Source organism: Mytilus edulis, chromosome 1 (assembly GCF_963676685.1).
Source record: "Mytilus edulis chromosome 1, xbMytEdul2.2, whole genome shotgun sequence".
NCBI lineage: Eukaryota > Metazoa > Mollusca > Bivalvia > Mytilida > Mytilidae > Mytilus > Mytilus edulis.
In genome coordinates, this window is record NC_092344.1 from 79458871 (window position 1) to 79530959 (window position 72089).

At 32.4% G+C, this 72089-nt stretch overlaps 2 protein-coding genes across 3 annotated transcripts; one reads left to right on the plus strand and one right to left on the minus strand.

Annotated features, from left to right (window-relative positions):
• Nucleotides 1-1771: 1771 nt before the first annotated feature.
• Nucleotides 1772-28593, plus strand: LOC139491240 (N-fatty-acyl-amino acid synthase/hydrolase PM20D1.2-like). Of its 2 annotated transcripts, none has more exons than XM_071278753.1 (11): nt 1772-2133; nt 5366-5598; nt 6120-6206; nt 6752-6888; nt 7739-7858; nt 8340-8415; nt 11281-11342; nt 11765-11843; nt 15722-15793; nt 16356-16521; nt 23421-28593. In XM_071278753.1, exons 1-11 carry the CDS (start codon nt 1875-1877, stop codon nt 23648-23650), a joined length of 1521 nt encoding a protein of 506 aa, XP_071134854.1. In that variant the 5' UTR covers nt 1772-1874; the 3' UTR covers nt 23651-28593. The 2 variants fall into 2 exon arrangements, with proteins under 2 accessions (XP_071134854.1, XP_071134843.1); XM_071278742.1 differs by lacking the exon at nt 23421-28593 and adding an exon at nt 18394-18684 and having other exon boundaries at nt 1774-2133.
• On the minus strand, nt 24299-25739 carry LOC139484980 (adhesive plaque matrix protein-like). Its single transcript, XM_071269085.1, has 2 exons — nt 25735-25739; nt 24299-25244 (listed from the first exon to the last, which is right to left on the minus strand). Exons 1-2 carry the CDS (start codon nt 25737-25739, stop codon nt 24299-24301), a joined length of 951 nt encoding a protein of 316 aa, XP_071125186.1.
• Nucleotides 28594-72089: the final 43496 nt, after the last annotated feature.

The following is a 72089-nucleotide window of genomic DNA, read 5'->3' on the forward strand; positions in this document are numbered from 1 at the left end:
ATATAATGTAACAAAGATCTTGGAACAACGAAATAGGAATTTATTCCATAAATCTCGTATTTTCCACCATGAGCAGACGAAAAAATAAATCTTTTTCAGAAACAACTAATAGAGATCTTTTTGTTAATATATCTTCAGAGGATAGACAAATTATAGATATATTTGGATTTTTATTCATAGATACTTACCAAATTCATAATTATAACATCATTTGTTTGTTTTTAGATTTGAATGCATATCGGGAATAAACTTAATTACTTATATTGTCTCCCTTTGATGAATCGTCTGTGTACTGCATCCCATCTGAAACGTAAAATCCGCGAAAAAATGCGCGATCTTATATCATAAAAATGACAATTTTCCCATGGGTTGATTTTGGTAGACTTTTGGTATGTTTATTTTATGGCATGTCCCTAAAAGATGGCGAAAAAAAATATTCTGTTGCAATCATTTTTTGAGGTCAAATGCTATTTTGACTAGACTATTAGTCCAAGGTTCATGTAGAAACTCCAATAGTGCAAATAGCCTCCATCGATATTTTTGTTAAGCGAACTACTTTAAATATCTATTTATATAGGAGAAACCAATCTCACAAACTGATTATGAAGTTATATAGGAGAAATCTATCTCACAAACTAATTATGAAGTTATATAGAAGAAATCAATCTCACAAACTAATTATGAAGTTATATAGGAGAAATCAATCTCACAAACTAATTATGAAGTTATGTAGGAGAAATCAATCTCACAAACTAATTATGAAGTTATATAGAAGAAATCAATCTCACAAACTAATTATGAAGTTATATAGAAGAAATCAATCTCACAAACTAATTATGAAGTTATGTAGGAGAAATCAATCTCACAAACTGATTATGAAGTTATCATAGGAGAATCATAGGAGAAATCAATCTCACAAACTATATTTGTTGTATGGAAGAATTTTAAGCTGTACATGTCTGCCTGGCATGGTTCATCTGACCTTCACCTTATTTTCATGGTTCATCGGTCAATGTTTAGTTTTCTTGGTTAAGTCTGTTTCTTAGAAACTATAAGCAATAGGTCAACTATATTTGAATGATTGTAAGGCGTACATGCATTTCTTATTTGGTTTCTATGACCTTAATTGAACTCATTTTCTTGGATCATGTTAAGTTTATGTGATAGTTGTAGTAAAGCTTTATATTTAGGACTATATTCAGAATGAAAAATTTTTTAAAACTATATCAAGGCATAAAATCTCATTTTTAAAATTTTTGAATCGTCACGAATGCGAAGTAATATCCTTCAACAATAAAATTGACATTTTGTTTGCAATAAAAGAAAAAAAGGAAATAAGTATTTGAAATTTGTTGTCTGTTGTTATTTAAATTTTGCTTCTCCTTATAGTTATACCATAAAAAGGTTTGGCAAATAAACAATCTTACCGGAGCTGTTTTTGATATTCTAAACTCATCCACGATTTCGACCGTTATGAATCATTTAAAATTTAGCTAAAAACAACTCATAAAAAAACATAGAAAGCAACGACCTTAAATGATAATTAGAATGACTCAACGGAGGAAATATATCCTTTTAAAAGTAAAGGAATTTAATTATGATGGTGTTAACTCATTAAAATAAACTATATGTAAACTTACAAAAGGAATAAAATATATATTTATTGTACATAAAGTACGTTGTGAGACGTTGTTATTCTGATTTATTTTTGGTGTAATTTAATGGTATCTGAAATGGATGTTCGTGGAGAACAATCCGTATTTCAACGCGATATTATAAACCTTTCATTTCGGCCCTTTTGGTTCATGTGACAGCCTTGAACCAGATTCCTATATTTGTTTGAACTTTGCCGACAAGACGAGACGTAAACAAGTATGTCTTGCAAACAGATATGCATTACACTGGCAGCAGTTTGTTCGGTTCTTTTAGTCATAGTTTTAGTTAGAACTTTTACTTTGGTCCCCAGAAAAGATGCTGTCATTGCATGTAAAACAGCTGATTCCGATTTTATCAAGCTAACTGACCAGATAGTGAAGAGGTTTCAACGAGCATTACAGATTAAAACGATATCCTTCAAACGGGGAGAATATAACAGAGACCAACTGCTTCTCCTTAGCTCACACTTAGAAAAAAGTAAGAAAATATTGGGTGTTTGTGTGTTACAAATTTATAAAGAAAATATTGGGTGTTTGTGTGTTACAAATTTATAAAGATGTAATTAATGCATCATCCCTTGTGTAATTTGCATTTGGGTAGTCAACTTCAACTTAATTGGTCCCTTCAGCTGATCAGGGGTCTGGAGCTCAAAGGCAGTGGCAGATTCAGAACTTTACACTAGAGAAAATTCAATGATAAAAGTCCAAACTCCAATTGTCATTGAAATTCTAGACTTGGAACATTAGAGCACATGCATTGACAAAAAAAAAATCTTTTAACATTATGTTACTCAGACTGAATAATTGTGGCCAATTAAGGCAAATAACAAACTCTCACCTTTACAGACTTCCACCCCAAACCACCACCACCACACACAATCACATTTCCAACATTTCCATTAAGGCAACACAATACCGAATGGCATATCTCCCGATTTCCAAACTTTTTGGCACACATGTTCTTTGAATCGAGTTACATCGGAATATGTAATAATGAAACATGATTCTGTGACAAAAAATTAAACTAAAAAAAAACCAAACTAACATACACTCATACATATGTGTTTATATATCAATTGTTGCCAGTATATAATCTCATCTGATTTTCACATCAGAAGAGCATATACATTGTACTTGTAAAGTCTTGCATTAAGGTGGCTCGTGGGTACAAAAATTTCAGCAAAAAATTGAACCTTTATTTTTTCATTACAAATTTTATTTATTACTTTATTAGTTATTACTTTATGATATGGTAAAAAAATCAACCCAAAAAATCGATTCAGTTAGGCCCCAGATAACTTTTAAAATGTTTATATCATTGAAAAAGTTCCAAATTATCTCCCTTTGGTGCAAAAATGCCATTTTTTGGCATTAAATTTGAAATATCTTTTTTAACTCATCGGTGACCTATATTTTTTATTATTGTTTTTATATAAGCTGTACATAAACAAAATAATTGTAAAATTTAAGCGATTTCTGTAATTAGGTTATTTTTTTATTTCGATATTACCTCTATTTCTCCTATTAGTTCAACAGAAAAAAAGGACATTAACAAAAATGTATGCTTGTTCCGGCGGCAGATTGTGAGCTTAAATGAACAGTGACCCCATTTTTTTATTTCAATTTTCTTTTAAGTATATGATAAAGTTCATTTATAAAAAAAATATAGCGAAATCCTATATTAGAAAAAAAATTTGATTTATACCCAGGAGCCCCCTTAACTGGTTCCACGTAAATCTTTTGATAATAGTTCAAGCATAAATCACCAGAATTTTGTACCTGTTAAATTCATGTAAATTTAAAAAATACAATATTCAAATAATATCTTTATTCTAAAATACTTTCAGATTTTGTTAAGTTAACGTAAAAATTTCATGTGAGATTCATCCAAATTATTGATTTTTAACTCCATCATATTAGACAATGGTGGTATCATCGCTGCATCAAGTGATGCAGAATTAGAGCACTTAAAAAATGATTCAGTTACCAGTTTTTAAATTACTCAGTTTGATGGTTGTTTATAGTTCAGTGGCAAATACATGTAGTTCATGCATTTTTCGGGACAATACAATTTCGAAAACAGTTGTTTATAAAAGGCACATTTGATGCACCAGTCAAAAAAGGTTAAACATTCTGTTATTTGTGAAGATTATGAGGTAAAATAATGATCCTGATTAAATACACATTTTTAATAATAAAATAATAAAACTCCAAGAAAAATTCAAAACGAAAAAATCCCTTATCAAATGACGTAATTGTAAGCTCAAAAACATCAAAAGAATGATAAACAGCTAAACATGTACATACTTGTATACTTGTTCTAAAAACTAATTTTAAGACTGAGAAACTTTCCAGGCAGGCCTTTTTCGATGCCTAGTACATGTATGCGAGCAATATGCTCCTCAGTCCTCAAAGCCCAAAAAGGCAACTTTGTTAATTTTCTTTCAGTCGTTTTGTCTCTCGACTTGTACATGTACATTATTTCCAACTCAAATACCACTGAATACCCATGCAAGCCTAAATTAACACAAATATAAAATCTACATGATTTCAAGTTCATCTTTCTGGTCTCTTTCTGCCGTTTGAATAATAAAAAGTCAGTCATTTGCATGTAAATTTTGAGAAATAAAATTATAACGAAATCTGGGACCACTGAACCAGTCTGACTACAGCCAGCCCCAACTATCAACTTGCGTTCATAGACACAAGTGGATACTTTGGGCTGGCTTTACTCAGACTGTAACGAGACCTAAATTTTTTTATTCTATTTCTGCTGAATCAAGAGCCTATGGTTATATATATATATATTATGTATTTTTCAGCCTTCGTTAACTTTCTCAGGCCTCATTCCGATGTTGCTGTCTGTCCTGTGTAGACCTGGTTTATACAAGCACAAAGCAAGCACTTTATTTTTCAAATATTTCTGCTATATCGGATTATCTCTGTACCGACAAATGAATTTCAGAAACTGTTTACACTTAGAACACAGGAAAAGTTATTCGGCAAAATAACCACTTTTTTTACATTCAATACAAACAAACTATTTTCTGTATGATTTTCAACCTCTGCTTTTTCGCCTAATTATATCTGTATTCTCATCCAGATAAATTTCAATGCTGTCCACGCAGTGTTTTTGATGACCATTTTAAAACGAATAATAGTTGTACAATTCCCTGTTTTTTTCACACATCATCCTTAGCTTCTAATTAGATATCTACTTTCAAAACAAAATTTCATGGGGATACTGCGAGAATTATGAATATGTACATATACTTTTTATTCCGTTAGGAACATATACAGTGTAATGTTTATTCCAGTGGAAATAATATTCCAAATATTTTTTTCTTTTTGGAACTTATGTTATGAAGGAACTTGTATTTTGTGACATGTGAACGTTATTTGGTAATGTCAGGAACGATAACTCGTGGCATAATGTCATTCGGTATCGTGATACCTTAAATGTATTGAAACAAATGCAAAAAGTTAAAGAAAATATGAAAAGCTACTGACCACAAACTTGTTATCACTTCCATGACTTAAAGTGTGTGTGTTCTCTTGTCAGATCTAGTGTTTATAATTTCTTGTAGACAACTAACATGACTAATTTTGTCAGATTGAAAATAACAATTCTTCTTAAAATTCACAAAAAAGATATTGATACAACTTCATTCTTCATTAAATATTGAAATCTATTACTGATTTCTTTTCAGGTTTTCCACTTGTTCACTCGTCTCCATTAGTGAAGTTAGACATAATAGCAAACTATAGTAGACTTTATACAATAACTGGATCAAACACAAGTTTAACTCCATACCTATTAGCAGCTCATTTAGATGTGGTTCCAGCTATTCCAGAAGAGTGGGAGTTCCCTCCCTTTGAAGCACAAATTAAGGATGAATATATATATGCAAGAGGAGCTATTGATTTTAAGCAAGGAATTATGGTAAGAATGATTAAAAATAGATTTCAGAGATTGTTGCAGTAATGTCTAATATTACAAACACCATAGTTCTTTTATCACTATTTTACAAGTGATCAGAATGTTCTACTTACCACTGCTACAAATCTGTGGGCTCACGCCATGTTGGATGTGTGCAATTATATCCGGATGTCTTTTAGGGATTTGTCATTCATGGTAAATTTTTAATAGTCTCATGTTGTTTATTTACAACTTATTCAGACTTGGAGTGATATATTTTATAAACACTTGTTTTTTTTTAGAAGAAAATACCTGAATGTTGACCTCTACAATAAATAAATTTTGTTTGATGTTTTTGAATTACTGGCTTATTGAATCAATTATCATCACATCTTTATGTCACACTTTGTTTCGGTCTGTGTATACCTTCTTTCATTTGTCCATCTGTCCATCCATTCATCTATATATTCTTCCGTCTGTCCATTTGTATAATGATTTACATTATAGGAATACATGTTTAATATTGAATTTGTCTTATATTTTAGGGTATATTAGAAGCTTTGGAATACCTACTTTCAAAAGGATTCAAACCAAATAGATCATTTTACATAGCATTTGGACATGATGAAGAAGTAAGTCAATAGTAGTCAGTCAAGTGGAACCAAGTGAACTCTGGACACCAAATAATCAAAACATATCATAATGACTTATGAGCTAGGGTTCTGCAGCTTGATGGGTTCCATGATGCTGAGGTAATCACCCATGTTAAAACTGTCATCACTCACCACCAGGGTGGGGATCAAGGATGCAAAGATAAGACGGAAGGGATAATACCTTTACCAGGTTATATACATTTGTATTTGGTTACTTATTGTATTGACTGTGGAAATCACACAAACACTATCTGATTAATTGATTCTTTCTGAAAAAAATAATTAATGATAACAAATATTTGAGCACTTTACATTGGTGATAGGAGGCTGATCTTATGCAATATAACTATGCCAAAAGATGGACAATCTTTACTAATAGAATTTCTGTACACAAATTACAACATTGACCAACTTCAAAATAGTTTATTCCTCTTAATTTTTGTCTAGCATTACCAATACTAACATACATATATGTGTAATATTGTGTGGAGACACTGAAATTAATTAATGATAATATTTGATAGGTTACTGGGGTTGATGGAGCTAGAGCAGTCGGTCAAGAACTACAAGCTAGAGGACTAAAGAAATTAGAATTCTTACTAGACGAAGGGCTGGCAGTTTTAAATGGTTTTATTCCAGGAATACAAAAGACTGTAGCATTGTAAGTTTTGGTTATGTTTATTTTAATGTCTCATTTATAGTTCAGACAGACATATAATTTAAATTGAAGGATTTTTTATCATAGAGCAAAAAAGTCACATCATGCACATAACAAGAAAGTTTTTGGGTACTAAACATCTTGTACTAAAACGTAGAGGCATTAAAAAGGATGTAAACACTAGACTCAGACCTTGAAATCATATTTTGACAACTGATTATCTGTCAATTACTTGTTCACCAATTTGAATTCATTTCTCATATTTGATTTATAACATACTAAAACGTATATATTCAATTTACAAAAGTAGAAAAATTATAATTAACAATGCAAATTAACATTTCTTGTGTATTTTGAAATAACCAGCATGGCAACCATACAAATACGTTTCAAAAGAGTCTTTCTTGGAATTATTGCTCTTTATTACAGAATATTGTTACCAATTTTTAGTGTTCTTCCTTGAAAGTATACCAGAGAATTAGAAACTTATCAGTAAGACATAATCTATAACTTTTTGTACAACATGGCCAAAATCATCGACCAAGATAGTGAATTTTATCAGAGCATTACTTTGATTTACTGTGGATTCAATTTTTTTTGTGGGTTCCAATTTTAAACTTGCACTTTTGTGGATATTTAATTTTTATTTTTTTTTGCAAAATCTGCATAAATGCCTTTAGGAAATTTGTAGGTCTCCTGAACCAAGAAAATCCATGAAAATTGGTATCCAACAAATATTGATGATACCACAGTACCATAAGATAGAAAATGTTATCTGAGCATCTCAACTATTTTGATTAGAAGAAAAAATGCCTATAGTAATTAATTAAAGGTACATTATATCTATTTATAGAATTGGTATTGGAGAGAAAGGTTTTTTGACCTTGAAGTTACATGTGAAGGGTGAAGCAGGTCATTCATCTATGCCACTAAAGGAAACAGCCATTGGAATTTTGGCTAAAGCTGTTGTTAAGTAAGATTGTTTGATATAGCATAAACTATATATATAGATAAAATCAACAGGGTGTAATTCAAAGTCTTGAATTTTTGGAGTTCTTTAGTATGCTGTTTCGTATCATGTATTTAGATTTCGGATTTTGGACCTCGGTTTTTAAATTTGTCCACATTGAGGTTCAACGAGTCCAAAATTTGATTCCTTCAAAAATTAAAATCTTGCATTTTTTTAATGCTGAATCTAACCATGTATTTAGATTTTTGATATTTGATCATAATAAGTAAATGCCCAATTTCAAATTTTTTAAAGTTTTTAGAACACGCTCGTTTTGTGTCAGAAACCTTTGCTGTGTCAAATATTTGATAACATTCCAGATTCAAAGCTGTATCAATCTTGAATGATGTGTCCATACATTCCACAACTGTTTGAGATCTGCTATCGTATCAAGTTTCTTCCTACAGAGCATATCATATTATACTTTTCTCTATGATAATTGTAGGATTGAAGATAATCCACTGCCAAGTATGTTAGGGTACGGACCAGAGAAAGAAATGTTAGAACATTTAGCACATGAGGTAAGATAATCCACTGCCAAGTATGTTAGGGTACGGACCAGAGAAAGAAATGTTAGAACATTTAGCACATGAAGTAAGATAATCCACTGCCAAGTATGTTAGGGTACGGACCAGAGAAAGAAATGTTAGAACATTTAGCACATGAGGTAAGATAATCCACTGCCAAGTATGTTAGGGTACCGACCAGAGAAAGAAATGTTAGAACATTTGGCACATGAGGTAAGATAATCCACTGCCAAGTATGTTAGGGTATGGACCAGAGAAAGAAATGTTAAAACATTTGGCACATGAGGTAAGATAATCCACTGCCAAGTATGTTAGGGTACGGACCAGAGAAAGAAATGTTAAAACATTTGGCACATGAGGTAAGATAATCCACTGCCAAGTATGTTAGGGTACGGACCAGAGAAAAAAATGTTAGAACATTTGGCACATGAGGTAAGATAATCCACTGCCAAGTATGTTAGGGTATGGACCAGAGAAAGAAATGTTAAAACATTTAGCACATGAGGTAAGATAATCCACTGCCAAGTATGTTATGGTACGGACCAGAGAAAGAAATGTTAGAACATTTGGCACATGAGGTAAGATAATCCACTGCCAAGTATGTTAGGGTACGGAACAGAGAAAGAAATGTTAGAACATTTGGCACATGAGGTAAGATAATCCACTGCCAAGTATGTTAGGGTATGGACCAGAGAAAGAAATGTTAGAACATTTAGCACAGGAAGTAAGATAATCCACTGCCAAGTATGTTAGGGTATGGACCAGAGAAAGAAATGTTAAAACATTTGGCACATGAGGTAAGATAATCCACTGCCAAGTATGTTAGGGTATGGACCAGAGAAAGAAATGTTAGAACATTTAGCACATGAAGTAAGATAATCCACTGCCAAGTATGTTAGGGTATGGACCAGAGAAAGAAATGTTAGAACATTTGGCACATGAGGTAAGATAATCCACTGCCAAGTGTGTTAGGGTATGGACCAGAGAAAGAAATGTTAAAACATTTGGCACATGAGGTAAGATAATCCACTGCCAAGTATGTTAGGGTACGGACCAGAGAAAGAAATGTTAGAACATTTGGCACATGAGGTAAGATAATCCACTGCCAAGTATGTTAGGGTATGGACCAGAGAAAGAAATGTTAAAACATTTGGCACATGAGGTAAGATCATCCACTGCCAAGTATGTTAGGGTACGGACCAGAGAAAGAAATGTTAGAACATTTGGCACATGAGGTAAGATAATCCACTTCCAAGTATGTTGGGGTATGGACCAGAGAAAGAAATGTTAAAACATTTAGCACATGAGGTAAGATAATCCACTGCCAAGTATGTTATGGTACGGACCAGAGAAAGAAATGTTAGAACATTTGGCACATGAGGTAAGATAATCCACTGCCAAGTATGTTAGGGTACGGACCAGATAAAGAAATGTTGAAACATTTGGCACATGAGGTATGTTATTGTGTAATGAGATAATAATGGTTGGGATGAATTCAAAAGCTTTGAATTTGTTTACATCACTTAAAATTCGATATCAGAGACACAAAAACTTTAAAAGTACAATTTTTTTATAATTTTGATTCTCAGAAAGTATTTTATAGCTCACCTGGCCGAAAAAGCCAAGTGAGCTTTTCTCATCACTTGGCGTCCAGCGTCCGTCGTCGTCCTGTGTTAACTTTTACAAAAATCTTCTCCTCTGAAACTACTGGGCCAAATTTAACCAAACTTAGCAATTAGAGCAAATCTGACATGGGGGTAAAATTGTTCATCAGGTCAAGATCTATCTGCCCTGAAATTTTCAGATGAATCGGACATTCCGTTGTTGGGTTGCTGCCCCTGAAATGGTAATTTTAAGGAAATTTTGCTGTTTTTGGTTATTATCTTGAATATTATTATAGATAGAGATAAACTGTAAACAGCAATAATGTTCAGCAAAGTAAGATCTACAAATAAGTCAACATGACCAAAATGGTCAGTTGACCACTTTAGGAGTTATTGCCCTTTAAAGTCAATTTTTAACCATTTTTCGTAAATCTTAGTAATCTTTTAGAAAATCTTCTCCTCTGAAACTACTGGGCCAAATTTAACTAAACTTAGCCATAATCATCATTGGGGTATCTAGTTAAAAAAATGTGTCCAGTAACTCGGCCAACAAACCAAGATGGCCGTCATGGCTAAAAATAGAACATGGGGGTAAAATGCAGTTTTTGGCTTATAACTCAAAAACCAAAGCATTAAGAGCAAATCTGACAGGAAGTAAAATTGTTGATCAGGTCACGATCTATCTGCCCTGGAATTTTCAGATGAATCTGATAATCGGTTGTTAGGTTGCTGCCCCTGAATATTATCTTGAATATTATTATAGATAGAGATAAACTGTAAACAGCAATAATGTACAGCAAAGTAAGAACTAAAAATAAGTCAGTATGACCAAAATAGTCAATTGACCCCCTAAGGAGTTATTGTCCTTTATAGTCAATTTTTAACAATTTTCATTAATTTGGTAATTATTTTGGTAAGTTTTTACAAAATGTTTTCCCCTGTAACTAAAGGGCCAAGTTCATTACAGATAGAGAAAATTGTAAGTAGCAAGAATGATCAGTAAAGTATGATCTACAAACACATCATCATTACCAAAACACAATTTTGTCATGAATCCATCTGTTTCCTTTGTTTGATATGCACATAGACCAAGGTGAGCGACAGGCTCTTAAGAGCCTCTAGTTCTTTTATCCACAAAAATTGGAATCTACTGTAATAAATGAATCCACAGTAGGTTTATTTCTTTATAAAATAAATTGCAGGGCCAGCTATGAATGTTTCAAAATATTTTTGCATGATTTTTAGTATTTTGTAGATGCCACTAGCAGCCAGGATCATTATGACTAACTTGTGGTTGTTTGGACCTCTTGTTTCTTGGTAAGTATTGTTAAGGTTCAAGATTAAAAAGCTTGTAGATTTATATTCATAAGTGTTAACTGTATTTTTTCATAACTCATATTTTCCTCTCCCAAGTAATTGGGCATTATAACACCATAAACAAGAATTATACCTATAAAAAGTAGAAAAAGCTTTATTAGCTCATCATCAGTATACTAAAGAAAAAGGCAGATACAATAACTTCTCTTCTTGCATTTTCATTAAAGATCAGTTTAGATTTTCTCTTTAATTGGCATAACAGAGGATTGCAGTTTTTTTATATAAAATTTGAATCAGTTAGAGGTATATAAAGACTGAAAGGAGGCATCAAGATGAATTTGTTTGTACTTAAAATAATTTGAAACTAATGCACATGTACTTGATTTCATTACACTGTATTACTTGTGTCTTTTTATTTTCAGGTTTTTTTCACAGAAACCTGCCACAAATGCTATTATTAGAACTGTCACATCAGTTACTATGTTTAATGGAGGAGTCAAGGTAAAAACATTTATTTATGAATCATATATGATATGAGCATTGCTTGGCCTAGTTTTTGTGTCACCTCTACAAAGTATTGTGCGAGACCTAGGGAAGGTATTTTGCAGTAAGCAGCGGTGAAATCAACATTTTTTTTTTAAAGTTTGTGACTAATTTATATCAGCATTAGCACATATTAAATCAAAGGATTCATGGTCTATTGACTTTAAAACTTTTGTATAGTTTGCATGTAAAAGTTTTTGATTAAGTCGTTTTTAGATGAACCACTTGTGAAATATTAATCATGTTAATGATATTTGATATGCATTTGTATTAGAATTTGCACATCTCATTACCATGGAAGTTGTATATCCCCATCACCTTTGAATTTGGACCTTTAGCCTAGTTCACAAGGTTCTGGATTAGTCAGTTTAAGTTTAACTTATGAAAAATTGATGCTATTTGATATGCAGTTGTATCAGCATTAGCATATATATCATATCCATTGATTACCCATTATAAAATTTATCCACATTGAATATGTCAAATTGGTGGAATATTAAGTACAAACAATGTATGTATTTGTAAAAAACATTTTTATGCCCCATTTATGGGCATTACGTTTTCTGGTCTGTGCGTCCGTTCATCCATTTTTCATTTTTATGCCCAATTTATGGGCATTAAGTTTTCTGGTCTGTGTATCCTTTCATCCATTCGTCCGTCCTTTCGTTTTTCTGTTCGTTCTTTTGTTTGTTCTTCCTTCTGTCTGTCCGTCTGTCCCGCTTCAGGTTAAAGTTTTTGGTCAAGGTAGTTTTTGATGAAGTTGAAGTCCTATGAACTTTTAACTTAGTACACATGTTCCTTATGATATGATCTTTCTAATTTTAATGCCAAATTATAGTTTTGGCCCCAACTTCACGGTCCACTGAACATAGAGAAAATGATAGTATGATTGGGGCATCCGTGTACTATGGACACATTCTTGTTTTTACAAATTATGATTCAAATGTAACAACTGTGAGTTTCAAGCATTAATTAATAATGATTTGTGTTTTCATGAAAGATGATGCAAGTAAAACAAGAAACATTGCCATCTATAAAAAATGTGCAAAGAAGCTATTTGATCACTTTTGTTAGGTATTATGAATACCAAAGAAATATTTTACTAGTTCTATGGAATAACACAAGACTAGGACAACAATATTTTCACGCCCCCACCTAATCAGAGGGGGCTTTACGATTTTCCTTTGTCCGTCTGAAAGTCCCAAAGTTGGTTTCTGTTCTCTAACTTAAGTTGGCCTCAACCAAATTTTTTGAAATTTATACACCAACATATTACTGCAAAACTCAGATAAAGTACAAATTTGGGTACCATTAATTTTTTGTTGTACTCTATATATTAGGGGGGGCTAGATGGGGTCTCATCCCGATTTCCCGGTTTTAATATCAGAAAATCCCAAAATCCCGGACATATTTTGTTAAAAATCCCGATCCCGATAAACAAGAAATCACCATTTACTTATTAGAGAGGTCCTCCACTATTTTAGGTAACGAATAGACACATCTGACACATCTTTTAAAGGAGGCCGTCCTGGTAAACTTTGAAAATTAAACCCTCTGAGTAATGTTGTTCTTAATTATTTGCTTTCCTGAATTTGTGCATTTTGAACAATATATTCAGTACGTACATTTTAAACACGTCAAGTTGGGGTATTTGTTTTCTTCAAAATTGTAGAATGTCATAAATATTTTTATATGATATTTGATTATAGAGAAGACTGTGTCTGTGAAATTATCTGTGTAGTAAGGGCAAGAAAAAATACAGGTGTTTCAGGTAACATCCCCTAAAAAATTAGGATAGGTAGGAAAGCAAAATTTTTTTTTTTTCAAACGTTTTTAACTGGTTCATATGGAAGAAAAATTTTGACTTTATAAGTGCTTGTCCACATAACATCCAAAAAACTTTAGTTGTAGAGTTAGATTATAGGTACTTAAAATTGGGGTAGATATATTTAAGGGTACCGGAAACACATGTGTTTTCTTTTAGGTCTTACATAATCTTACTCTTATTGAAAATGTCCAAATCAAGTCTAACTTTTGCGAAGGGTTGTAAAGAGGCGTTATGTTAACGGACAAACGCGAAATAAAATTCAAATTTCACGATGAACAAAAAATAAAAAAAATTGCTTGCACGTTGCCGTTTTTACCAATTTCACAGTGAAGCACGAACTGTTTTCACGGAAGGTTGAAATTAAAAATGGCAAAACACGTTGCACGAAAAAAAACTTTTACCACCCTCTTTGGGTATACTGATCCTCTAAATCAGAGCGACACTAATACCAAGGAGATTAGACATTTATCATGAATTTTGGTTAGCATTTCATTCACGCACAGTGGATATTAAAATGGCACTGGCTACGGTTACTTTAAAAAAAAACGAGCAGAAAATAACAATAAGATCTGGATCTACTCTGTTTCTAGATTCGATTCTGATTGAAGTATTATGAAAATGGCACTTTTCTCTATCCAAGGTACAGTTTTTAGCTCACCTGGCCCAAAGGGCCAAGTGAGCTTTTCTCATCACTTGGCGTCCGGCGTCCGTCGTCGTCGTCCGTCGTCGTCGTCCTGCGTCCGGCGTTAACTTTTACAAAAATCTTCTCCTCTGAAACTACTAGGCCAAATTTAACCAAACTTGGCCACAATCATCATTGGGGTATCTAGTTTAAAAATTGTGTCCGATGACCCCGCCAACTAACCAAGATGGCCGCCATGGCTATAAATAGAACATAGGGGTAAAATGCAGTTTTTGGCTTATAACTCAAAAACCAAAGCATTTAGGGCAAATCTGACATGGGGTAATATTGTTAATCAGGTTAAGATCTATCTGCCCTGAAATTTTCAGATGAATCTGACATTCCGTTGTTAGGTTGCTGCCCCTGAATTGGTAATTTTAAGGAAATTTTGTTGTTTTTGGTTATTATCTTGAATATTATTTCAGATAGAGATAAACTGTAAAAGCAATAATGTTCAGCAAAGTAAGATCTACAAATAAGTCAACATGACCAAAATGATCAGTTGACCACTTTAGGAGTTATTGCCCTTTATAGTCAATTTTTAACCATTTTTCGTAAATCTTAGTAATCTTTTAGAAAAATCTTCTCCTCTGAAACTGCTGGGCCAAATTATTTGAAACTTGGCCACAATCATCATTGGGGTATCTAGTTTAAAAATTGTGTCCGGTGACCCCGCCAACTAACCAAGATGACCGCCATGGCTATAAATAGAACATAGGGGTAAAATGCAGTTTTTGGCTTATAACTCAAAAACCAAAGCATTTAGAGCAAATCTGACATGGGTAAAATTGTTAATCAGGTGAAGATCTATCTGCCCTGAAATTTTCAGATGAATTGGACAACCTGTTTTTGGGTTGCGGCCCCTGAATTGGTAATTTTAAGGAAATTTTGCTGTTTTTGGTTATTATAATGAATATTATTATAGATATAGGTAAACTGTAAACAGCAATAATGTTCAGCAAAGTAAGATCTACAAATAAGTCAACATGAACGAAATGGTCAATTGACCCCTGTAGGAGTTATTGACCTTTGTAGTCAATTTTCAATCTGCTTCCTTTGTTTAATATTCACATAGACCAAGGTGAGCGACACAGGCTCTTTAGAGCCTCTAGTTTGTATATCCCGTTATATTTCAACATAAAAATCCTGATTTCCCATGGCTAAAAACGTGGGTTTCCCGTATCCCGATGTTTTTCTATCCCGAATTCCCGATCTTTAAAAAAGGCAATCCCAATTTCCCGTTGCTAAAATCGGTCAATCCCGGCGTCCCGAAAATGGTCTCGCCCCCCCCTCATATATTATGATTGTGTTTTTTCTTTCTTTCAGACTAATGTATTACCATCTGATGCTACAGCTTACATAAACCACAGAATTCACCCAGCACAAAGCATTCAAGAGGTATGTAAGATAAGACAAAGAGCTTCAAATTCAACTAGCATAAATGCTTAGAAAAGATAAAGCTAACAAGCAAGTTGACATGTAATTCTATATCGAAGTTATTTTTTTCCCTTGGACCTTCAAGGGGTCATTTGAAGGAGATTTCTTATTGGAAAAGGGTGAGGTTGAAGCTTGCAAATAAACCTTTTTATTGTAAATTTTTCGGCAAATTTAAAAGAATGTAAATTGTGCTCTGAAATAATGTAAATATTTTCACTCACCTTTATTTCATTTACAAACACTCAAAGGTTATATTCAATGTATGCTAAATTAAATCAATTAGAACATGACAAAAATGAATAAAGACATATTTTTTTTTATATCTGAGTGTGTCAAATGAGTATCTAGTTTCTCTTGATTAATGTTAAATTGCATGAATTATGTAGAAAATGTTAATGATGACACGGAAGAAACATGTTCGCAGCCTCTGCCATCCAAAGATCAGTGAACATAAAAGAAAATAATATTATCCCTAAAGCCTGACAATTCTCATGTCTGAAATATAAAACTGTTTTGTTTTTAGATAATAGATTATGATAGGGCTATAATAAATGATGACAGAGTCAAATTATCAGTTGAAGATTCTATGGTAGCTGCATCTGGATCCCCTTCTGGAGAAAATGATTTTGGATACCAGATAATAAGTAATAGTATCAGACAAATCTGGACCAATGCCACCACAGCACCAGGTTAGTACCTATAAATATGTACTATAAATCCAGAAATTGTTGTGTGCATTTATTATTACGATTTTGTCATTTTAGACCAAAATGCGATTTTCATTTTTGCCATTTTGAGTAAATCCTGTTTAATTCATATTAAAAAAAATCAAAATGTGAGTTAATTATTGCAATTATTACCCTGTCGCATTTTTTGCAATAATAAAAACATCACAATCTTTTCTGAATTTACACTAATCATACCTTAACAACATAAAGTCTGTATATATATATACATATTTATATTGGACAAATATATTCTAAAACCAGTTAAGTCAAAAGTTGGCCAAAATTGGATTATTCTATTGAAGCATAAATTAAATTTTCAACATTTCTGGACCAAATCCTTCTTTTCATTAAGTCAACATCAGACCTGGGTTGTGTCAGCTCACCACAAGGTCAATATCAGAAAAATCTTGACTAATCCCCCCCACAGCACAAATTCACAATAAAAAAAGTTTGACTATTCTGCATCATAAAAGTATCCCATCAGGACACATTTTACAAAAAAAAAACCAGATAACATTAGTTCATGGTAAAGTCACCACAGTAACAGGTCAGGATTAGAGCAGGGGCACTGTCATCACATTGAGTTGTCTTTCTTTCATTGCATCAATAAAATTGTTGTGAATTACCTGCAAAAATCTCCGTTTCTATGTGGATTCTTTCAAGGACATTAGTTACTCTCTAGCATGATTCACAAATTTATCTGATACAGTTTTCTGCGCTTTAAAATATGTAACAATAGCAGGAGTTATGTACTAAGTGTAAATAAATATTCATATATTATGTGCGTTCAAAGAACTTTTTTTTTATTTACTTTCATCAGGATCCGGACTCTTTCAATGTTAAAATGTTGAAAGTCAAGGACGTATAAATATCTGAATACTTTAGAAGCTTTATGACCAAAGGGTACTCCTAAAGAAAATGAAAAAAGACCTAAGAATAACTTATGTAATTGTAGTTGTAAGTGTCATGCAGGTCTCTGCATCATGCAGGACATTGATTTATAAACACCACATGATAATCTAATAAGTAGCCATTTCTACTCAAAAATGTATAATTAAAGATTGTTTGTAATTTGCAGTCTTTTAATATAACGACTCAATAAAAGATGTTTGACTGTGGAAGATGTGAAAATGAATAAAGAAATGTTGTGGATTGTAGAAAAGCCATCTAATTAAAAACCGATCTCTCATCGCTCCCGTTTTCTGATATGTCGTGTGGTAGATCAAACGAAACCCGCTTTGAGGTCACATGTGAGTGACCTCGTAGGTGTGTCTTTTTCGACCAATGAAAATGAGTCTTCGACAATCTTGAAAGTTTATCGTAAGGTAAAGGGATGCAACTCATTTTATTTACGAAGAAATCGTCAGTCCAAATAATTCATAAACTTTTTTGATTGGCTTATTAATAGGTTGTCAACTCATTTGCATATCATTATAAATTCATAACTTCCAGTTCACTCACATGTGACCTGAAAGCGGGTTTCGTTAGATCTCCCACACAACATATCAGAAAACAGGAGCGATGAGAGATCGGTTTTTAATTAGATTGGTAGAAATGCAGATTTAGGGGGGGGGCCTATTTAGAGCTTAAGTATATATGTATACTTTGACTTTTTACAAGTCCCACAACTAATATTGCCTTGTTGGTGCTTCCTATTTCCTTGATCTTCATTTGCTGCATGCATGATTCCCATTTTCTGACTACGTAACTTTTTTAGTTTGTCCATGATTTGTCTGATTTAGCCGAGTTAAAGTGAAATTTTGGTTTTCCGTTATTATAAATTTCCTTTGATATAGAAAAATTTCTGCAATTTGACATATTTATATTTTGTAGGAATGATGATTGGCAATACTGACACAAAACATTATAAAGATTTTACAAATAATATCTATAGATTTAGTCCAACAGTTATGTTTCCCGGTGATGAGAAACGTTTCCATGGTGTAAACGAACGTATATCAAAACAGAATTTTGAGCAAGCTATAAACTTTTACTATCATATAATTGTAAATTCAGATAGGAGTACTTTGTCAATTTCACATAAGCATAGTGATGAATTGTGAATCCATAAACTTTATACAAACAGTGATTGAATTGTGAATCATTAAACTGTGATAATAGTGATTAGTTGTTCATCCTAAGACAGCACATAAACAGTGATTGAATTGTTAGACTGCATTTAAACATAGTGATGAATTGTGAATCATTAGACTGATGATTTAGAGTAATTATATGTGAATCATTAGACTGCACATAAACAGTGATAAGTTGTAAATCTATAGACTGCACATAAACAGTGAAAAGTTGTAAATCTATAGACTGCACATAAACAGTGAAAAGTTGTAAATCTATAGACTGCACATAAACAGTGAAAAGTTGTAAATCTATAGACTGCACATAAACAGTGAAAAGTTGTAAATCTATAGACTGCACATAAACAGTGAAAAGTTGTAAATCTATAGACTGCACATAAACAGTGAAAAGTTGTAAATCCTTAGACTGCATATAAACAGTGAAAAGTTGTAAATCTATAGACTGCACATAAACAGTGAAAAGTTGTAAATCTATAGACTGCACATAAACAGTGAAAAGTTGTAAATCCTTATACTGCCGATTAAGAGTAATTATATGTAAATCCTTAGACTGCACATAAACAGTGATAAGTTGTAAGTCTATAGACTGCACATAAACAGCATACATTATATCATTAGCTTGTTTCAAATTGGCATTTAATAAAGTCAGATATGTTTAATTTTACCATTATAGGCATATTATACTGTTTACATGCACTCATACCATATCTTCTTATATCAAAGTACTGACAATTAATTGTGATATATTATTGTTGTTATCAATGAAATAAACCACTTTAAACATATCATTGTCTAAAATATTTATTTCATAAGTCAAAATTTCAGGACACTCAATCCATTTTATATTGTCTCATTATACACATGTATTATTGAATAACCTCCCTTTAACTAGACAAAACTTCATTACTATCAATAAATGATATATTGTCTAATAATACAAACAAACAAAAAATCCCAGAAGTTTTGTTCCATTAGAAGAGGACAAAATATTATGAAATATTGTCTCACATATTTCATAGACCAATATTTTGCTTTATAGTTGCATGTAAACAGTAATGAATAGTTAAAAGGTATTAAGGACATATCAATGATGTACTCAGGTGAAATTTAAAAAATCAATAATTTATAATTGATACTATAAGTCAGAGGAGCTAGTTAAGGAACAACATAAGCTAAAATTGTTGTCATGGAAATCCTTTCGAGATATTTGATTTTTTGACAAATTAGATTTTTAGCCCCAATTTCACGGTCCACTGAACATAGAAAATGATGGTGCAGCAGCAAGTTTCAGGTTAAAGTTTTTGGTTAAATTTTTTAGTCAAGTTAGTTTTTGATGAAGTCCAATCAACTTGAAACTTAGTACACATTTTCCCTATGATATGCTCTTTCTAGTTTTAATGCCAAATTAGATTTTTGACCCCAATTTTACAGTCCACTGAACATAGAAATTGATAGTGCGAGTTGGCCATCCGTGTACTAAAGACACATTCTTGTTTAATAATGTATGCAATAGGTAAAATATATATTTGGTATATTGAAATATTTTATGTTTAACATGTAAGTCCCGCAGGTTTTATATGACCTTGACCTCATTTTCACGGTTCATTGCTCAGTGTTAAGTTTTTGTGTTTGGTCTTTTTTTCTTAAACTATAAGCAATAGGTAGACTATATTTGTTGTATGGAAGGATTGCAAGCTGTACATGTCTGCCTTGCATTGTTGCAGAAAGCTCGACATATGGATAGTGATCCGGCGGCGGCGGTGGCGGTGTTAGCTCACTTCTTAAAAGCTATATATTTTAGAAGGTGGAAGGCCTGAATGCTTCATATTTTGTATATAGATGCCTCATGTTACGAAGTTTCCATCAGTCACATGTCTATTGTCCTTGACCTCATTTTCATGGTTTAGTGACCACTTGAAAAAAAAGTTAAGATTTTTTGTAATGTTAAATTCTCTCTTACTGTAAGTAATAGGATAACTATATTTAGTATAAGCGTACCTTGCAAGGTCCTCATGCCCGTCAGACAGTTTTCACTTGACCTCGACCTCATTTCATGGATCAGTGAACAAGGTTAAGTTTTGGTGGTCAAGTCCATATCTCAGATACTATAAGCAATAGGTCTAGTATATTCGGTGTATGGAAGGACTGTAAGGTGTACATGTCCAACTGGCAGGTGTCATCTGACCTTGATCCCATTTTCATGGTTCAGTGGTTATAGTTAAGATTTTGTGTTTTGGTCTGTTTTTCTCATACTTTATGCAATAGGTTTACTATATTTGTTGTATGGAATGATAATAAGGTGTACATGTCTAGCGGGCAAATGTCATCTGACCTTGACCTCATTTTCATGGTTTAGTGGTTATAGTTAAGTTTTTGTGTTTTGGTCTGTTTTTCTCATACTTTATACAATAGGTTTACTATATTTGTTGTATGGAATGATTGTAAGGTGTACATGTCTAGTGAGTAGATGTCATCTGACCTTGACCTCATTTTCATGGTTCAGTGGTCAAAGTTAAGTTTTTGAGGTTTGATCTAATACTATATGTCATAGGTCAACTATATTTGGTGTATGGAAATATTTTATGATCTGTATGTCAGTCGTGCAGGTTTTATTTGACCTTGACCTGGTTTTCACGGTTCATTGCTCAGTGTTAATTTTTTTGTTCTGGTCTATTTTCTTAAACTATAAGCAATAGGTCAACTATATTTGTTGTATGGAAGCGGCTGTTGTTTGCTCTATGGTCGGGTGGTTGTCGCTTTGACATATTCACCATTTCCTTTCTCAATTTTATTAGCTATACATGTCTGCCTGGCATATGGTTCAATGGACCTTGACCTCATTTTCATGGTTCATGTTTATGTGACAGTTGTAATAAAGCTTTATATTTAGGAATATCAACATAATATCAATGATTAGTAAATAAGGCAAGACATTTCAGTGTGTGCACTCTTGTATAGCAAGCTATAAAAGTCCATCTTGTATGACTTTTTAAGGAAACACTGAATATTTATCGATTAGGACTTTCTACTTTCTGATGATTTTTTTTTAGAAAAATAAAAATGTGAAATAAACCCATTACTTGCAGAAATATAGACTAACCCATAGACTTCACACCAACAGTGATTAATTGTAAACCTATAGACTGTACATAAACAGTGATTGATTGTAAACCCATAGACTGTACATAAACAGTGATTAATTGTAAACCCATAGACTGTACATAAAAAATGATTACTTTTAAACTCATATGCTGTACATAAACAGTGATTAATTAATTGTAAACCCATAGACTACATAAACAGTGATTAATTTTAAACTCATATGCTGTACATAAACAGTGATTAATTTTAAAGCAATAGACGTCACATAAACAGTGATTAATTGTAAACCCAAAGACTGTACATAAACAGTGATTAATTTTAAACTCATATGCTGTACATAAACAGTGATTAATTTTAAAGCAATAGACGTCACATAAACAGTGATTAATTGTAAACCCATAGACTGTTCATAAACAGTGATTAATTTTAAACTCATATGCTGTACATAAACAGTGATTAATTGTAAACCCATAGACTACATAAACAGTGATTAATTTTAAGGCAATAGACTTCTCATAAACAGTGATTATTTTTAAACTCATAGGCTGTACATAAACAGTGATTAATTTTAAACTCATAGGCTGTACAAAAACAGTGATTAATTTTAAAGCAATAGACTTCTCATAAACAGTGATTATTTTTAAACTCATAGGCTGTACATAAACAGTGATTAATTGTAAACCCATAGGCTGTACATAAACAGTGATTAATTTTAAAGCAATAGACGTCACATAAACAGTGATTAATTGTAAACCCATAGACTGTACATAAACAGTGATTAATTTTAAAGCAATAGACGTCACATAAACAGTGATTAATTTTAAACTCATAGGCTGTACATAAACAGTATTTAATTGTAAACCCATAGACTGTACAAAAACAGTGATTAATTTTAAAGCAATAGACTTCTCATAAACAGTGATTAATTTTAAAGCAATAGACTTCTCATAAACAGTGATTATTTTTAAACATCATAGACTGTATATAAACAGTGATTGATTAAATATACTTTATTCTGCAAGGATGATGACCTCTCTATCCTTCAAACTTGAAATCTGTGGATAACTTATAATATTATGCACAAATATTATACAAATATAAGCTATATAGATGACGTCCTCCAACTAAATAGTTTAAAGCTAGGTCAACTTTCTCATCGATCTTTGAACAAAGGATTCAACTGATTTGGTTAAGTCTTCCTCATATCTTGGATAACATCTAGAAATTGACAATGAGTGTTTGTTGAGAAATAATTTTAAGGCAAAAGACCTGACTCCAGCTTTTAAATTGGTATGTAGCAACATTACAGAAGTGTCTGCCTTATATATCTCCCAGTTGATAAGATACTCCCCAGATTGCATTTCCTATCATGATTTTCCTGATAAAGGGTTGCTGCTTTCAAGGAAACTATTAAACAAAGACTCCCGAGTGGTGAAGTTCAAATCATCCTTTCATAAATTTTATGGATGCCATCTCAAGTTTGTCAAGAAAAAAAAGACCATTTATTACAACTTAGGCACATGTAGAGTGCTTGAATAGGACAACAATTATACACGAACAATTACATTATAATACATTTGCATAAACATGCATAAAAACTGGAATAAAAAATCAGAATATTCATGTTTTATTCTATTAAAAAATGATACTGTCTTATATTTTCAGCATTGCTCTTTGGTAATACCGATACAAGACATTACTCCATGATTACTAAAAACATCTACAGATTCTGTCCAACAGTGATGTTTCTTGGTGATGAAAAACGATTCCATGGTATCAATGAGAGAATTTCAAAACAGAATTTGGAACAAGCTATAAACTTTTATTACCATATTATAACCAATGCTGATGAAAATTCACTGACAAATATACACCAACATAGTGATGAGTTGTAAAATACTGGTATTTCTTACCAATATAGATTCTTCATTGTCACAAATATTTTATGAAGAACAAGTTAATGTTACACCTTTCCAAAAAAGATTTTCCAGTGGTATTGCTGCATGTATAATGTATTAATTTAGTTCAGAGAAAGCAACTTAATGTAAAGTTAGGACAGTATTTTACCCATCTATGAGGGTTCTAAACAAGTTTTTACACAAATGTGGTGTATTGTAAAAGAACCCACTTTATTTTGCTTCTAATAACATATTTTCCCAGTTCAATTTATTTTTATGTTCTTGCTACCGTAGTAGAGAGGGACATGTTTTTATGCCCCACCTACGATAGTAGAGGGGCATTATGTTTTCTTGTCTGTGCGTCCGTTCGTCCGTACGTTCGTCCGTCCGTCTGTCCCGCTTCAGGTTAAAGTTTTTGGTCAAGGTAGTTTTTGATGAAGTTGAAGTCCAATCGACTTCAAACTTAGTATACATGTTCCCTATGATATGATCTTTTTAAGTTTAATGCCAAATTAGAGGGTTTACCCCAATTTCACGGTCCACTGAACATAGAAAATGATAGTGCGAGTGGGGCATTCGTGTACTGGGGACACATTCTTGTTTCAGTTTGTGTTGTCATCTTTTTATACATCCATTTGTTTAAGATTAAAGTTTTGGTTTAGGGTAGTTTTTTTTTGTCACAATAACTTGCAAATTAGTACTTATCTTCAATTTGAACTGAGCTGTTGCACTTATCTTCAATTTGAACAGAGCTGTTGTACTTATCTTCAATTTGAACTGAGCTGTTGTACTTATTTTCAATTTGAACTGAGCTGTTGTACTTATTCTCAATTTGAACTGAGCTGTTGTACTTTTTTTCAATTTGAACTGAGCTGTTGTACTTATCTTCAATTTGAACTGAGCTGTTGTACTTATTTTCAATTTGAACTGAGCTGTTGTACTTATCTTCAATTTGAACTGAGCTGTTGTACTTATCTTCAATTTGAACTGAGCTGTTGTACTTATCTTCAATTTGAACTGAGCTGTTGTACTTATCTTCAATTTGAACTGAGCTGTTGTACTTTTTTTCAATTTGAACTGAGCTGTTGTACTTATCTTCAATTTGAACTGAGCTGTTGTACTTATTTTCAATTTGAACTGAGCTGTTGTACTTATCTTCAATTTGAACTGAGCTGTTGTACTTATCTTCAATTTGAACTGAGCTGTTGTACTTATCTTCAATTTGAACTGAGCTGTTGTACTTATTTTCAATTTGAACTGAGCTGTTGTACTTATTTTCAATTTGAACTGAGCTGTTGTACTTATCTTCAATTTGAACTGAGCTGTTGTACTTATCTTCAATTTGAACTGAGCTGTTGTACTTATTTTCAATTTAACTGAGCTGTTGTACTTTGTTTCAATTTGAACTGAGCTGTTGTACTGATCTTCAATTTGAACTGAGCTGTTGTACTTATTTTCAATTTGAACTGAGCTGTTGTTCTTATCTTCAATTTGAACAGAGCTGTTGTTCTTATCTTCAATTTGAACTGAGCTGTTGTTCTTATCTTCAATTTGAACTGAGCTGTTGTACTTATCTTCAATTTGAACTAAGCTGTTATATACATATACCAAATTACGGTTTTTGAAATCAAATTGGAGTTTATAATGCACTTTGTAATAGCTAACTCATTGTGTTTGGGCAGATTCTGCTACCAAGTCCCCACCACTCTCCATTCTGTCAGTGCCATGAACATTTTTAATTGATTGAAGTTTTTTATTTGTTGTAGCATAGCTAGATGTTGATATTCTATACTTGTTGTTTTATTTTTTATTTTTATTATTTGTTGGTCATTATGAAAATAATAGATTAAGAATTTTATTTCTTTGTAGCATTTTTGTATGCGTCTTTAGCTTTTACTTAAATTTGTATGGCCTTAGTGCTCTGTACCTCATTTTATACCATACCAATGTATGGCCAAAACCTTTTTATACCATAGTACCTCATTTTGAAAGCAATTGTAAATTACCTCATTTTTGATACCATACTGATGTCTGGTTTAAGAACCTAATTTTGAGACTGTACTGACTTATGGTTTAATTACCTCATTTTTGATACAGTGCTTATGTATGGTCTTTGTAACTTTGGAGCTAAGTACCATATTATAATACCATACTAACATATGGTTTTTAAAACAACTTTATTTGGAAACCATGTATACTGACGTATGGTAAAATTAAAGTAGTCACATCAACTTGAAAGTAAGGAAATTAAAAGAACTATTTAAATTTAGAAAATGGTGCTAAAATATCTTATCCCAAACATCTATAGGTTGCAAGGCTGTACAAATTTCCCTTGACTACAGCCCATTATGAGTTTTTTAAGAAGCCTTCTCAAACAGAAGAGTTGTCAATGATATTATGCAAATATAGCCTTTATATGAGGTCAATACAAGGATATATTGACCTGAAAGAAGTATATAGACTGAGGACGAAATAATATAAATTATTATTGTCTTCACCATAGTAAACAACAGTGATATTGAATAAATACAACCCTATTATACAGGAAATATAAACTACATTGAGTGACCAAAGGTTGTGTTTAATGATTTGACAATTTACTTATTTAATTGATGCATATTGGATCACCAGTTTAACAGATATTAGCCAAAGGTTGTATCAACAATATTAAATTGTTGCCTGTCCCTTATACTTTCATAAACCATGAGGTATTCATGATATTTCACCACTTACAATCCTCTTTTATCATAGATGCTTGTGCCATATTGACCTACATTTAGTACTGAATTGGACTATTTGTGCCATCTTTATCTACATTTATTACAAGTCTAAAATATTTGTGCCATCTTGACCTACATTTATTACAGGGTTGAATATTTGTGTGCCATATTGACCTACTTTTAATACGGATCTGAATATTTGTGCCATAATGACCTACTTTTAATACAGGTCTGGAATATTTGTGCCATATTGACCTACTTTTAATACAGGTTTTGAATATTTGTGTCATCTTGATCTACATTTATTACATGGTTGAATACTTGTGCCATATTGACCTACTTTTAATACAGGTCTGGAATATTTGTGCCATCTTGATCTACATTTATTATGGGAGTGACTGAAAATGTTTTATTCTGAAATATTGTTTTTTTTTGTTATATGGTATTGTATTTTGCAACATTGTTTTATATTCTGTAATATGCTTTTGTATTCAGGAATATTATTTTGTATTCAGGAATATTATTTTGTATTCAGGAATATTATTTTGTATTCAGGTATATTGTTTTGTATTCAGGTATATTGTTTTGTATTCAGGAATATTGTTTTGTATTCAGGTATATTGTTTTGTATTCAGGAATATTGTTTTGTATTCAGGTATATTGTTTTGTATTCAGGAATACTGTATACTTGTAATCTGTAATATTGTTTTGAAGTCTAGATTATTGTTTTCAATTCTTTAATATTGTTTTGTATACTGTGATATGGGTAAAGGTTTTGTATTGATATATAAGTGGTCATTTATATTGAAATTTATAAGTTAGTCCTACCTTTTTTATAAATCTGGTTGTAAATTATATATTTTTATTGGATTTTTCTGAAATATTTTAAACAAAATCTGATTAATCTTGCTTAATTTGCTAAATATCACATTGTTAACTCTTTGGCCCTGTTTAGCCCTATTGTCATGCTCAGCATATAAAAGGTAACCTTTCTCGATAAAAAACACCATTTAAGACATATTCCTGATCCAGTCGTTTCCTTAAAATGATGTTGTCAAACAGCATTACTATTAGATATATGAATGATGCCTTAAAAAATCAATAACAATTGAACAATTTGAGAAAGTATTTTCTCCCCTTGACAGAGCCAAGACTAAGATATGCTAATTCCTGTGGGGCAACAATTAATATGTTTAAGTATGTGATTAGGTCAGTTTAAGAGGAACACAGTCAATGCTATTTTGTAAGCAGTTGTATAAGTATCAGCACATTTCATTTCTATGGAGAATATATGGCCTTGCACCCTCATCCATTTTCTCTTGAGATTGAAAGTTTTGCAGAGGTTTCAGATGACAAGGGATATGTCACAATTTGTTGTAGATACAGGTCTTTTTTTTCTTGAATTCGACCTTATTAGGTATTAGACATATCACACGGTTTGTACTTACATTAACAACATGACAGGTGCCACATATAGAGCTAGAACTAAATATAACGAAAAATATAAGGGAAACAATAGAATCATTCTATAAATCTATATGTATATATGTATTAAAGGAAATTTAATTTGTTTGTTTTATGCTATTTTTGTTTTTATTTTAATATACACAAATATATATATAGTTAACTCGAAAAGAGCCACTCCACTTTTTCCTAATAAACATGATCAATTAATACTATTTTGATAAAAATAAAAATAAAAAGTGCATAGGTTACTGGCTCTTTAGTTTCATAATATTTTATATTGATTTTTATACTGTTTATTTTTTAAAAAGTTCATAATATTTGATCTTTATTTTTACACTGTTTATTTTTAAAAACTTATACAATTTCTGATCTATGGTCATGTTAAGTGTTCATGATTGACATTTCTTACTTTATATGGTCAGTCAACAATATTAACATTATCAAGCAAGATTTTTTATTTTTTCGCACCATGCTTAGTGTAATTTACCATTGTCTCTCCATTTTGCTCAATAGATACACTTTTATATAAATAGTAACAGTAACTATAAATAAATCACAGAAGTCTTCCAAATATTTAATGTTTTTTTGACAGGCCCTTAAGAATAATAAGATGTTCTTTATGGTAACACAAATAGTGATTCTCAATGTCAATATTATATTTTTGTATATTAGGTAGAAGAAAAGCTAATTCTTTTAAGACTGATTATATAATACTCAACACTGATTATTTAAATATACTCAAGCATAATTATTTAAATAAATACTCAAATATATATGTGTTCTTTGTCTATGCCATTACCCAATTCTTTATTATGATCTGCATGTCACATGTGTCAGTGGATATATAACTTATTAGTTACTGTACTTAATAATCTCCCTGCAGAGGAACATATAATTGAAGCTGCATGTCAATTTCCTGAATCAATCTTCATCAGATAAGCTTGAAAATTAAATGTGGTAACTTTGATTTGTCGAATAAGCAATATGTATTTCCTTACAAGTTCACTTTGTTCATTGTGCCAGATTGGCTATTATCATCACTTGGAGTTCTGCATCAGTTCATTGTTGTCGCAACAATATTTACAAAAATCTTTTCCTCTGTATATAAGTACCTGATCAATCAGAACAGAAAACTAGCCACTCTCATCAGACTTGCCATGACTTCCTACCCAGTGTCTGTCCTCCATTGTCATCAGTCAAATTATACTAAAATAATTTCCTTTGAAGCTACAGCAGAGAGAAATACTGTACCCTATCTATGTCTCCTGCTGTAGTGCCAATCATCCTCAAGTTATATGATGCAACCATTATGTACACTGAAAAGGTCTTGGCTTGGCAAACGAGAAAGTACATAGTTTTGAGGTTGGCATAAACATGGTCAATTGTATAACCATGAGAAAAAAGGTCAATGCCATCTTTATCTACAGTCAACCTGGGGTTGCTTTGATCATGTTACTGATTCCTCTAGGTGAGGGTACATCAATCCTTTTGTTGTCAGTAGGATTGAGCAGCTGAGACACAAAATATCCCTCTCTGTTCATCAATTTTGAATAATAATGAGAAAAATAAAAAATATATATCCTATCATACTTTTTTAGCAAAGAATAAGTGAATAATGATATTACGCTATTTTTCATGGAAATAAATTTTGACAAATAGTAGATGTATTTACAACTGTTGTTGTTAAATATTATCATCAGAGTCGGTAGTATATTGTTATGTGCTGGTTTTTAAGTTGTTTGATGTAATGTATCCGTTTTTATTCTGTAGTTAGTCACCTCTTCGGTTTTATCAGTTATATCTATTATATAGTCTTTTTATAAAAATTTACTGTTTGCAAAAGTATGAATTATTCTAAATAATAAGGATGTTCTTATCCCAGGCAGATAACCCTAGACGTATTGGTCACAACATTTTGAAATTGTTGGTCCCCGGTGCTCTTCAACTTTGTACTTGTTTTGGCTTTCAAACTTTTCTCATCTGAGCGTCACTGGTTAGTCTTGTATGAACGAAACGCACGTCTGGCGTATTGAATTTTAAATTTGGTACCTTTTGTTGGCTATTAAACGTGTGTTTCTCTGTCCTATTTTTCCTCATTTATTTTTATTGTAGTCTTGTCATGTAATGTCATTTTAAAGGGAAAATTCACGATTTTTTACTTATGGTTTAAATATGTTCATTATGACATAATATATATATTCACAAAGTTTTATCGCTATATGTGCAGTAATAAAGGAGAAATTCAATAATTAATGAAAAAATATTAACTACTTCCTGTAGGTCGTGACGTTTTGTCCTGGTTTTTGCATGCCGGGATTTAAAATACAATCATTAAAAGTCTTGGTTTTTAACTATATTTTAACGTAATTGTAAGCGCACCGATGACTAATGCTATATCTAATAACCATCCGATAATAAGAAATAAAACGCACAGACGTGCAGTTGTACACATTCATGAGATAATTTTTCTATATTTCCCTAAATATTTCGATTTATTTTTGTAGACAGCACAAGAAATTTTTATTATTATTATTTTGCTTTAATATATGCTTTTTCATACTGATAAAGTGAATAAATTGAAGTATATAACTTTAAACTGTTAAGACAATGTATAGGTTTACGCTTATTGACCTTTTACTATCTACGTTATAACTAGGTTGATGCGATGTGTGTATTATTCTCCGAAGGTAAAATGTTATTTGCAGATTGGTAATTAGCTTGGCCTCTAGGGCACTCCGTGCCAGGTGCGACTGTCTATTCGGATCAGTGGATTATAAGACAGGAGGTCGCGTTTAATACACAAATTTAAAATACACTTTCAAGGTGTTGACAAATACAAGCGAATTGCCGTGGAATTATTTAATTATATTTGATGCTATTATTTTATTTGAATTCAAATAAGTAACTAAACTAAAAAATGAACCGGTTAAAGTATGGAAATTAGTTTTCGGAATAAAATGATATACACTCTTATGATTTATTTATGTTTTTTAAAAAGGGAAAATAGAACTAGTTTTACAAAAGCATTTTAATTGTCTTATGAAGGCAAAAATGTACGGGAACACTTAAATTTAGACATTTGAAAGCCATGATCAAAGAAAGGTGTACCTGTATTACATTTTTACTTCTAGCGTTTGGCATTAGATTCAAGCTGAGACTACTATAACCGTTGACAGTCTCAGATTTAAGTGAGGTCGGAAGGGTTAAGCTTATGAAAATAATTATCTGATATCATTTGGATTATGGAAGGAGCTATACTATAAAAATACATAAATTTATTACCAATACACTCGAGATCAAAGGTTGTTAATTTTGCTGTTCAAGTTTACTTTTACTCACATATTGTTATATTTTGATTTGAGCGTGCTTGTTTCTATATGACATTTTTTTCAGTTCTCTTATCGTTAGACGAAAGCAAACCTGCACAGTATATTCTGCATTTGTATAATCCGAAGTTTACAAATTGATATTCTTATGTTACATGTAAAATGAATGAACAGTTATTAAAATAAAACGGCATTCATTTCAAAAGATACCACTGTTTTCTAGAGTGAAAATGAAGTCACATATGTGAAGATAAAAACTAGACGAATTACTTATATGAAAATAACGGTAATAAAAATTATATATAAAAACGGAAGAATAGGTGCTGAAATATAAAAGAAAAGTAAAATTGAAATTAGATAGCAGTGGGATAATAATCTAAACGTATTCTTACAATCACATTTAAATAAATTGTTAGATTTTGTAAACAGGGTGTATATCACGGACAGTTTTATATTGGTATGGTATATTTTATAAATTTTACCTGTGCACACCTGGTTCACTCGCGATCACGCATGTGATTCATTGACCTTATTCATTGTGTATTAAATTAAACAAGCCTGCCAGGAAGTCGACCGTTACAATACCCGAATATGTCACATTTACAATACCCCGGTAATTACCTGTATTATGCTGATAACAAGAAGACAAGTTTTTGAACGTGGGTCAAGTTAGGTAAAAACCCCAAAATAAGCTAAAAATATACGTCAGAAAAAAAAGCATTTAAAAAAACTTTTACATAGGAGATAAAATCTCAGTTTATAATAAGTATCTCCGGACTTTTTTTTCACTTTATTGAGACTACTTTAACATTATTATAGCATAATTCATACAATACTTGATACTGTATCTGGGTGCCAAAAATGTAAATTTATTGACCAGCTAAAACCATTGTACGATATTATGTCATTTACAGCTTTTTAACCTGACCTCAGCATTGTACGTTGAATATTTAACACTCTTAAAAAAATAAGATTTTTTTTAAAGTATTTTTTAAATTATTCTTATCAATCTTAGTGAAGCATTACTTGATTTGATGATTTTGAAAACTATGTAGACTTCTTCAGCTTCCATTACTTGGTCGGGTAGAAAATCCACCAGCTTGACAAGTCATATTAACACTGATTAACGGACATGTCATGCCGTGTACTAGGACTTTGTGGTAATTAGATATCCGTGGTCATTAGTTTTCAAGATGGTGTCTTGCCGAAAATTTAGAGTCGATTTTAAAAACCTAATAACTCACTTATCTAGACAAATAAAGCTTTAATATTTTGAGTATGTGCTTATTTATTTAGGATGAACATAATATCAAATATTTATTTTTTTGCGAATTTTCCCTTTAATGTTATATTTAACATTGCCATTAAAGCGGGAGGTTTCGCATGCCACAAAACCAGGTTCAACCCGCCATGTTTTTTTCTTAAAATGTCCTGTACCAAGTCCGGAAAATGGCCATTGATATATTATAGTTCGTTTCTGGATGTGTTACATTTTAATGTTGTGTTTCTGTTGTGTCGTAGTTATCTTATATTAAAAGCGTTTCCCTCCGTTTTAGTTTGTAACCCGGATTTGTTTTTTTCTCAATCGATTTATGAATTTCGAACAGTGGTATACTACTGTTAACTTTGTATAAGATAATTATGAAATAACAGCAACCTTAACATGTATTTAATCTGAATTGCACCCCTCTTTCCCTTATTATATTTTACAAGAAGTCCATTGTTAAGGCATATACTAGTAATGGACTTCTGAAATATTGACATTCAAGCGGCGCATCTGGCCTTCCACTCTTTACAGTGTACGTGACCACCCCAAGACTGGTGCAATGAATATTTATTTTCATGTACATGCTATAAGATGTGTTATCTTACATTGAAATACAAAATATTTTATCATGACAGAATATTGCTTTTGATAGAGATGCTAATATTTAAACCATTACAATTAAGTCATGTTTGGAAAATTTTCGTACGTGATGCCTTCAGCTATAATTGTCGATGTTTTTCAATGTTTGATTCAAACTACTCTTAATGTATATAATCATTTATTTATTCTATTATAACAGAAGATGTGTTTTCAAATGAATAAATGAATTGATTATTACGAAGAATTTGAGTAAATAGATACAACACCCAACATGCACTTGAATTCGTTATTATTTTTAAATTTCACTCTTAATTTTCCCCATTAGTCCAGCTGGGGATTTTATGATCAAGATTCTGGATGAACTATTTTTCCGGTAATAACTTAATTCACGTGAAACATTTTTGTTTGTTTTAAAACAAAACAGCTATGCTGCTTATATAATTTGGAGATCATATCAAATAAATAACCTTTTTACTTTGCTTTGCGATTCTCCAACAACATTTTCGCGGTTTTCTATTAGTTTTTATCTTATATATACAATGCATATAATTAATTATGTGATAAACAGTTTGGAAAAGAAAACGCAATGTCCTTCGTGAAATCAGATTAGGACTTTGTCAATACATTTAGCTGCTTCAGTCTATAATTTAAGCACATGGTCACTGAATCTCGAGAAAAAACAAACGTTCTTATTTCAGTCATTTTAAAAAATGTACATATTTCGCCAATCGGTTATTGTCTATTGTCTGTTTAATTTGTAAGTTTGACATAATTTTTTCAATTTAACATAAGAGTTTACACATTGTGCAAGATCGTACATGCAAAAATTAGTGTTCAAAAAGTTTCATATTTTTTTTTATATTCGTTGAAGTATGAACATTCGCCAATTTCCATGCGTTTATCTTTGATAATTAACATTTTCATTTAAATTATATGTGGATTAACGTGCAATTAAAGGTGAACAGAATGACTGTTTTCATTTAGTAACATCATACAATTGAAAATAAATAACTTTCCATGTTTCAAATCATGAAAACTTATATTCCACAGTTACAGGAATGTCTGTTCATAAATATGTGTCCTTCCTGTTACTATTTATTTGTTTACGGAATAAAATTAGTTTCCCCCTTCAATAACGGCGTTTTTTATGGTGACGTCGTAGGCGTTGTAGATACAGGACGTAACGACATGGTGAAAATTTTTATGTGGAAAGATTTTGGTCATCAGAATCAAAAGATCTGCAAGTACTGATGTATGCGTACCTTTTTATAATGTCTTTAATAAATAATTGCAATTGCATACGACTAATGAAACGTTTGTTACCGTAACTTAGGCATGGAAACGCTACATCAATTATTAGGGAGCAACTATTTCAAACCAATTTGTGTTATGTACTAATTTTTCCATCCTGTTAGTGTCCCTCCTGTTACAAAGACAATGATAGCAGGAGGAACAAAAATGGTAACAGGATAGGCATACTTTGTAAGAAACTCAAAATGCCTCTTACTTTATCGCAAAAAAATTGTGCAACTATTATTTAGAATTCAGTTGCCGATATTACTGTACAACTATAATTCAAGCGTGTCATATAAAATACGCATTGTTTCTCTTCAATACTCTTTGAATGCCTTACCCTTTGCGATTTGTACTTAAAAATATTTTCTTTGGTACTTGAACCTAATGTGGTTCATTTTGTTCCTTGGTCTATTATTTTGTTCTGCTTGGGTTGTAAAACTATCATCATAACTTGCCAACGTTTGTACTGCTTTCTTGATGACATGATACTTTCTCGTTACAGGAAAATAGAGATACAGACATTGCGAGACGACAGCAACACTTCTGACACAAAATACTGTCAGTGGGGGGAGGGGGTGCATAACATATAAATGTGGGTGTATGATACCTCCGGTTGTGGTTCGACCCCCCCCCCTTGCCCCTATTCATAAATTAGTAATGTGAAAATCCCTTTTCCTTCACATATATATTTCACAGCTACCACGATCTTACTTTGATAACTATTTACACCACTGGGTCGATACCACTGCTGGTGGACGTTTTGTCCCCGAGGATATCACCAGCCCAGTAGTCAACACTTCTGTGTTGACATGAATATCAATAATGTGGTCATTTTCATAAATTTCCTGTTTACAAAACTTTGTATTTTTCGAAAAACTAAGGATTTCTTTTCCCAGGTTTGGATTACCTTAGCCGTATTTGGCACAACTTTGTGGACTTTTGGATCCTCAATGCTCTTCAACTTTGTACTTGTTTGGATTTATAAACATTTTGATATGAGCGTCACTGATGAGTCTTATGTAGACGAAACGCGCGTCTGGCGTACTAAATTATAATCCTGGTACCTTTGATAGTATAGTAGTCAACACTTCTGTGTTGAGATGAATATCAATAATGTGGTCATTTATATAAATTTCCTGTTTACAAAACTTCGTATTTTTCGAAAACCTAAGGATTTTCTTATCCAAGGTATAGATTACCTCAGCCGTATTTGGCACAACTTTTTGGAATTTTGGATCATCAATGCTCTTCAACTTTGTACTTGTTTGGATTTATAAATATTTTGATATGAGCGTCACTGATGAGTCTTATGTAGACGAAACGCGCTTCTGGCGTACTTAAGTATAATCCTGGCACCTTTGGTAACTATTTACTTCAATGAGATGATATTAGGAGATAAAAAGATTAGAACACAGATTTTAGTCTACAGTAGGTGCACATCATGTACGTATGACCAATAAATTGATATAAGAATTTCTACCCATTGATATATTGCCGTCTTAAAGTTGCAGGTCATTGATATATTTGTCATTCCAAATATAAATACCCACACCAGCGGCAAATCTGTGTGTATTATTCATTTTTATAATGACAGAACCCTCCTTTTTAGAACGCCCCCGTGCTTTTATTTGCCAAAATCATTGAAAGACAAAAGCTGCTACAACTTCCAGAATATTGGTTATCATTCCGAATCCAAACCAAATCAGAAGCTCTTCGTGAACTTATGGAGTGGATCCAAAAATCAAAGAATGACCAGCCTTCAGTGTTAAAATGTGTCAGAAACTAAATATATGTATATCAGAATCATTGACAATAAACAAATGTTTTATTTGAATTTTTGTTCAGTTGTATTATTGTGTTCTTTAACATGTCTTCATGTTTTTAATCATATGAAATTAGTTTTGCTTTTTACGCCTACATCGTCAATCTTCCCTAAGACGGTACGATGGTTGGTTGTTCTGGTGATTGGTTAGCCTCCAGTGGACACTTAAAGGCATATTCAGGAAGAGAATAAATAAAGACCAACCTGCTGAACTCAATCTTAAATGCAGTAGTTCACAGAAAGGCATATCATCTAATTTACACTGATTTTTACGACTTGCAGCAACCCTATCTTATTTCACACTTAGCGAAAAAAGGAGCAAATACCAATTTTCATTTGATTTTGTTTTGTTTTGTTTGTTTGACCCGGACATGCATGATACATGTATAAATGGTTCGTGTATAATGTTAAAGTAACTATAACTTTCGTTTGTATCCCTAGGAAATTTAAAAACGAGCTTTTTTATTATTGATTTTTGTGACCGAAATTATGTTTTGTCTCTACTGTTACCACCTTGTCCTAGCTGTTACTGCCTTTGTTCGTTCCCGTTACCCCCAAAAATGTTTAAGATAATTTTTACAATCAACATAACTGATCTTTTGACTAAGTTTCCAGTCAGTATTATTGAAAAGGGACATAATAGTAAATTTTCGCTGTCAATGTCACCCCAATTTATTTTTAAGAGCGTTTGCAAAATAAGAAATGTGATGATTTTTCTGAACGTACAGAGTATCTGCAGATTTTTTTTTGGGTGATCTACATAAATGATAAATGTAAATGTGATTTCAAATGAACACTGTTATGCAAATGTGAGCCACACTTTTCATTGGATATTTTCTTTTCTGTTATCACTTTTGCTATCAGTTAAAAAAAGTAACAGGATGTACAAAACTGAACACCAGTTGGCACACCATTTACAAAAATTGTTATTGGGGGTTGGTAAGATTGCATATTTTGAAAAAAATGTTTACAAAGCAATATGCTATTGGCTCTTTTAATTAATTTGCATTTATTTTACCTTTTTTGGGGGAAAAGTTCAGATTCCGAATTTGTACTTTAATTTGAAATGACTGATTTATGCAAATAAAAAAAAATGATAACAAAATCTGATAAAAAAATGTGTCCAACGATAGCCACTCAACTAATGCCGCCTAACTTGGGCGAGACACATTGCATGTTGCGAGGGTAAACATGTATACGAACGCTCAAACATTCTCTTACCTTAGAGCTTGGTGTAACAGCACAATTTAAGAACATAGATTAAGGATTAGATCGACACAAAGCAATTAAAAAAAAAAAAAAAGAAGACGAAAGCACAAAAATGATATTGCTCGCAGTTCAAAGCCAATTACAACTACGTAAGAAATTAGCTATAAGTAACAATGAGTACTCTCAAATCTGTACTTGGTGTCTTTGGTGTTGTGGGGATGTATTAATACCCTTCAATGTCTTGTCTCTTATTGTGACTTGTTTTCTCCATGGTGTGAACAATCTGAGGAATTAAGCCTTTTTCAACTGATTTTTATAGTTTGTGATTATCTGCTGTGCTGTTTCACCACTATTCCAGGTTATGGGTGTGTAGTCCCGCAAACATGTTAAAACCGCCTCATTTTGTATGTACCTGACCCAAGCCAGGACCCTATAATTCAGTGGTTATCAGTTGTATATCATATTCGTTTTCCGTTCATTATTTAATACATAAATCAGTTGTCTCGTTGCCAATTATACCACTTCTACTTATTTGTTTATTAAAATTTCAATTATAATCCATGGATTATAGAGAAATGTTCGTTTCAAAGGCAACACTTGATTTCATCTGAAATAGTTAATTAGTCATTAGAAGAAAAATATCAATTAAATAAATGAATATCAGAGTTAAGTCAAGAAATATTGTGTCAAGATTTCGGCTCATTTTAACCTCTTTTCTTATTTTAATTATGTATAAGGTAACATTCATCAATTAAGATGTACACCTATATATGAAAATAATATCAACGATTCCGGAATTGTTTTGAGTCAGTTTTAACGTAACTTATCTAAATCGAATCTTCAAAAGACAATTTAAGAAAAGCTTTGGTTAAATCTTTTGAATTGAAATCAGATAAATTTCCTCAATTTGCCTGTAAAACACAGAATGATGATTTATGACTAGAATTAAAACAAAACTTGTCTATGTCTAAGAAGTCTATTAAGTCATCAAAAGATAGCAGAAAAATGTTTTAATCAAAATGTGGCATTTTCTGCGAACGCCCCGTGTCAGAAACTCTCACAAGATATATAAGTTTTATAACGAAACAAATTGTTCATTCTGATGTTAATAAACGACGACTCTTTAAACAGGTGTTCCTTAGCTAGGTGCACTCTCATGTTTGTTGATGTGCTTACATTTATATTTATGTTTGTGCTTTAAACACACTACATATATAACAAGTCGGATAAATGTTTTTGTTATTGCCTTAACGGGAATACACCTTTAAAATGTCCCAAAAGCTTCACAAACATGTTAAGCCCAACACATTATTAATAGGGCCATCCCAAATTGGGAGCCTGTAATATTGTATTTTCTTTTCTTTATTTATACTAATGCATTAATATTGCTTGTTTGTTTCTGTTTACGTAATATATTTGTTTACTTATTACTATTCTAAATTCAGATAGATCAAACAATGTTAATGAACAAATTCTGGAAAACAATTAAATGATATATAGCTTTGCACGAGTGTTCCTGGAAAACTAGTTAAAATGAATAATAAAACGCACTGCAATGTCACGTTTTCCTATTTTTCTTTGTTCCGTTATTAAAAGGCAATGCCAATTATCATTTATCGAACCATCAGTTCAAGAATAATTTGGTAATTTAATTCAGACACACGCCAGAAGACCTAACGAATATCAAATTTAGATTACCTACAAATCTATAGGGAGACTAGTGTTGTGGACAAGTCAGAAAACAATATATATATATAAATTAGAAAAATAGTTTTTTTGAAAGAAAGCATTACTGTTGGAAGGTAGTTTCGAACAAAATATTTGAAAGCTAAGTCCTGATAGTTTACTTTTTTATTCGGGACATCTTCATATTTCAATACTTCATAGTACATTTGTATAAAGACAATAAAAAAAAGTCGAATAATGGTGAAAATCATTCCGAAATACAAGACATTTTAAGAAAAACACTGCTTGAATACCAAAGTTTTCTAGAATAAAATAAATTTTAACTTCCATGAAAATAGCAAAAGTGTTAAGTATGTAACAAACACCACAAACAGGAGTCAACAACGTTTGTCTTTGACACACAATATAGTTATACAGAAGAGGAGTCAACAACGTTTGTCTTTGACACACGATATAGTTATACAGAAGAGGAGTCAACAACGTTTGTCTTTGACACACGATATAGTTATACAGGTTAGTTTCGATTATTGTCTTCATTATATTACAACACTGGTCCAGTTTATGTCGTCAAATATTTTCCGTTGATCATACAGATACAAACTCAAAAAGAATTATGACTAGTCAAATATTTTCCGTTGATTATACAGATACTCAAAAAGAATTATGACTAGTCAAATATTTTCAGCTGATCATACACATACAAACTCAAAAAAAATTATGACTACATGGTTATAAAGCTCTAGCGCTATGTTTGATATCTGCGTTAGATCGCATAAAGTCGTACACTTTTATTCGATGTGTAGCAATGTTTTACATCTAAAGCTGACGACATTGCCATTTACATTGTTATAGTGCTACGCTATAAAACGTCAACCCCAGACTTTTAAAAAGTAGTTATAAACTTTAAATATTTAGCTACAGTGTAAAATGGTTAAAGGAAAAAAAAGTAAAATCACCAAAATAGTGAACTCCGAAAGACCTGCATCTGTGTGAGATCAATTAACAGGTCTTTTATGTTTAATGGCAATTATTTCATAAACAAAAGCGAAGCGTTTTACTGCCAGATCTATCATTTCTTTTATTTATAAAATCATTGTGTTTATTTGTAGTTTTATATACTTGAACTTCCGCCAGTGTTAACCGAGATAGATTTTTTTGTAGTATATTAGAAGCAACAAGAGGAGATCATTTCTGACAGATCCACAGTAAGTGTTTAAATATAAACACATTTAAGTAGAAACCTGTATACATTTGAGAATCAATTGTTTGATATAACTTGACATATACTGATATTTTATATCGCCAGATAGGCATATGTTCTATAGTTGTTTAATGATATCCTTTTCAATGTATATATGATTTCGTTGAAGAAACATTACATGAACATGATATTGCGATAAAAGTTGATGGTGATTTCCGACATTTACTTAATTTCCTAATAGTGCAATTCAAATTGATAAGAACATTACAGTATCGCAAATGTTTTAATGATTTGGTCAACTAATTCTATCAAGATTTAGATATTTTAAACTCGATGAAAATTACATTAGTTTTTGTCAGTTTAGAATTTTCAAAGGCGCCAGCTGCTTATATCGTTCATTTAAATGAATTTGTTTTACATAGTAACATTTATATATTCATATCATCCCATTGCAATATTCTATCGAAAAATAATCTGTTGAAAAGTTTATTTAAATGACGTTAGGTCGAAACACATTTGAACCAGTTCTCACCAATCTTGTAACTTTTTGTCCGCAATGCTCTTCAAATTTGTACTTGCTTTGGCTATCGAACTTTTTTTTATCTGAGCGTCACTGATTAGTCTTGTGTAGACGAAACGAGTGTCTGGTAAACCTGGTACCTTTTGATAGCTTTTATTTGTGTGTTTCTCTGTCCTATATGTTCTCCCATTTATTTGTATTATTGTAGTCCTGTCATGTTATGTTGTCATTTTAATTATAATTAACATTGCCATAAAAGCGGGAGGTTTGGCTAGTCAAAAAACGAGGTTCAACCCACCATTTTGTTTTTCTTAAAATGTCCTGTACCAAGTCAGGAAAATTACCATTATTATAATATAGTTGGTTTTTGTGTCTGTTACTTTTTAGTGTTGTGTTTCTGTTGTGTCGCAGGTCTCCTCTTATATTTGATGTGTTTCCCTTAGTTTTAGTTCGTAATCCGGATTTGTTTTTTTTCTCAATCGATTTATGAATTTCGAACAGCGGTATACTACTGTTGCCTTTATTTAAATCTACTAAGATATGTAGAAGACCAGTCTCTGCTGTAGGAAGTTCTCTTGGCATTTTTATTCCGTTTTTAATCGAAGCTGTTCTACCAAAGATCATTGGACAGTATCTAAGCTAAAACAGTTTTACACAGTGCTCTAGTCTAAACTATATTCTGCCAGTTCTACCTTAGACGTGATTTTGACAGTTCTTCCATAGAAGCGATGATTCCTAAAATGTATACCATGGGGCAGTTTTGAACAGTTTTACACTATATCTGATTATCACAGTGCAAACGTAGAACTGATTCTGACAGTTACCTTTCTTTAACATTGCTATACAAGCGAGAGGTTTGGCTGCCCATCACAAAATGTCCTGTTCTAAGTCAAGAATATTTGGTTTCTAAGTATTCGTATGTTGTGATTTGTTTTTGTTTCACTTCAGTTTTCCTCTTATAGTTGAAGTGTTTCACTCAGTTTTATTTTTTAACTCGGATTTGTTTTTCTCTAAAACGATTTATGACTTTTGAACACCGGTATACTACTGATGCCTATAGTTATATCTCAGGACTGATTCTGGCATTCTACCTTTCGACAGTATTATACTTATACACTATAGCTGATATGACAGTTCAATCCTAGAACTTATTGTGAACTGATTCTGACAGTTATATCCAACGACTGAATCTTGCAGTTCAATCTTAGAACAGTTTTTGACAGTTGTACATTATAACTGATCATGCCACGAGAACTGCTTCTGACAGCTCTAGCATATAACTGATTCTTATAATACCGAGAACAAATCCTGCCTTTGTGAGAAATAAATAAAGACAAAAACATACTTTATTCAAAAAATTATATATGGTGAGAGGTAAAGATATATAGATCGATAATGATTGCAGGTACATGTACATTTTTACAAGGATAGATAATATTTATAAAGGTTGATGTTAATAATTCATAGTTGGAGGTTGTTTTTTCTCATTTGCTTTTCCCCCGACAAATGAGACTGTAAAAATTGGGGCCCTCTTAGTTGCTCCCCTGGGCAACTGAGGGTTGATGTAACAGGTGATTGTTAATAAAATATGTTTAATATTAAAAAAAAATAAAATGTAAGGAACAAAAATACACTGTTATGAAGCCATCGAAACTAAGTATATACTTCAAATAATGACATCGATGATACTACTTAGCAATGCAAACAAAAATATGATTAGTACATATATCTATACTGACATGGACAATACATCAAGGATGGTGACGTACATATCCTCCATCTTTGATTAGGCCTTCTAAATTCACGTCCCTATGGTTTTCTTTTGTTCTAATTCTGTCACAAGCATTACCTACTTTCGTAATTTCCAAAAGATTTTTTGACGCTGTAATCAGGGTGTATTTTGTCAATATATTGTTGATACTGCTTAATTTTAAAAGACATTAAAAAGGAAAATATAAAACATCACAACCACTGCAAAAACGACAAACATATCGTATGTCTATAATTTAGTTTCACTGAACACGAAATCCTTTGAAATTTACAGCATATAAAAAGTAAATTAGAATCCGTTGCGTAACGTATAAAACCGTATAAATCAAATAAAAATGGTCATTTTATCAGATAATTATAAGAGAACACTAAATATTAGTAACAAGATGAAAGAACGTTGTTTGACAATTTAAAAAAAAGAAACTGAAGGAATATAAATGGATATCTTCGATTGAAAAAATGAACCATATTCGACAAAATCTAAATAATTTATTAGTTTTATAGAAACCTTTCATTGATTTAAAAAAAAACATATTATCTACAACATTTCTCTACGAAAAGCGTTAAATAAACGGTGGACGGAATACTGTGAAAAATAAACTTGATCAAAAACATACAACAGATAATACTTTTTGGTTAAAGTATGAAACGTATGATGGGAGACAATTTTTTAGAAGCTTTTTCCCCGTTTTACATAGATAAGATTAATCATTGTCTCCAAAGTTAATGCTTTAAGGGCATACGATACAGTTACAGGGGATGTAATGACGTTGCTAACGTAAAATGTTATTTTCGCGACGTCAAACTATGACATATCGGGAAAAGACTATTTTTTATCATTCAAACTGATTTAATTTGAAAACGAGTGCATGGACCCCTATTTTTTAAAACGACAGTTTGTTTCATTTTGCAGGGAGATTATGTGGACCAAATTTTATAAAACTGTAAATAGAGGATTTTTTTTAAATTTTGATAAATATACAGCAAAAAAATACGATTTTTTCTCAATTCGTGACCATTTGATAAATATGAGTTATTTCTGAATAAAAAATGCATAATTTTTTAGGATACTTATAAAATACAAAAATTACAAATTATCTAACAAAAACAATTTGTGTTTATCTTTTAAAACAAAAAAGTTATGGCTTTCTTTCGAAAGGGAAAATACGGCTACGAATCTGAATTTTGAGCAAATATACAAAATTTCGACCTCATTTAACTCAAAAAGTAGCACATGAAGGTATATTTTTTATTACATATTTGATTTAAGAAGCCAAAAACTAGCCTATATGGAAATTTTCATCAAACTGTAAATACAGGATCAAAACTGTATCGTATGCCCTTAACAGTATTGTTCTATCGTATCATTAGAAAATAAGCGACAAATAGTTTACTTGGTAACTTAAATATAATCATTTGCAGTTCATCGACACCTTGAAAAACATTCATTGAGAATTGCAGGTTTGTGTTATTTACCTATGAATTTCAACCGAATATCAACAACTTAATGTTTTTTTAACATACATGATGCCAAAATTACAACTTATAAATAAAATTTAAATAAAGGCAACAATAGTATACAGCTGTTTGAAAGTCATACATCGATTGAGAGAAAACAAATCCGGGTTACAAACTAAAACCTAGGGAAACACTCACCTATAAGCGTTTTGACTGCTGCATCCCAATAATTGTCTAATTATTCTATGATGTCTGTTTGGGTTACTTACCAAACTTAGTCAATATAAGTGACGGAACTATAAACAACTTTCACTCAAGAAAAACGATTTAGCTAGCTATAAAACGAGATATAACCCTTTGATATTGTCCAAAAAAAGTCTGTACCAAGTCAGGAATATATATAGCAATTGTATTTCACTTGTACCGTTGATTGACAGGGCTTCGTTTTGTCGGTATTTAATGACTTCCCTCTTCTTTTAATTTGTCTTGGAGTTAAGTATTTTTGTTATACATTTTGTATTTTTTTTCCAAAAGCTCTACGAAACCGTTTTGAAATCATTTTTTCTATCAGAAACTAAAATCAGAAGACAAGAGTAATTTACAATTAGGGTTAAACAAGAGGAAATTACCGTCAGGGCTAGACAATAAAATTCACCATAAGGATTAGACAAGAGGAATTTATCATTAGGGTTAGACATGAGAAATTTACCATGAAGGTAAGACAATTGCAAGAAACCGTTACCACTAGGGCTAAACAAGAAGCATTTACCATAAAGGTAAGACAAGACGCTTTTAACATAAGGGTTAGACTAGAGAAATTTTCCATTAGGATTAGAATTTACCATTAGATTGAGACAATAGGAAAAAGTAAAATCACAAAAATACTGAACTTAGAGGAAAATAAATTCGGAAAGTCCATAATCACATGGCAAAATCAAATAACAAAACACATCAAAAACGAATGGACAAGAACTGTCATATTTCTGACTTGGTACCTGTAGGCATTTTTAAATGTAGAAAATGGTGGATTAAACCTGGTTTTATAGCGCTGACCCTCTCACTTTGATGACAGTCTCATCAAATTCCGTTATATTTACATTGATGCGTTAACTAAACAGACACAATAAATAAAATAGTCAAAATATGGGTACAGGAATTGAGCATTAGGGTTAGACAAGAAGCATCTACCTTAAGAATCAGACAAAGGGAATGTATTATAAAACTTAGGCAAGAAGCATTTTGAATTTTTCTATAGGTTGTGACAAGTACCATTTCCATTATAATTTGATCTGAGGAATTCACCATAATGGTAAGGATTTACCATTAGGGTTAAACAAGAAGAAATGACCCTTAGCGTAAAGGTAACACAAGAAACTTTTACCACTAGGGCTAGACAAAAAGCATTTAACATAACGGTTAGACAAGAGAAATTTACAATTTGGATTAAACAAGAGTAATTTACCATTAGGGTTAGACAAGAGAAATTTACCAACATGGTTAGACAAGAGGAATTAACAATGATTATGATATGAAGAGAGGAATTTACCATTACGATTAGCCACGAGAAATTTACCATTAGGTATAGACACGAGAAACCAACTAGAAGGGTATGACTTTAGGAATTTACCGTTAAGTTTAAACAGATGGAATTTACCATTTTGATTTGAAAAGAGGAATTTACAATTAGGGTTAGACTAATGAATTTTACCAATATGGTAAGGCATGGGGATTTTACCAATATGGTTAGACAAGAGGAATTAACCATTAGGGTAAGACAAGAGGAATTTACCATTAGAATTAGACAAGAGGAATTTATCATTAGGATTAGACAAGAGGATTTGATCATTAGGGTTAGACAAGAGAAACTTACTTATAGAGTTAGACAAGAGGAATTTACTTGTATGGATAGACAAGAGGAATTTACTTATATCGTTAGACAAGAGAAATGGCAGGTTATATAATATAAATTTACCATCAGGGTTAACCAAGAGGAATAGCTTATTAATTAAACGTTTAAAAAGAAAACGTCAACCCTACTAGTAGGGACTCTTGGTTCAATAGATTATTCAGTGAACATCAACCTTTCATTACGTAACCCAAATTGACTTGGATTAAAATAGGGCCATCCGTGGACCTCTTTTGTCCGGCAGAAAAAAACAATTTTAAAATAGGGCGTCCGTTAGGCTGTGCAGGATGTATAAATTCACAGCCCCATCCATAGGAGTTAGGCCATTAAATCCGATGCCTCATATAGTGAGAGTGCTTCATTCTATGTAAGTTAAAGAACCCTTGAAAATACCCCCGAGTCGTTCTTAGGTGACCTATTGGAAGACAAAATGTCTATCGGATTCAACATAGCCCAATTTTCAAGTAGAATTCCAAATGTTCTGCCCTCATCCAGGCCGGTTTACCCAGCAAAACATTTCTATGTCTTGTATTATATTACATGTTCTTGTAATTTGTCGACCTGAATATGCATGCAATATTTGTCACTGGGTGTTAATGCTGAACACCAATATACAAATATATCTTTCTATCAATAAACCCGATGAGCAGAAATTCAAACAATGTAGTATTGCATCTTCTAATATACTTTGCATGCAGGGTATGCTAGGAGAATGATACATAAAATTATATTTTCATAAAGAGGATATTGAATGTATTCTGTCTTCATGTGAAGTTCTCAATTAACCCTCAGTTTGCTTTATGTCAGATAAAGATATGAATTATGAATTATGTCTAACTCTGTGTGTCTGATCTTTCATTTTAAGTTCAATTGGATTAATGTGATCAACACAGTCATCAAATTGGTAATTTATCACTGGAGAGACGTATCGTTATTGTCGAAGGCAGAGTTAACGGGTACATTTTTAATAATATATGTTTTTTATCATCCCTGAGAAGTGTGTTTGTATAAAGTTTGCATCGAATGAATTTAAGACAAACAGAGTGTGTTCTCACACCAACCAAACGTAACAATTGTCTTCGATATAGGAAAATCATACATCTTGATAATGTAACTTAGTTTATAACGATTTATCACCTTAAATCACATTGGTGTTTTATGAAATATTATCTATATACTTGGATAAACCAAGATATTTGTTGAATGTCTCCGTTGATTTTATAAAACTAAATTGGACTTACTCACTTAATTTGTCTTTATGTATATAAAATCAGAAATTATTATAAATTAAAACATCTTATAACCATGGTGTGTCGGAAGCTGTTATGTGAATTCAAATTCATCTGGAACGTTCATACCGAAAACTTTGCAAGCCGAGGCTGTAATAGAATTTGAATATATGGGATAACTATTAATTATGAACACAATGAGAACAACAAAAATTTTTTTTTTTCTTTTTTTAAACTACGCGAACAGTACATAATTTTTATATTTTAAACTATTAAACTTGAATTGTATGCACTTAAAGAAATATCTAAAATTGTTTTGGTATTTACACCTAAACCATATGGATAGTTCTTTGACTAGGTATCTGTGTACCTGGCTTTAAAAAGTAGGAGTTAATGAATACTGTCTATTCAATACAAGGGTAAATTGTATTTTCTCAGTTGGTGTCACTGACTTGCTGAATCGATTCCTACTTTGCATTTTAAAAGTAGCGTCAGCGGTGATGTCAACAAAAGAGGGACGAAAGATACCAAAGGGACAGTCAAACTCATAAATCTAAAACAAACTGACAACGCCATGGCTAAAAATGAAAAAGACAAACAGAAAAACAATAGTACACATGACACAACATAGAAAACTAAAGAATAAACAACACGAACCCCAACAAAAACTAGGGGTGATCTCAGGTGCTCCGGAAGGGTAAGCAGATCCTGCTCCACATGTGGCACCCGTCGTGTTGCTTATGCGATTACAAATCCGGTAAATAGTCTAATTTGGTAGGTCACATTCATGAAAGGGAAGGGGATTGTAGTTACGACGTAAGGAACATATCCGATATCATTTGTGAAACGGTTATTCCATAATGGTCAATCAACTCGTGATGGCGTCCGTAAAATTTACGAAGGGATGATTTCAACTTCACCACTTGGAACTCTTGGTTTAATAGCTTCCTTGTGAGCAGTAACCCTCTATCAAGAAAATCATGATAGGAAATGCAAGCACGGGAATATCGTATCAATTGAGAGATATATACCCCGTATGCAGGTGCTGCTGGAATGTTGCTACTTAGAAATGGAAAGTTCACAATTGGAAAGCTGAAATCATCTCTTTTGTCGTAAAGTTTAGTTTTCAACCGACCCTCATTGTCAATTTCTAGATGTAAGTCAAGATATGAAGCCGACTGAAATGTATCTGTAGTACCCTTTATCTCCAATTCGATGGGATAGATGCGTTCCACATAGTCACCAAATTTTGAATTGTTTAGTGAAATAACGTCATCTATATAGCGGAAAGTAGAGTTAAAGGATATTGCTAACTTCTTATCTTTCTTCCTAAGAAGTTCCTGCATGAAGTCAGCCTCATAATAATAAAGAAACAAGTCGGCAAGTAGAGGGGCACAGTTTGTTCCCATTGGGATGCCGACAGTCTGTTGAAAAACACGTCCTCCGAACGTTACAAATATGTTGTCAATCAAGAAATCAAGCATCTTGATAATATCGGTTTCAGAGAATTTTTTGTTTGAATCAGAGTGATTCTTTACAAAGTATGATTTATCCCTCCCTAAGACAAGATACTTGTATCTACGTTGGCCATTTTTTTTATGAAGCAAAGTAATACCAACTCTTTCAATTTGTCTTTTAGTTTGGAATGTGGAATACTTGTGTAACAAATTACTTATTAATCTGGTAAAATAAAGACAAGACGTCATTAAAAATTATTTAAAATGTTCACACAATTCCAGTATGCATTGATTTATAAATATTATTTTGTGCTTTACTTCAGTTTGCATTTTTTGCTACAATGCCAATATGAGGATATCTTCGGTATTACTAATAGATTGTCCTTTATTGAAACTAAATTTAAAAAAGGCAGACAAACACAACAAGAAAAGTAAAACATACAACACCATAGCAAACATGAAACACTAAACAACACTCGACGAAACGCTACAAAGAAAACGAAGGGTTATGCAGTGCAAACTGCGTTTACATGTGACTCAAGAAGGTCATTGAATTCCTTCTCCACTAGTACCTCCCGTTATTATGCTCAAGGTGTCACACGAAGAACCTCCCGTTGTTATGCTCAAGATGTCACACGAAGTACCTCCCGTTATTATGCTCAAGGTGTCACACGAAGTACCTCCCGTTATTATGCTCAAGGTGTCACACGAAGTACCTCCCGTTATTATGCTCAAGGTGTCACACGAAGTATACATGATGTATAGTTATTAGCTGATCGATATTTGAGTCATAACGAAATATTTATAACCATGCGGTCTTGCTTAATGCGTTAATATTTAATATCTACTCTGCCAACACGAATGCAAGAAGCGATAACCGATAAAACAATTAAACGATGACAGAAATGTCACAATAGCTCAATCTGTCTGTTTTTGATGAGTAAAAATCGAAGAAATTCAATAATTTGTTGTTACACAGACAGTGCCTAATGCTTCACAACCATCGTAATTGAGTTTCCTGTAGCTGTCATCAATATGAGATTATCGAAATTTAAGAACGTGCTAAACTCATAGAAGGTTGCAGATCCAGAGATAAAATTCTGTGGAACGTTATTGTTTATATTTAAAAAAAAAAAAAGCTGACTGATGTATAGGTGCTTTTATCCTTGACATATGGTCTTAGATGGGAATCAATGCCTATCATACCGCATCGTACATTGCAGGATACCTAGTCGTAGATGTCATTTTGCGATAGTAAAAAGCAGTCACTTAGATACAAAATCGAAAACATTGTGTTAGAAAAGAATTGTTATGAGGTATCAAATTGCAAATGAGACAACTGTCCAATAAAGGCAAGGCTGTTAACAACCGCAGTTCGTTGTTTTCTTCAATATCTGCAATGTATTACAACAGTATAAACCATGGATTCTGCATATGGTATCTACCGTCTCTTTCTTGGTAGTAAAACAGAACTCAAATAGAGAAATACTTATCAGTTCTAATAGACTTTCATTTTAGTTCAAGTTTACTTAAATATGACCAATAAAGGAATATGTATAAACGGTACGAGGTACAAACATTATAAAGTTAATGCATCTTAATTTCAAAGGTTAAACATATTTTGCATATTATTCAAAAGTTTTTTGCCCTTTTTTAACGAGGTCTGACCGATTTGTATTTATTTATCTGTCTATAATTCTGAAAGCATCACATTCCTGTCACTTTAAGTCCAGTCACAAAAGAACACGAATACGAAATGATGTTTGTATTCCCGGGGGATGGTATTTAAAAGCTTTCATAACACCGGTTTGTACGGGCATTGTATCATGTGGTGTTACCATAACGTGTTGGCAATTCCTTGTGTTCACTTATTTAATTTGATCAATTGCATATAATTATTTAGATTAAAATCTATCACGTAGATTTCTTATAAAAGATGAAAATCTGTTTATTAACAACGACTTGAAATTAATTTCAATAACAATTATTAGTCTGATATTAACAAAAGGTAAAAAATCACTGAAATGATACTTCCATTCATGTTAGACGTAAGTAGCCTACACGGCTGTGATCAAACTTTGGTGGATAGTTGTCTCATTGGTAATCGAACCTTTATATAATGTGACGATTTTGACAGATATCAGTGCCTAAATTTTTATTAATATGGGGACGAAGTCTCCAATTACGGTAGAAAAATCAATAAAAAAAAAATGGAAAAAAAATCGGGAAAATTTTCCCGAATTTTTTATTCTACTAATTAACTCAAAATCGTTAACTTTTTTATCAGATCTACTTCCTGTTCCGGTCTTGTTGGCATGAGACTTTGAATAAAATGTATATTTATCAACATATTAACAAATATAGGAAGGAATTCAACACCCAATCATTTTTAATAATTGTTTGATATGAAAAAAACGTTACCTGATATCAGCGTTTCTTTGTTTACATTGAATATGACGTCATAACTTAAATAACGTCACAATTAAATCCCTAACAACAGAACCAATATCGGAAACGTTACGGTATTTCCGTTTATCAACATGTTTGAATAATAAAAAAAATAATACAGACTAATACCTGCCTCATATTATTGACTACATAGTTTTGTCTATATTTCTTCCAACTTTATTTTGTATTATTAATTATAGCAGTAAATGTGTGTATTTTATTTCATTATTACCTATGTATTGTATAAATGTTTTTATATTGTAAGTTCCAGAATAACAGAAAGCGTGTGTTTTCTAAACGGCAGCTTTTGATAAAATGTACGTTACTTTCACATTGCTTTAACCGGAAGTCACGTATTGTTATCAATATAGTGACAACACTGAGAAATCGTGTAATTTGTAGACTGTCTTGAACATGTTGTAGTTATAGTTTTGTATGTTTTTCAAAATAGGGATAGATGTTAGAGTATTTTATGTAAGGTTTATATAGAAGATAGTTTTATTCCGATTATTGTAATAACTTCTTATGAACTATTTTTGCACCGACATTGCGCACCTTTTCACAGTAATAGGGCGGTATTGACGCCATTTGACCAGACGTTAAGTGCAACGATATTTGCCTTATAAGGAAGTTTCCTTATTTGGTCATATATTTTACCCATATTTGGAATTTCTCTCACGCGAAAAAACAACACTAACGTAAGCCGTATTTGACACAACCTTTTTCAACTTTTGATCTTCAGTGCTGTACAACTTTGTACTTTTTTCGCTTTCGATCTTTTATATCTGGGCGTTACTGGTGGGTCTTGTGTGGACGAGGCGCGTTTTTGGCGTATTAAAAATTTAAACCTGATGCTTTTTGTTATTCATTAATCATGTGTTTCTTTGTCTAATACGTTTTCCTATTTATTTGTATTGTAGTCCTGTAATATTATGTTGTCATTTCTATGTCATATTTAACATTGCCATTAAAGTGCGAGGTTTTGCATGCCACAAAACCAGGTTCAACCCACCATTTTTTCCTTTAAAAATGTCCTGTACCAAGTCAGGAATATGGCCATTGTTATATTATAGCAGTTTCTGTGTGTGTTACAATTTAACGTTGCGTCGTTTGTTTTCTCTTATTTTTGAGTGTATATTGACATTGCGATAAGACGTGTCACGGTACTTGTCTATCCCAAATTCATGTATTTGATTTTGATGTTATATTTGTTATTCTCGTGGGATTTTGTCTGATGCTTGGTCCGTTTCTATATGTGTTAGTTACATTGTAGTGTTGTGTCGTTGTTCTCCTCTTATATTTATGCGCTTCCGTCAGTTTTAGTTTGTTACCCCGATTTTGTTTTTTGTCCATGGATTTATGAGTTTGAACAGCGGTATACTACTGTTGCCTTTATTTATAGTATTTCACGTTAGTTCCAGCTTGCCGTCTAGCAGCTTAATTTACGTGTCTCATAAATTTCAACGTACAGTTTTTCTAAAGCAGCTGTTTATGTTCCTGAATACTGCAATACATATGCAATATAAATATTTATGCAGCTCATATAATTGTTCCAGTTTCCAGTTTTGGAACGGAGGCAGAAATTTAATAGTTTTCTTGTTTTCTTACATATAAGTTTTGAGAATAAAGTTTGATAATGAATTTTAACTTTAAATAGGAAAAAGGTGCGTAAAGTCTGCAAAAGTGTCCGTTTGTTTTAACTAGTCAGGGATGTTGTTAATATATCTTTATTATATAGAGGTTTAGGCAAATCGTGACTTATTTATTTGTGTAGTATTTTTCATGTATTTATATGAAGATTTGCTGATAAAATCTGTGTTTCTTGAATGTTGATTTTTGGTGAACCTGTTTTAAAGTATTAGCTGTTCGTCTAAATTATACTGAATATTGTTAATTGTTGATTGCTGCTTTAAGAGATTTATATATCTGTTAATTCGTGTTCCAGTTGTTATTAATATTATGTCTGGTGAATAAAACTTGTTATACACTTGAAGCGATTTTGTGATTACATTCAGAACATCAACGTAAATTCTAATGTGATCCTTTGATGCATTACATGTACATATGAAAATACAATCCGTCTTACACACACACATAAAAAGGAGACTGTCCCGACCTAGAAACTATATTTGTGTGATATGCAGTATGCAGTAGCAGTACTAGTAATTGTTTTGAGCATTCATATTTCCTGTTAAATTCTTTTGGTTCATTGTTGGTGTCTGTCTGGTCTGGTGGTTGGTTTGATTGATTAGAAAGGTTCTCACCGGTTTGCGAACACGTTACATTATTAATCAAAGGAATACTACCAGGAAGTCCAAAATCTGACCCTAACCTTTTGACTTTGTAACAGTAAATCCAAAACCAAAGTTATGATCTACATTTGGAAAATATGCAAGTTTAGATAAATTTGACACTTTCCCGTCTGGTGGTTATTAAGTGCAATATTTACAATCTTAAAATAGGCCAAATTTTATCCTTTTGGTAAATTTTGGCCTCCCCCAACCACAAAAAAAAAATAAATATATGTATTGTCGAGAAACACGTTCTATCAGAACCATCATGTTGGCCAATGCATTCGGATTTTGTCGGCTTTTAACAAAATTCCTGAACATTTTACAAAAAATTAAAGCCAAATTTAGAACTTCAATTTTCGACACAAGAATAATCAATTATCCGTGACAATGGTAAACCAATGCATCGAAATAAAAATGAAAGACCTCGTAATTTCATGGTTGTTAAATTAAAAATGTAATAATAAGAATTGAAAGCTTCTTTTTAATAATTTTATAGGGTGAACGTACGCTCATTTTAAGTTCAAAAATGTACTTTGGTCAACGCTTTTACACCCCAATAAAATTACTGAAAGAAACATTCAATTCTTAAACATATTAATCAATTGGGTGAAACTTTTATGAAAAAACATTTCTAAGAATTCTATCGTATATAATCAATTCTCTGTGGAGTTTTACGAGAAATTGAAAGGTCTGTGTCAATTCCAATTAAACTGTCTGCTTGACGCTGAACAATGGTATGTTTGAAAACTGTCTGAAAGTGTTAGATTTATATTTGTACAAGGAAATCTATTATTATTTACACACTTCCTTTCAATTCCCAGTCGGAGTTTTTATATGAGCAATCTTATGTTTTCTTCAACGAAGACATTTTCAGTCTGTCCAAAAGCAGAATAGAGTCCCATTGTGACCATTCTTTATATGTTCGTATACAACATATAATGATGGACGATTTTATAATGGCTGGCAGCTGAACAGATTTGAGTAATTTAGTCGGTAATTAAACAAATCTACATTACTGAATCTAAGATTGGTGTGTGAAAATATTATAAGAATAATATTTAAGGATACCTTAATTGTCACTCTACTTTTGAAAAACATATTTATATTTTTAATAATTTAGACATACAGGTCTGGCTGGACGATTAATGTTGCCTAGGTTGCTTCCGCGTGAGTTTCGATCAGACGTTGTTAATCCAACATATAGTGGTTGTGATCGACTTCTGACTGAGTAAAATATTGTATCGGTTACATACCCAAAGATGGTACAACTATCCAGGTATCCATAGGACAGTTGTAGTTCATTCGTTTGATGTGCTTTTCCCTTTGATTTCCATTTGATTAGGGACTTTCCGTTTTGAATTTTCCTAGGAAATAAAAGGTAAAATTGTCAAAATAGGGGTACAGCAGTCATCACCGTGTCACAATATTAATAAAAACCAAAACAAACAAATATTTAACAAAGAAAGTGACGTTCACAAAACAACATACTTAAATCCTCGTCCTTTTTAGTCTTTTATTTTTTTAAATGTGTCTCATTAGCAAAAACACCATATAGTCCAGTCGATTTGTGCAGATTTTAAGCAAAATTGCTCAGAATGTGGTAAAAGCATGAAATTTTGCATAGTTGTAGTATAGGGGATGGACAACATTTTCAGCTATGGACCCACTCCAGAAATTGACATTGGCGGAAGTGGCGGCCATTTTTAAAATGGCGGACGTTGAATTTGAAAAAATACTTAAAAAATTCATAAAAATTTTATTACTCAAGTTATTGTCTTGAAACTTTGAAAATAAAGTGATCAGACGTATTTGAGTAGAACAACATTCAGTTTTGTTGATCAAAATTAGTTATACGCCTATAGAATTGTGTCCAATTTGAAAAAAAATCTTATTTTTTTTAAGCCAAAATAGGTTGACCTTCAAAATCGAAGTCGATGAAAATAAACATTTGTTTAGTATTGTTAATCTGAAAAAAACTTTAATAAACCTCCATTGGCATAATGAGCATAATTTGTATCATATCATACAATAATGAATGTCATAACGAACTCAACTGCTCATATGATCTCAATGACATCATAAAAATCACAAAATAAATGAGTAGTAAAAGTTTTGTCAAATGATATAATAGCAATCACTGTCTATCAATCCCTATCACATTGTCCGCCACATTTACACAGAGCAGTACAACTTAATGATGCCTTTACACATTTACATCGTCCTCTGCAACCGTTTTCACTTTTACATCCACATTTTATAAGTTCAGCACAGGACTCTGACGCTTGTTGTAGCGATGTCCAGAATGGTTCCCATAGCCCTTCTTTGTTTCGCTTCCAACCCCAGATGGAAGGTGATGGTGTTTCTTGGAGTTTAACAAGAGCTTGTCCCCAACAAAATCCTGCTTGGTAAGCAGCTCTCTTTATGTGTTGGTGTAATGCGGCAGAGCTTGGAGGAATGTTTTCTATAGATCTTCCTTTTCTCGTGAATAGATCTTTTCTTGCCGCATCTACACCCAAGCACTCGCTGGTCCTGTCATACATTAAAACGACAAAACGCTCAATGTTTAAAACAGCTTCATTTACACAGTCTTCATTTGGTTTATCACTCAATAGTTTGAAATCTTCAGTCACTGCATCAAAGGATAACCATGTGTCCCATGCAGTTTTCTTTCCACGATTCGAAAATGATGAAACTTGGTCACAACCACTAAATGCGTGGAAGAACAGTAGTGAATTGGACTTAGAAGGCCCCATAAATAGAGCTATTTCATGAACAGGGATGTACCTGAAGTTTTTTCCAACTCCAAATGCCATCCATAAGGACGTTATGTTCAACGTGTGCACTGCTGACACTGCAATTACAACGACGTCGGTGTCAACGGTTCTAATCAGAATTTTCTGCATTCCACTTTTTACCGCATCTGCAACATGTAACAATATACGAGTGTCCGCCTCTTCATGATTACACGGTGATAGGTTGCCTTTATTCTTATCTGGTTTGTTGCAATAGCTGTTCCGCTAGATAGGCAAATAACTCTGTCTTGTTGTCGTCAATTCTAAGAAATGATTCCCAATTACCAGGAATAGTAGAATCTGCCTGCACACGTCTTCTAATACCTTTTCCACGCTTACCACGAGTTGATGCCTTCAAGCTGTCCTGACGGTATTCATCCCATATAACATCTATCCGACTGCATGACTTCAAATAATTATTAATATGAGGAAGGAAAACTTGCTTAGAGTAATCCTCAAAGGTTTTGCAAAACCTAGGCTTCAGTATATTAACAATAACAGCTCCGTCTAAAATAATGGCATCTACATCAGGAATCTCAGTAACAATTACGCACATTTTCTCTAATGGCACTAACAAATCAGACTTGGAACCAAGTCTCAACTGACCAAACTGGGATAGTGAAGGTGGGTAAGCTTGGTTCTCATGACGAAAAAACTCATCAAGATCACTATCACGAACCTGGCATGACACATACAGCTGGGAAAATAAAGAGCAATTCTGCTTTAAGGAGCTAATTTGTCTTTTTTCCTTTGATTCACTTCTCAATTCCTGGCGACTGAAGAGGTGTAATTTATTTTGTTTAATTGGATCGGATAGTGGTGTTGTCCTCTTGTCAAGACGTTCCCTCACGTACTCATGGTACTTATCATGCCCTATTTGTTCAATATTTCTAACTGTATTTGCAACTTTTGGGTCTACTATGTCACGTATGTCCAATACTAAAAGATCTTCTGATTCCTCCAAAAACGGATTTCCCATTTCCTCTATTGTAGCTGTCAATGCTATAACTTGTTTCACAAAAGCCTTCTGCTTACTTTCAACCTGTTCATGGTGTCTAACATTTGGACCTTTACTTTGTTCATGCTTAATCAGTTCTTGTGATAACTCGAATTCATTGACCGCACGTGCCATTTCTGGACCACACACCATCCATCGAAGAAGTTGAGATGCATTCTCTGTTAGTCCAATAACTCCACCTTCACCCTTTACTAGCTTGTTGTTCTGTTCATGAGCATGATCAATAGCTATGGCAGAGAATGTGCTGTGTGTTTTGTGAACAACAAAATGTCCGCTCTCAAATTCTGTAGCAATACTGGGTGCTATTGTGTCCAATGCAAACATATCCCGAACATGAATGGGAAGCCATCGAGCGTAATTAGGGTGATCTAACGCGAAAAACCAAGGTATCAACATAGTGAGAGAGTCTTTGTACAGGGTGAAATTCCCTTCACGGAGAGATCGAACAAATATAAGGATGATCAGTTCCAGCTTCAATGTAAGTGACCAGAAATGAAACAAAGGGCTCTCAATTTCTCTCCTTTCTTTCCACTCTTCGAAGCTGATAGTGTTTTCCGCTTGATCATCAACTGTGTCTAAATATTGTCTGTAGGCTTTATGCATTAGCATATGTAAGGAACAAGCAGTCACTTGATGTGCATGTCGAGTTCTGGTCACATGGGATGCTTTGAGGAATGATTCTGCTGTTCCAGCAGATGCAACGTTTGACTGGCTCAAAGCATTCACCCATCCACTATTTTGTAGCCAATCTCCAATTGTTCTCAAAGCAGCAATTTCAATATGTAGACCACCAAACATTATTACAATATGATTTTCCCCATATCTTGCAGGCCAATTCCACTGAATGTTTTTAGCAAGGGCATAAAGAGGTTGATCACATGCCATGACTGGTATTTGTCCTGGGTTCAAGAAAGACACACACTCTTTAATAATTGTCATCGAGTGGCGAATCATTGCAGTGGACTTGGCTTCCTCCTGAAACAATGGTAAAACTGAACTAATGTCTAAAGGTGGTAATTCAACTGCATGAGTCTGAGTAAGATTTGCATGAAATGCAGACCATGTCACATTCTTGTTATCTGTGTCATCATCTTCTATCTCCTGACGTACATGATTAAGCCATCTGCAAATCAGAAATATTAGATACATGCATATTTTTAATCCTTCGAAGATTTCAATATGTGTCTTGTAGACTGCAAAATGTTGCCAACATGTATGATAATATAAATATTTAGAATGTGTTCTGCATGTATATAGCATAGGCATTAACGGTAAGTATAAGCAAATCGAAGGGAGCAACCATTTGTATTTTTGTGGGGGCTGTATGACCAATTATCTTATCCTATTATGTTCAGTCTAAAAAATTGTAAACTTTAACTAATTAAAATAGAGGGTTGGTCCTGTATAAATTATTTAAATTGGCATCTAGTCCATAAAAAACAAATGGTTGTTCCCTTCAAGTGGTTATTATGGTTTTGACTACATAAAGTGTTTGTAATCAATAAGAGATGATTATGCTGGAAGGTTAGTGAATGAGTAAATGCTGTGCAAGAAGTTGAAGCGTAGTAGTAGCTGTAATCGAAATATAACATATATATACATATTTGTTGTTTATAGTTATTATTATATAAATATATGTACAAGCATTGCTCTCGCCATGTTCTGATATACAAGTAGTTACTATTAAATTATGATACTTATGATTATGATCTTTGTATATGAAATACCTATACTCTAATTGCTGTGCACCAGAGAAGAAACCACATTCACTGAACAGCAGGCTATCTACAGATGGAATAGATGTTGGCTCTTTAGGCAGTACAACTGGTGGAACTACTGAGTATCTTTCTGGTAACGGTTTTATAGTGTCTCGTTTCACATTTTCACTTATAGATGTCATTGCTCTAACTGTACCATAATTGTCCTGACTCGGGTGTTGGAAAAGAGAAATGGCAGTTCCATGCAAAGAACCCTTAGCCGAAGTGGAACTAGGATTATGATCAATGTTATCAACTGCTGCTGTCGTGAATACATCGCAACGTAGTTTAGCAGGACAGACTACATCATCGTCTTTGAACATCTCGCAAATAGAATTCCCCATAGCTGTTGATATATTCATTACTCTGTCATACGAGATACTGAGTCCTAAATTGTATAGTTTATCTACAAGGTCTCGTTTTCTCGTTTCTGCATGAATGACCATCCCCAAGTATATGGGTAGCGGAGGCTCTCTGTCTGAGGTGTGATATGTTGCAGCTGTACTCTTTCGTCGACGAACCGCACTACTAAACTGTAACAACTGAGATATGGTAAGTGTTGTCTGTGACTCAACAACATTACTAGACTGTGTCTCGATATTTGGCCCACCTAGAATCATTCTCACTAAAGATACTAATGTCTGAGGAACTGATTCGTGTTGGCAGCTCTCGGTGAATGTCCCTTTAAAGCTATATCGAGTATCAAACATATCTCTTCGAACTATTTTGGCTGCTTTGGCTATGATGAGTCCTTCATCGTCACAACTATAAGAAGTTGCTTGTTTCAGAGCTTCACCTACGTCATCGTTGAAAATTAAGAGAACGTCTCTGCCTTGCTTGTGCGCCTGCAGATCCGGTATGGCAGCTAGTATCCGATTTTTCAGATGTGTCGTATTGATCTTTCCTTCAATAACAATTCCGAGTTGCTCAATGCGTTTACTATACAATTTAGCCAGATCGGCAAGTTTGAAGATTGGTAAAATATCTGTTTCAGACCGTGAAACGTCAATATATTCAATCAATTCTGCAAGCACAATTCCATGAATTACAGATTCTTGGTTTTCTTTTTTAGTCTTTGGAGTCTGTCTTTTTGCCTTGTTGTAAAGTTTTATCAAACATTTGGCATGGTACTTGGCCTCCTGTGATATCAAATCCCCAATACTTAATTTAGCTAGAAGAACAGTGTCCTGTAGTTCAAGGGCACATTCTCGTACTCTTTTGTCGATCATGAATGTCGAGGCATCATGCAGATGGTCGGATATATCACCACAGAAAAAACACCCTTCAGGTGTTGCTCTTGCTGAATCACCACAACTCTGTCTTGTGACTTTACTGGCAAAATCATTCGATGTATCTTCAGTTTCAGACGTTTGCTTTCGTTTTTCCTTACGAGATATTTTTAGGTCTGAATATTTGTTTCGACACGATTTGTGCCATTTGGCCTTATGGTTCTGAAGTGTTCGTGCAATTCCGTCGCCTTCATTTAACTGTTCCAAGTTGATTGATGAGGGAAACCAATTCAATGCACAGCATCTGTGTATGATAGCATCAAAGGATTGATAACCAGCTCCGATGTCAATGTTAATTCTTTTGTTATCTGCTGGGCATTGTAGGTCCTCGTGTGTTCTCTCTTGACATATCATACATTCATTCCAGTCTATATGTTCACTACTAAGTCTTACAGTGTTTCCAGCGTTTTCAATATCTACAAGTTTTATCTTTTTCGACATAGTGTGGTCATATATCTATATGTTATATTCTGTTGTCAATGTTATTTAAGCAAATCTGTAAAAACAAGAAATTATGCATTAGATACCTTCATTTCGTTAATAGTGCAATAGTGCTTATTTGACCACATGGTATATACCAAATACAAATAGCAATATAAGAATGATTTGATAAGCTAAATTTGAAGATATATCAGTTCATTACTTTAAATGCAAATGATAAAATAAAATACAACAGCAAAAAAATTATATTATTTGAAATTTTTGTTTTCAAAATGGCCACCATTCAAAATGGCCGCCAGTAATTCAATACCTGATGTCCTCAGATTATAGTCCTTATCATAAGTGATAAATATACCAAGTTTCATACCAAAAGGTAAAGTCATTTTTTTTTTACAAATTTTATTTTTATTTTATTATAAATTTTCAGGTATCCATTTTAAAATGGCCGCCCATAGCCGCCATTTTGATTTTTAGAAATGGGTCCATAGCTATAAATGTTTATTATGACCTAAACTAAAACTCTGCAAAGTTTGATGCTTTTACCACCTTCTGAGCAATTGTTTCACAAATCGATCGGACTAATATATCCAGACTTTATTCTAATACTAATTGACAAATGTATTTGACAACAACACAAATAAACTTCACGGTTGCCTGACAATATGAAATAGCTCTCTTATAGGATTATTATAGCAAATGAATTGATTCTAAATTTGACCAACTGTATGTCTTTTAGTACTTAAATTGAAACGTTTACTGCCTGCATAGCTATCTGCTGTATACATACCGAGTTGTGCACATGTATAAAGATTTTGCAAAACATCACTTAATGCAATTATTTTTCAACGATAATTTAGGAAATAATGGGAAATCGTAAAATTATGACGTCAGTTTAACTTCTAAATGAATTGTCTAGTCTTTTTACATTTAAACGCTCCCATTGGTTAACCAGAGATGTTATACAATGCAAATTTGCCAGTTAGATGCTGCAATTCGCCAATAAATAAATCTGTTAATCAAAGATTAGATAAAATTATCAACTGATTGATTCAATAAAATTGACAAATCGTGTGGTGGATTTTTTTAACACAATTCTGCCTAATCAGCATCAAGACTGCCCTTGACAGTGATAAATTACTATAAAATTAATTCAATCTTTGAATGCAACATCATGGCTTGGTATCTTTCTTCAATAAACGGTATAGCGAGAATAATTTCAAGAGAATATCAGCAATGATACTTTGCCTTTAATAAGGGAAGACCAGAAAACTATCAAATCGTTGTCTAACTACATGAGGGTCTTCATTCCTTTATCTATAAGTTTGTAGATCATACTTATCTGTTCTTTATAAATTTGGCCCCTTATTCTCTTTTCCTTATATTTTACCCCCTTAATACTCTAATCTTTATTTTCTGACCTATTTTTGAATGATTAATCATCTATTCCGCCCTTTTCTTTATAATTGTCTCATTGGCTTGTATTTTGTAAAACCCATCCAAACCGTCGTATACAATTGGTACCATTGAAAATAGAAAGTCATTCCATCCAGAGACAATCCGTCAAACATTCCAGTTATATAACAAAACGACACCTAAGAGAAAAAAGACCCATTAAATGGATATAACACTTAGCAACAACCATCCCATCAAATAAATTACTGTCCATCTTTAATCAAGATAACTCAATAATATAATGTACCAAACTATTCAAAGGTGTTAAAAAAATTTGCTGTGTTAGCTATTTCGAAAATGAAATTAGTTGCTTTTACATAAATCAGTCTATGCAGCTGCTGCTTAACAAATCTTTAGACTTACAAAAGAATAACAGTTTAGATATATATCCCCAATGATACTAGTACATCATTTCTTGTTAAAATGTGAAACACAATAAACTCATTAAATAACAGAGTTCTAAAAGAAGTGTTTCATTAACGAAATGTGTCTCAGTTACTTATTCATTTTCGGTTGTGAATTTGCTAAAAAATAAATATTTTGACAATGACAACATTCCACCCTCAAGTTTTTCTGTTGATATACTTATCTGTTCAGCTAATTCTTAGACATCTATATGGTCGATTTTTTTAAATGTGATATTCTGACTTAATTTAAATCTGATCTAGATGATAATGATTATCTGGTATATAAACTAAGTTATAGACGAGTGGTTTAGATACAATATATATGCATATCCCATTCTTATAAAAACCCAACAGAATCAGCTATTATTTTACTTTCAACAGTATATAAATACAAAACAATGTGCAGTACAAGTCTTTATTGAAATTACAGGATAATAACAATAAAGTGTGTTTTAACGAAATATATATTCATCAACACAATATACCTCCATCTCCTTGATGACATTTCACTGAATTATCTGAATTACACGATCAACTATTGTAACTTGTTTAAAAAGTTAAGAAAATATCGAAATTGAAATAAGTCCTTTTCATGAAGATAGTCTAAAGCCAAAGATGATTTCAATTTAAATAGATCATCAGAAAAGCCCCCCCCCCCCCCAAAAAAAAAAAAAATAAATAAATAAAATAAAATTAAAAATTAATAAAACAAATAAAATATAATAGCTATTCTATTATCTTGATTTTTCTCACTGTTTCGACTTGTTATACATATTAAGGACAAGAACACAACAAAACCCTGCACGATATATCTTAGGATATGTTTCCAAATTGTCTTAACAAGGCTAAATTGATGCCACTACCAAACATATGCACATTTTCCAGTTGAAGTCCTTGTCAAATTGCTATACATATTAAGGATAGGAAAAAAACACAATCTTTACGATATATCTCGTAACGATTATTTCTTTACCTACTCTGTAATACAGCATCGATAATCGATATATTAGTGGCAAAAACAATGTTCTGACGCGAAGGGTTATGCGTACGATAGTTTAATGTTTCTTTATTATTCACGTTATAAAATTCTCATTTAGTCCACTTAAAAATATAAAAATCGGAATTTTGAAAAGTCTTTTTTCAATTAGACAAGCAAATACTAATAAACATTATGGTCATCTGTGCATTGTAAGCTGAGAAAAAAAGTTGGAAATCAATGTGTATATTAAAAAAATGAGCGGTTATATGCTGGAATGACCATATATTGTCTGGGAATGTAGAATTTATACATTTCTACAATGCTTAGAAAAAGGTTATATGCGATACTTTTCCAGAGAATAGTGTTCTGTTTCGAGCCAATTACAGATAAACTTATAATTAAAGATAACGTATGGCTATTCCCTCTAAACTGCAACTCTTACAAATGTTCCAAATGAAATAATTTTGAGTTTATAGCGGTCTACGAAAAATCAGCGAATTTGTATCATTTATTGCTGTGGTGAATAAATCGCGTCAAAAAGAGTTAAAAAATAAGACGTATCAGTCGTGAAAAGAGGAAATTAAGAGACAGAAACATTGAGATACAAAAATAAAGACTCATTAGAACAACTTCACATGCTTAGAACGTTAACACCATAATAAATGTGTGAGAAACACTGACCCCCTTAAACAGAACAGACCGCAAATTCTCTTGAGAAGTTATCACAGAGGTTCTTCATGCAATTAAGACACTCGTCGATTTTCTCGTGACAATCATTCCTTATTTTGTGTCTTTCTATGTTGTGATGTTACACTATTGTTTAAAATAAGGGAGAAGGTTTGGTACCATTAAAACATTGAATCCCGCTGTAATTGTTTGCACCTGTCAGGAATCTGATATTGTCGTTTGTTGATGTGGTTTATAAGTGTTTCTCGTTTCTCTTTTTATATATATATTAGACCATCGGTTTTACCGTTTGAATGGTTTTACACTAGTAATTTTGTGGGGCCTTTTATAGCTTGCTGTTAAATGTGAGCCAGGGCTTCGTGTTGAAGACCGTACCATGACCTATAATGGTTTACTTTTATAAATTGTGACTTCGATGGAGGATGTATAATTGGCACTTATACGTGATCTTCCTATATATAAGGCTATATTCGGTCAGGGTCTCCATAACACAAATGAATATACAGCCAGATGCTGATTTTACTGCGCAAACAACATAGTATATAGATCTCTATTACTATGATGTGCTGACTTTTTTTACTAGTAACATTTACTGAAAATATTAGGATTTCCCTATTTTCCATGAGATCACCCCAGTGTTTGGAAGGCTCCGTGTTGTTCAGTCTTTTAGTCTTCTATGCTGTTTGACGAGTGTTATTGTTTGTGTGTTTGTCTTTTTCTTTTAAAGCCATGGTGTTGTCCGTTTATTTTCACGTATCAGGTTGAATGTCCCTTTGGTATCAGTAATCTCTCTTTTCGGAACATGCATGTTTTCAAAATACTAAATTATAAGCTTGGTGTCTTTTATATGTTTTTATTAACAATATTCCAATCGACGAAAGGAGGATGCGAGTGTGTACTTCACATGTGGAGCATATCAGTGGTCATGTGACTGATATTCCATACCGGTAAACCAAATCACAATCATAATAGTTCGAATAGATGACTACAACATAAAAACGTACAGTAACATAATGAGTAAATTGAAATTATACCTATTGCCGTGAGATTAATTTTCAATCGAACTTCATTTTCAATTTCAAAACAAAGGACACAGGAGACACATTTTTATTTTTGTTATCCTCCTTTTCCAGTTCAATTTAATATCTGCCATCACATAGTCATAATTGATTACAATTATTCAGTGATAAACATCATATTTATAGTGGAACATGAAATTAAAGTTTTTTTGTTACCTATAAAACTTTTGTATTTGTTTCATAAAATACATGACATGATAGTCGATTGACAAGGACTGCACAGGCTACAAATTGTAAACTATAAATCTACGGATACAAGGACATACCAAGGCCAAATATATTCCGGACTGTAAACAGGCGCAAAAAACACGAAGAGACACAAAAAGGCATTCCAAAATAGATTTAATCGCTATTGCCAAGCTGAGCAGTTCGTATATATAAATATTTAATAATGTTATCATAGACAAAAATGGTAGAGAGCCATCTCTCTGAATATCAAAGACCAAATGAAGCAACTCTATTTTGATGTTCCTGAATAATCTGTTAGAAAACTATAAATATTCCTACTTTTTCAGTTGCAGAACCAGTCGACTCATTATGCATATTAAGCATGTAAAGGAAGATAACAGCATTACAACCTCCCCGGTATATATCTGTTAACGATGATGTCAATACCATTTCCGTGATACAGCACGTTCTCGTGAAAGTTTATATTTTTCTCCTGATATATAACTTTTTTGCGTTTCAGTTGAAAACCTACAGATGAAAATATTATGCACATGATAAAAACATGTCTGTAAAAATTAATAAGTTACCCGTTAAAGCTCTCTTTTTTTTGCATTGACTTTTAATTTTTCATATCTCGGCAGCACTATTGAATGTAAATATGAGGTTTCCACATTTTCTTCAGCAAAAATAAAATTTTCGATTTAAAAAATGGAGGCTAAAGATACGAAAGACGACTCAAAGTCAAAAGTCATTCCATTTTTGATGACACAAATAACTTTGATCTAGATTCATTTATATCAAAACTAATTCATATTTTCTTTTTACGCTAGAAAGGACATTGATTCAAAGATTTTACTATATATAGTATCATAGATAAACCAACAAAATATAAAACCAATAACATAACACATTTCTACAAAAAACATCTCCTACTTGACAACTGTCTAATATACTTTCTTACACTGATAACAAAAAAATTATGTTCACGTTTTGCTATCAATAGAGAATAGGAAAAGTAAAAACTGATTACAGATAAAACATATACAATCACTCTAAATTTTTATTTTCTTATATGTAGAAAACTGCCAAATCTCAACAGTTCTTTCTGCTATTCAACAATTCAAATCCTTGTATGGTATAAGTAGAACAGTAATAGTAACATTGGTGATTATAAGTAATTATGATAGAGGATGAGTAATGCTCCTTCCTAAATCTGAGTGTTTATTTTGTTTTCGGTTATAATTCATTTTTTTTCTACAGTTATATTCAATTCAGGAGATGGTGTTATATTTGAAGTGTATTAATGATTACATTCTGGTCTGAACTATTTAGAATTTGTTAGTTAACTTTGATTTTACCATAATATCGTCTCTATCGATCAAGTGCTTTCCACAAATATTTATATATATTTTCCTTTGAATTGAAAGCATGAAAACGGCAATTATATGTTTTTATAAGTGATATTCACAAAGCTTCACTCAACATTTACCAGCGTGAACAATTTTGCGATAAAAAAAAATCACATTTTTGATCAATGGGAGTTTATTTCCCATTTTGAACATATCATAGGTCGTGTGACGGATATTCCATGATACGGGTAAACCATATCATAACCGTAATATTTCAAAGACTAGTAGATGACTACAATTTTTCCTTGATTATCATTGTTTTAGTTGCTTCTTATAAGCAGAAAATTACGCTAGGAAATGAAATCTCTTGAATATTAATGTATACTCTAAACTCAACTCTAAAGCAGGTGCTGCTAAAATGTTGTTTCATAGAAACGTAAAGTTACGCAATGAGCAAATTCCAATTATCCCTATTGTCGTCAAATGAATTTTCAATCGACCTTCATTGTCATTTTCAAGATAAACGAGAGAGGCGATAAATCTTTATATGTTGTATCGTTCTTTTCAAGTTTAATTTAATATATTCAATCACATAGTCATAATGTATTTCAATTATTCAGTGAAAATACATCCTATTTATAGAGGAAAATGAGGTTAAAGGTTTTAGTTTCCTACGAAACTCCTGTATTCGTCAAGAACGGGGGCACTGCTGTTTCCAATAGCATGATGATTGTCTGTTATAAAACATTTCAAAAAAACTTAACAAATTAAACTGTCCTCAATGAAACAAATAATATTAATTGTGTCAGTTTAAGGGACTAGGTGTCACCCACTAAATCAAATAATGGTCATGATAGGTTGAAAAGGGAAGCACATGTCACAAATTGTAAACTGAGACTTTTACATATACAATGACATACAAATGATAAGCATAACCCGCTCTGTAAGCAGGCGTAAAATCATCTGCAGTGTCAAACTAGTTCAATTGAACACAAGTATAGTCAGAAGTGAAAAAACAAACACATAGTGAATAACTAAAAAAAGAAATGAGTAGAAAAAAAGTTCAGAAAAGAAGAAGAGAAATTAAAACAAACCCAGAAAATCAAACACAAAGAGAGTTTATCATGTAGGTCATGTTTAAGACGAACAGACAAAGGAATATATACTACAAAATAATGTTCAATCCAGACATCGATAATTCATAACGGTTTTATGTGTTGCTGATGCCAATCCGTACATAAGGCGGCTCAACATACTTCTTTTTAGTAGCTTTTTTTAGTTGGCATTCCTTTGTAAAAAGTCATTGTATTTGGAACAAGCTCTTGGGTAATGAACGTATCAGTTGAAGGATATAAACTCCATTCACCGTTCTTCTTGAAAATTGGACCCTAGGAACGGAAAGTTGGTACTAAATGTATCAAGTAATAAAGAAAGAAATTCAATATAAACAAGTTCATCGTCGAGCGGGGCATTTACACCAATAGGTGAATTTCCTCCACCTTATAGTGAATGTGTTCACCAAGTTTGGCGAACAGTAGAGAACATAAATTTTACATTCTCCACGAGTATGTTGCGGAAGGCGGGCCAGTAACAATATTCCATGCTCAACTATGTTGAGCGGGTATGAAAACATGGAGAGACATCGGAGAGGCACACAATACATTCCATTATTGAGTTAATCTGTATTGTCAAGTGGCACACTTCACATACCTAAGTATTTAATAATGTAATAATCGACAAAAAACGGAAGAGTGCCACCGCTATGTATGTTAAGGAACCATTGCAACAATTCTATTTAGATTTTCCTAAATATTATGGTACAAGGCTAAACATTTGCTACTTTACAACATGCCTACGTTTAGGTTGCAGTACCAGAAATTTCATTATGCATATTAAGCATGTTAAGGAAGATAATAAAATAACAACCTCCCCGAAATATATCTGTTAAAACGATGATGTCAATACCAATCCTGTGATACAGCACGTTTTAGTGAAGTTTATATTTTCTTCTTGATAAATCTTTTTTCTGTTTTAGTTATAGATCCACAGATGAAAAATATTAAGCATATGATGCAAACGTGTCTGTATAAATAGGAAGTTATATAGAGGTAACTAGCAATTCTTATTTGTATCATGACAGACACCACTGTTGTGAAAAGAGAAAAAATGAAACAGTCCACAAGATTAAAATTAAGCATTGAGCGAGTAGATTGGCACCAGAAAAAGTTGCCCAGGAATTGTTAGCAATTTATGCTCCACCATTGACATCATGAATAGATATAAGAAGATGTGGTATGAGTACCAATGAGACAACTCTCCATCCAAGTCACAATTTTTACAAGTTAACCATTATAGTTCAAAATACGGTCTTAAACGCGGAGCCTTGGCTCACACCGAACACCATGCTATAACGATATAAAGAAATGACTAGTGTAAAACCATTCAAACGGTAAAACCAACAGTGTAATCAATATAAAAAACGAGAAAAGCATTTATGAACCACATCAACAACCACTGAACATCAGATTCCTGACTACACAAAATACATTGATTGCAAAAGTATGCACGATGACAATTAATATGTGCACGATATTTTTGTTTCTGTAAAAATCACGTAGAAAAATCATTTTTAGTTGACTTAAAGACATACAAAATTGATAAGAGTATAACGGTCATATATGATGTGAAAAGTAGAAAGTTTATTTATGAAAATGGGCAAATACCGCTTTACTTATCTTTTTATGTATTCTGCAGTGTCTTTCTACTTTTTTTCAATCGTCAATATCATTGAATATAAAAATAATTAACGCTGCTATTCAAAAAATGAGAGGCCAAGATTCAAAAGGAACATTCAAACTCAAAGTCAATCCCCTTTTCGATGACACTAATAACTACAACCTAGATCCAAATACTATAACCTAGATTTTATTGTATTTAAACGTATTCATATTTTTTCTTTAGACGCTCTCCTATTGAAAGCATTTTCTAAAAAGTAATCCAATCTTTAGTATTACCAACGTATCCAGACTATACAGAACGTCGATGCACAGCTTTCATTGTAGACAGTATTGTAGGTAAAACCAACAAGATAATAAACAATATCATTACACATTTCTACAGAGACAATTTTCTACTTGAAAACTGTATAAAACACTTCCTTACATTTATATGTGTAAACAACTTGCTATCATTAACAAACAAGAAAAGATAATTTGATTACAGACCAGAAAAACAAAATCACACCAAATATTTGTTTTACCTCATTTGAAGAAAACTATCCAAAGTGCTCTTTATGTTTATTAAGAATTCAAACCGTTGTAAAATGTAAATTAAATACGTTTACATTGGTGATCAAAAGAAAAGAAGAGAATGATGATTAATGAGTTTAATTATATTTCACTGTATATTTTGATATTTTTCTGTCATACTTTAGTTTCTGGCATTCAGCTTTTGATTTGCATGTTTTTAAAGAGTTTTTTTTATGGTCACGTACTATTCTGAATTAACAGGATTTTGCAAAATTGTACCTAAAAAGCGTAACTATCATTCCAATATCTTTACAATAGTTTGAATATAAAATAAAATCCTAATTTCCAAAACTATGTACTCAAAAAGATATCAAATTATCAGCAAATAAGAATATAACAATTATAAATAAAACCAATGTCAGGTTATTCAAGAAACAGAAAATAATTTTAATTTCCTATTTTCGAATAAGCACTTTTCCACATACCAAATCACAGGCCTAGTATCTTTGGTAAAGTTTTTCTTTCACAATGTAACAATCGGGGAAAGGAGGACAATGGTGTTTATTTACATGTGGATCATATCAATGGTCATGTGACAAACATTCCAAATCTGTCAACAAATTCATAATCGTAATATTTCGAACAGATGACAACAAAAGAAGGGCAAAAGATACCAGCATGACAGTCAAACTCCTAGATAAAAAAAAATGACAACGCCATGGCTAAAAATGAACAAGACAAACAGACAAATAATAGTACACATGACGCAAAATAGAAAATTAAAGACTAAGCAACACGAACCCCACCAAAAACTAGGGATCATCTAAGGTGCTCCGGAAGGGTAAGCAGATCCTGGTCCACATATGGCACCCGTTGTGTTGCTCATGTCATTAAAAACCCGGTAAATAGTCTTATTCGGTAGGTCAAATTCATGAAAGGGAAGGGGTTGTAGTTACGACGTAAGGAACATATCCGATATCATTCCATACGGTCAACCAAGTCGTGATGACGTCCGTAAAATTTATGTGGGGATGATTTCAACTTCACCATTTTGAGCTCTTGGTTTAATAGATTCTTTGTGAGCAGCAACCCTCTATCAAGGAAATGATGATAGGAAAAACAAGCACGGGAATATCGTATCAATTGGTAGATATATACTCTGTATGCAGGCGCTGCTGAAATGTTGGTATTTATAAATGGAAAATTCACAATTTGGAAGCTGAAATCATCTCTTTTGTCGGAAAGTTTTGTTTTCAACCAACCCACATTGTCACTTTCTAGATGTAAGTCAAGATATGATGCCGTCTTAACTGTATCTGGTGCATCTATTATCTCTAGTTCGATGGTACAAGTTGATCCTTTTAAAAGAATCAATGTTTCAGTTGCTTTCAAATAAACAGCAAATTCAGTATGTTATAACGATAGGAAATGCACCTTCAATATTTATGTGTACTCCAAATGCAGCTGCCGCTAAAATATTGCGTCATAGAAACGAGAAGTTACACAATGAATCAATTTAAATAAATCCTATTGTCGTGAAATTAATTTTCAATCGACCCTCATTGTCAATTTTAGGATAAAGGAAACAAATCTTTATCCGTGGTATGTTTATTTCAAGTTTAATTCAAGTTTAATTCAAGTTTAATTCAATAAATGGGATCACCATGCTCATCATTTATTTCAATTATTCAGTGAGAAGACATCATATTTATAGCGGAACATGAGGGTAATGTTTTTATTTCTTATTATACTCCTGTATTGGACAAGAAATAGAGTACTGTTGTTGCAAATAGCAGTGATGCCTGTCTGTGGAAAAATATTTGAACGAAACTTAGCAAATATGTCTTCAATATAAAAGAGTAATGCATGATAATTGTTTTTAAAGTTATCTTTCGGCTTATATTGGTTGTAATATATAATTTCCCAGTAAAATACGAGCCATTATTTCATATGTAATATGAATCAAGACTTCTAGAGGTGCATAAAAAACTCCGCGAAAACGCTTAGAAAAAGACACGATTCCTTGAATTTTCTAATTAAATTCAAGGCCATAAAAAAAATTCAAACTTCTACTTGAAAATCGATTTATTCTCG

What these genes read in the sequence shown, in the direction of transcription:
- LOC139491240 (XM_071278753.1), top strand. Translation starts at nt 1,875, where the DNA reads ATGTCTTGCAAACAGATATGCATTACACTGGCAGCAGTTTGTTCGGTT. An exon ending in TAGCTCACACTTAGAAAAAA is followed by an intron (nt 2,134 to 5,365) that starts GTAAGAAAATAT and finishes ATTTCTTTTCAG; the next exon opens with GTTTTCCACTTGTTCACTCG. An exon ending in CAATGCCACCACAGCACCAG is followed by an intron (nt 16,522 to 23,420) that starts GTTAGTACCTAT and finishes TTATATTTTCAG; the next exon opens with CATTGCTCTTTGGTAATACC.